At 42.6% G+C, this 71834-nt stretch overlaps 4 protein-coding genes across 9 annotated transcripts in view; all 4 read right to left on the reverse strand.

Annotated features, from left to right (window-relative positions):
* Positions 1 to 1215: 1215 nt before the first annotated feature.
* On the reverse strand, positions 1216 to 21500 carry LOC120053658 (E3 ubiquitin-protein ligase TRIM36-like). 2 transcript variants are annotated; one of them, XM_039000833.1, is made up of 10 exons: positions 21451 to 21500; positions 18522 to 18526; positions 16909 to 17255; positions 16374 to 16520; positions 12563 to 12658; positions 11946 to 12199; positions 8038 to 8159; positions 6122 to 6427; positions 4419 to 4716; positions 1216 to 3956 (listed from the first exon to the last, which is right to left on the reverse strand). In XM_039000833.1, the coding sequence occupies exons 1-10, from the start codon at positions 21483 to 21485 to the stop codon at positions 3599 to 3601; spliced, it is 1968 nt and encodes a 655-aa protein (XP_038856761.1). In that variant the 5' UTR covers positions 21486 to 21500; the 3' UTR covers positions 1216 to 3598. The 2 variants fall into 2 exon arrangements, with proteins under 2 accessions (XP_038856761.1, XP_038856768.1); XM_039000840.1 differs by lacking the exon at positions 18522 to 18526 and having other exon boundaries at positions 16909 to 17252; positions 21455 to 21500.
* Positions 21501 to 26977: 5477 nt separating this feature from the next.
* LOC120044827 (geranylgeranyl transferase type-1 subunit beta-like) lies at positions 26978 to 49752 on the reverse strand. Its single transcript, XM_038989538.1, has 9 exons — positions 49625 to 49752; positions 46649 to 46767; positions 39570 to 39637; positions 39011 to 39162; positions 38412 to 38544; positions 37240 to 37285; positions 34467 to 34651; positions 33619 to 33727; positions 26978 to 28887 (listed from the first exon to the last, which is right to left on the reverse strand). The coding sequence occupies exons 1-9, from the start codon at positions 49750 to 49752 to the stop codon at positions 28739 to 28741; spliced, it is 1089 nt and encodes a 362-aa protein (XP_038845466.1). The 3' UTR covers positions 26978 to 28738.
* Positions 49753 to 53853: 4101 nt separating this feature from the next.
* Positions 53854 to 58712, reverse strand: LOC120053673 (coiled-coil domain-containing protein 112-like). Of its 5 annotated transcripts, none has more exons than XM_039000868.1 (10): positions 58601 to 58706; positions 58027 to 58129; positions 57815 to 57936; positions 57612 to 57701; positions 57369 to 57444; positions 56866 to 57256; positions 56252 to 56668; positions 54363 to 54458; positions 54156 to 54274; positions 53854 to 54066 (listed from the first exon to the last, which is right to left on the reverse strand). In XM_039000868.1, exons 3-10 carry the CDS (start codon positions 57909 to 57911, stop codon positions 54036 to 54038), a joined length of 1317 nt encoding a protein of 438 aa, XP_038856796.1. In that variant the 5' UTR covers positions 57912 to 57936; positions 58027 to 58129; positions 58601 to 58706; the 3' UTR covers positions 53854 to 54035. The 5 variants fall into 5 exon arrangements, with proteins under 5 accessions (XP_038856796.1, XP_038856815.1, XP_038856788.1 ...); XM_039000887.1 differs by having other exon boundaries at positions 58027 to 58133; positions 58601 to 58607; XM_039000860.1 differs by lacking the exon at positions 57815 to 57936 and having other exon boundaries at positions 58027 to 58133; positions 58601 to 58712.
* Positions 58713 to 69331: 10619 nt separating this feature from the next.
* Positions 69332 to 71834, reverse strand: part of LOC120044894 (protein fem-1 homolog C-like) — a 5907-nt gene continuing 3404 nt past the window's right edge. Inside the window, exon 2 of the mRNA XM_038989657.1 lies at positions 69332 to 71834. This exon is cut by the window's right edge and continues 147 nt beyond it. Coding sequence (XP_038845585.1) covers positions 70678 to 71834 — 1157 coding nt within the window. The 3' untranslated portion in view covers positions 69332 to 70677.

The raw sequence follows: 71834 nt of genomic DNA on the forward strand, positions 1-71834 counted from the left end.
ACTTTGTAATAATGAATTTGCTCTTGATAATGTATCAACATGCAAGAATATAGGACAGTTGAACAGTGACTTATATGGAGGAGAAATGTCCATAATCAAATTTAACATATTTTCTAAATTTGTATCATAATTGCAGGTGTGCCGTATTTCAGTCACCTTGTAGTCCAGTCAGTAAACCAAATGATAAGAGCATCTTTATATAACACACAGTATGATTGCATAATTTATTTTTTGTATTGATTTGTTGCTACCATTAATATCTAAATCCTCATTGATTGGATAAATAAATCTCCCAACGCTCTTGGACAGTGATGTAACCTGGGGTCATTGGGTGTTTTGGGTCTTTCAACATCAGGCCCCCTCACCAAGGCAACCCAGCCTTAGAGATAAAGGGTTGAAACATTCCGTCCTCCCCTGTCTGAGGAAATGGGTCCGCTGCTGCAGTCACCTGGTACCAATTAGTTTCCAACTACAACACTAGTCAAAACACTGTTAAACATGTAACAGCTCAATTTGCACAATAGCATTAAAAAAAAAAATCTGGATTTCTACAGGAACATTTGTACAGGAAACATCTTGCAGGACCTTTAGTAGATGTCATACAGTAACAAATATCCTACTTTTTTTTCTGCAGGAATCATGTAGGATATTTGTTCCTGTAAGAAAATCCCCACAGGATTCAGTGTCACTTTCCTGTAGAAATAGCATGTTCTGCAGGAGTAACAAATCCTGCAGGTTCTGCCCCCACAGGACTCCTGCAAGAATTTAGCTGACCCTGTAGGAACATACATATTTTTTACCTGATGTGCAGGATCTTTGAAAATTCCTGCACGATACAGCCGATTCCGGCATGAGTCCAAGTCAACTTTTCCCCTTCAGGATTTCATAAATCCTACAGAATTCCTGCCTCAGAAGTAATTGTGTCAATGACCTGTATAACTTTTTTGTAAGGGTAGATATGCTTACTTTATCTGCAGAGGCAGTAGCATCACATGCTGTCTAATGAGGATGGGTGGATCAGGGTCTGGAGTGAGGAGAGGGAGAAAGGTCAGTATGTGTGCATTTCATACATTTTCCAGTTTCCTTGCACTTCAGTCTCAAAATGCTCTATTTCTAGAGAACACATTTCCCTGGGGGGTGACATGGATTATACACATACCATTTACAAAACCTTACTCAAAGTGAACACAAATTAGCCACACACATTTGGTTTAAAACACTTGTTTATTTCATACAAATCCCAAACAGCAAATAAAATAACGTAGTATTTCAAGATTCTGATGACAAACAACGCTTAATATACATCAAAGCATCACTCACAGAAAGCGAACATCACATATCCCATTACTTACAATAGGAGAATAAAACAGGTCTATTCCCTGCAGTGTACGTAATATTGCACAACAATTCACACAGACCTGCACAGCCGAGGCATACATGCTACAGTTTAAAGTGCTAGCTTGAACCATTAGACTGAGTGTCTGCAGAATATTTGGTTTAACTTACTACTGAAAACCATAGGATTCCCTTTTTCTAAAATCAGCAGTGATATGTACAGTAGCTAGAATAAGACGAGCACTATAGCAAATATCTACTGTGAAAGACAACTCCTGCGGCCACTAGTGACTTGACCCAAGATAAGCAAATTAACAAAAACGCACCTACGAGACATTCAATTTGTTCTGTAAATAATACATTCTGTGATAAACACAATCCCGAACCTGTTAATTAAGTGCATAGACTTTTTAAAGGTGTTTCAACAGTCATTTAAAAAAGGAACAGGTAGAAGTGTTGTGTCCTAAAAGGAATGGTAGAGAATTATGCGCACCAATTCTGAAGCAGCTAGGATTTAAAATTAAGACTACAGATTGTTGTTCGTCAAAATGAACTTACATGATTCAGATAAGCAAAACAATTAACGCAGCAAATTCTAGGATACGCAACACTCAAGTGGACCTAAAACATCACAACACACAGAAAAGGAGGCGTACAGATTTAAAATGCTCCCTTGACAAATTCAGTCAGACATGATCTAGTTCCAACTACAATTTTCCACCAATTTCCCAAATTGCTCAAATTGGACTAAGCTGAGAAACGTCACAGCACATACAAACTCATAGAAAACAAATTGCAGATCTATGACTTATTTCACCCCCCAAAAAAATAATGCCACTAGATATGTACATTGAGATAAACATTTAAAATGGTTAATTTCAGTTTATTATTGGATATATGAACAATCTTAAAAGGCTGAGATTAGGGTACAGTAAATTACTAATGTATTTATGGAAGCCGCAATGAAAAGTAAAATTCTGTTGAGGAGAAAGGTATAGTTTTCCAGGGCTGATAGGCCAGTAGCACAAGGCCCATAGGCCACAAACCTGAGAAAAACAGATTATCCTTACCCTCAAGAAAACAAAACATATGTACAGATATTGTCCAAAAACCCATGTAAAGAAGCCAGAGGGGACCGGGGCTATGTTCAGCAGGGGTAACCATTCAGAAATAGAAAATGTAGAGGCACAAAATTACTCCCTTTTCTAGAGGACAAAGCATCTGATCGGTTTACACAATATATTTCTAAAATCGGAAGGTTCTTAAACGCTGCTGAACAGACCCGTGGTATGCCCTAAAACCTTGTTGTCCTAGCTGATACTCAAGAGCCAATCGTCAACGTGCGTAACAAATGTCTAAGTTCTGTACACTAACATGACATGTGTCAGGAAGAAGTCGCATCGTAGTAGAGTTCCGTGGGACAGTTTGTGTAGTGAGAACATGGAAGTGTTTGAAGTTTCACATTCCCCGTGCTAAACAGAAAACAACCACTGCTATTGAACAACTGCATCCGAGGCAGCAGTGCAAGGTAAATTCATTAACGTGACAATTTAGTGATCAACAACTAATCTCCGTGAGTGTAATTTAACGACAAAAGTCTCCCACTGACACCAACGCACGATTTAGGTCTGAGTAGCACACAGACCTCGTTAGAATTACACCCTGAACGTGAATGTTTAGTGTTACGATTCAGATAAATGTGTTCAGCATTGAAATAGTGTTCAGAGTGGTTAGGTAGTGACATTAAGTGCAAGAAAGTGTGCTCGTCTTTAAAAATAAAATGTGAAAATTTTTTGAGCACGTGTTCAAATCAAATGCAGTGTAACAAACTGGTGTTGACAGACTCTTGACTTAGGACATTGATTAGGTATGATTTGTATTACACATTTTTGGTAGGGATGTTTCTCAACCGAGGGGTCCTTGTGACCTACATACACTCACCCTTGTAAGTGATGACTAGCCTTGCTGTTGTGCACAGTTAGACAAATCATAGCGTTTGTTAGATGATCTATTTACTGTGAAAGGCACATAGACGTAGCTGCAAGGCTCTTCAGGTTTCTCTTGGCTACGTTTTACTGGACTTAGTAGTGATACATAAATAGGTGTTCATTAAAAAACAAAGACCTGGATTAATAGTCAGCTGAAGTACTGCAGACAAAAACAAAAATCACTACAAACATACCTGACTGAAAGCAGAGACCAACATGAACGCAAAGGCAAGTGTTGAGTGTGAGAGACCTGTGTGTGTGGAAGGCCCAGCATCTCACATATACGACAGCCGCTTTGCTGTGATGAACTCCTCTAGATGGACCTTGCCACTACCCATGAGGCCGAAGGCAGGGTACATGGTACCGGAGCAGTCCAACTGCCGCTCGTAAAGGCACCTCATGGTGTCTGCATCGTAGAAGTAGACCCGGCCCGCATCGTAGTCTAGGCACACGCCGATACGCTGTGGCATAGGCAGCACCCGGTTGCTGTGGTCGCCGTGGTCTCCGCCGGCAGAGATGGAAGCTTTGGGGAGGAACATTTTGCCCATGCCCACAGTGAGCAGAGTGAAGGGCTGGGACAGATCATAGCACGTGTCCTCGCTGCCACTGTCGTGGCCACTGTCGTGGTCGTACCTGGAGGTGGGAGACAGGCAACAGTCAGCCTACAACTACAGCCCATTCAATAATACTGTCACACTGATTGTTTCCTCATTGTTACCTGGAAGCCTGTTCAAATATACATAACAGTAAAACCACAGTAGGTAATAGCAGAAACATATTTGAAAGAATTGTTGAAAAGGCCTTTTCTGTGAATTAACCCTCGATAGCACGTGTCAAACTCATTCCACGGAGGGCTGAGGGTTTCGCTCCTCCCTTGTACTTGATTGATGAATTAAGGTCACTAATTAGTAAGGAGCTCCTCACTTGGCTGTCTTGGGCTATCTGAAAAGAAAAACCAGCAGACACTAGGCCCTCCATGGAATGAGTTTGCCACCCCTGGTTTACAAGTTAATGCTTCTTACGTCGCAGGCTTCTTTGTGACTCAGTCCTAATCCTTAGTGAGTGATAGAGTTAGTCTGAGGCGGCAGAGTTTACCTGGGGCTACTAGTGTCTCGGGGGTTGTGGATCCACTCCAGCAGTTTGGAATCAGAGGCCACGCCCACCTTGACCAGGTAGGAGTGGGGCTCCACGTGGAAGGCCCAGTAGTGTCTGCCCTGAGAGATGCCCGTGTCACCGATGATATAGTCCAGGCCCATGTAGCTGCCTGTCTGCACACGCTCAGCAGCCAGCAGGAAGGCCATGCCGGCCATGCTCTCCACAGAGTCACGGCGCTTGCTCAACGCCAGCCGCTCCGAGCTGAAGCCGCAATTGTCGTTGAATAAGAAGCCAAATGCTACAGGAAGAGAGCAACAACACAAAAGGAAGTCAGACGCAGATAGAATGTCCTGTTTGATCATCGTCTCAGGATGCCAGGGAGAAGGTGGGCTTTCATAAAGTGTCACATGAGGGCGCTATTGTAAAGATCTTTTAAAAAAGTGAAGGAATTGACAGAATTTCAAAATTTATCCATGTATTGAAAGACAAACAATGATTTACTTCTCATGTAAGGTTATTTGAAATTATTTTCTAAGCCACATCTGCTGCGACTCAATCTCAAAATAGTTACAACGCCAAAGGCCATAATTACAATTCACTTACCAACTAATATAGTTATGCCTGTGCAATGAGCCATTGCATTCTGTCTCCATGGTAAAGCATTTAATTCATTCACGAAAATCCCTCAAACAAGGGCAAAAATACTAGCCGTTTGCCACTTGTTGCATGAACTACACAAACTTGAGTGATCTTAAAGATACCCTTCATTAAAAAAAAAAAAAAAAAAAATGTATTGTCGTACAGTAATGATAAGTATGCAGTATGCCTACACTGACTTGTGAGGCATGTTGCAGCTACTGTAATGTCTGGTCTGTCTGAGGCCTGCATTGACCCAGAATTCCACCTCATTACTAACACACTGTGCACACCACTGCGAAAAATCCCCAGTCAGGACACAGGAATGTGGGTTCCCAGTCCTATCACTGGGCTTCAATCCACAGTGGACCCAGCTCTCAGCCCTAGTTTACTGCAGACTAATGAGGCAACGGAGGATAAACAAAATCCAAATGGATCAGCAATTGTACACACACATGGAAGTTAGGACGAGAGGGTGGGGACTGTCCAATTCAATAGACTTGAGGAATTAAAGAGATCTAGTGCTTTACAGACGGTATATGACAGCTAAAATCAGAGCACTTAACCATCAGAGGCTGAAAAACACTTTGAAAGTCGTAAGCAGATATATTGTTACTCTGGGACTCTGAAACGCTTCAGTCCGTCTAAAAGAAACAAAGCATTCAAAAGGCTGTGATTTCTGCAATCCAACAAAGGAGATGGTTGCTGAAGTGATAGTCACAGAGATTTCATAACTGTCCACTGTATTTTATCCCACAGTTCACTTTGAACAGTGGAGCATCTGTCTATTTGTAATCTTCTTCTACTTTCACAGCCTAGTAGATATACGCCGGCTATAGAGCCCAGTATACTAGTTTTTCCCAGTTCCTGCAACACAGAAATGGCGTTAAAGCATTGTTACATGATTGCCGAGCATTTTTTAGTTATGAGTTGCTATTCCAGTAGTGCCGTGTTTCAGAATATGGCCCAGGCCCACCTCTCTCCCTGCCCATCACGAGTGCCACCCCTACACATGAATACGACATCATCCTCAGTGCGTTTGTGAGACATCAGTGCCTGGAGCCTACCTGGGGCAGGTGGTGTGTGGAAGGTGACCTCTGGGCTGTAGGGGCTGTAGAGGGAGTTGCGGCAGCTGCGGACTCGGAACGAGTAGAGGCTGTCGGCCTCCAGATCACACACCACTGTGCTAGGGCCGTACACCCTGTCTGTGAGGCGCCAGCGGCTGGCGCCCTCCTCATCCTGCTCCGCGCCCAGCCTCCTGTACTCCAGCACCTGGTGGTCTGTGGCCAGGGTATCCTCAGCCAGCTGCCAGCACAACAAGCCCTCGTTGTAGACGCGACTACGGGACAGATCAATGATGGGAGGCTCGGGGACTGAGAGGGCGGAGAAAAGGAACATGGCAGAGTGAGGGGGTCAGGTTAAAGTCCAAGTCTCCCAAAAAATACAAATATCTAAATTGATAAACTAACATAAGCAAGCCTTGGACAAGTAAGCCTTGACAGACACAACGGTCCATACAAAACATGCTAGACCTTATTTTAAAATGGTATTGGTTATCTGGAAATAAAATTAAAATAGACACACTGGTTTATGTAAGTGCATGGAGTTCTTACGAGATGTGACTGAACTCAGAACAGACAGAATATGGACAGGAAGATTGAGAAGCTAAAAAAATATTGCCAGGAAAAGCACTTTGCAAATCCTTCACCCCCCTCCCCTCACTGCAGACATAGCTTCCTGTCAGCCACAGCCAGGTCCAGCAGGTTTGATCAGGACTGGAGGGGGGGGGGGGGGACTGGGCGGTCTGCCAACCCAGCGGGCTACCAGCCTGAGAGCGCCGCTATTCTCAGAGAAACAACCTATTGATCAGGCTACGGCCGGGACGGGACAGGACAGGCATTACACCAAAGAACAGAGGCTTCTCCTTGTTTCTCACTGGCTGTGAGACCAGACTGCAGCCTCTGGAGGGGCTGGGTTAGGAAGGAGGAGAACGCACAACACCTTTATGGTTCAACTAGTGGGGGGATAGATTCAAATATAGAGCCAGTGAGAGCATAGAAGACTCCACAACACCGTAATGAGATCTGCTTGAGTACTGGGGTTGAAATTACAAATCACCTCTTTGGGTGATATATCTGGGAGGGGGAGGTCACAGTCCCCATCCCCAGACCCCCACCCAAACGGTTTCCTTCCATTTGTTGCCTTGTGAAGACGACCCTGGCATGATCCTGGTCCTGGGTTGGAGCTGTTCGTTCCTCTACTCTGTCTGGTCTAGTTTAATGAGAAATCCATGCAGCGCTGCTCCATGTAGCCCTCTTCTACAGGTCTGAACCCTGTCCTAAGGACAGCCTGGCCCCCGCGCTGCCAACCAACTGTCGCTAACGAACACAGATGACCCTTCGTCTCACTACGGGGAGACAAAGCAGGGCCCCTTTGTGGTCAGTAATCTTTATAGCGCAACGAGCTCACAAGCCCATTCAATACACACAGTAATACCTGTGGGACAGAAGGAGCAGGGTTGGAACTCATTCTGAGGACAGCCACAGTTAGATGGGAGCCTATAAGACGCCTCCTGTTTACTTCCAGGGTAGCACTGCCCCTACTTAATATGCGCATGTCAAATCAGTTCCTTTTCACAGGAACATAATTATATCCAGCCCGCTGCACAGTTCCCTTTTCTCTAAATCGAGTCTATATGCAAAGCAGTGGACCAGCAAAAAGCCCTGCAATGCTCTCTGTGCCAAAATCCCTGTGTGTATATCAGGAGTGTAACCGGCTTATTGAATTAAAAGGGCTTCTGGTTACCAGTGTCTTAACAGAGAGCAGAGCCCAGGAGGAGGTGAAAGTGACTGACGGGTTGAGGCGGAGGTGAGTTAAAGGGGAACCAATGAGGAGTGTCAACAAATTACGGTTCAACTTTGGGCTTGCATTGCAATGTCTGCATACATTTTTACATATTAGGAGTGTGGGGTGGGGAACTCACCTCCCCCAAAACATAGCTCCTTCAGCAGAGTCTCCTCTCTGGAAGTTTCCAGCACAAACTCATCAAAGGAGGGGTCAGCCGCGGGGTGGAACGTCCTCAGAGACTCAGTGGATTTCGCAATTCTGGAGAGATAGAAAAGAGGAAACAAAATGGCAGCTATTGACTTTGTAGTGAACACAAAGTGAATGGCTGCCCTCCATAACTGGCTACGAGACTATTGCAGCTCTGCTAAGCTTCCCAGTAAAGAAAGAAATTATCAAGCATCCCAGAAGTGTTAAAAATAGCCCACGCTAACATATGTAGCTTAAGAAACTAGGTTCACGAAATCACTCATTTGCTAGTAACAGATGATATTGATTTTATGCCTCAAACTCACTCAGAACACCTTTGATGATAGTGGTAGCAATATATGGTTATAACATTACAGAAAAGACAAGGTGTTTCTCTTTATATTCAGAACCACATTCCTGTAAAGCTTAGAGGATCTCATGTTAAATACTGTTGGCTAATATGGCTACAGGTTCATCTGCCTCACTTAAAGCCCATTCTGGTGGGAAGCTGTAATAGACCACCAAGTGCTAACAGTCAGTATCCGGATAATGTGTGAAATGCATGTGATATCAACAGAGGTATATTTTCTGGGTGATTGAAATATTGACTGGCTTTCATCAGGCTGCCCACTCATGAGGCGGCAGGTAGCCTAGTGGTTAGAGCGTTGGGCCAGTAACCGAAAGGTTGCTGGATAGAATCCCAGAGCTGACATGGTAATCTGTCATTCTGCCCCTGAACAAGGCAGTTAACCCACTGTTCCCCGGTATGCCGTCATTGTAAACAAGAACTTGTTCTTAACTGACTTGCCTAGTTAAATAAAGGTTCAATTTTCAAAAATTATTCGATCTTCAAAAACTAATGCCTGCAACCTAGTGTAGGTTATCAATCTACCAGGGTAGTTACAAACAGTACAGGAATGAGATCATCAACATGTGTTGATCATATCTTACCTAATGATGCAGAAATTAGTTTGAAAGTAGTATTCAAATCCATCGAATGTAGTGATCACAATATAGTAGTCATATCTAGGAAAACCAACGTTCCAAAGGCTGAGCCTAATAGTGTATAATACGACCCTGGCATGATCCTGGGTTGGAGCTGTTCGTTCCTCTACTCTGTCTGGTCTAGTTTAATGACAATACATACAATAAGTTTTGTAGTGAGGTTGTTGATGTGAATATTATTTGTTGGTCCATTTTGAGCAACCAGACGCTGCACTTGACACATTCATAAAATTGCTTATCCCAGTTACTAACTGGGATAAGCAATGCACCCATTAAGAAAATGACTTAAATCCCCATGGATTGATGAGGAATTTAAAAAAAAAAATGTATGGTTGAGAGGGATGAGGCAAAAGAGATGGCAAAACTGGCTGTACAACCGATTGCCAAAACTGACTAAACAAAAATAAACTACACTATGAAAAAAAGATAAATGACAAAGACAGTAAAAAGCTTTGAAGCACCTTAAATGACATTTTGGGCAGAAAAGCAAACAGAGCTCCATCATTCATTGAATCAGATGGCTCATACATCACAAAACTCACTGATATGACAACTCATTTCACGTTTTCATTGGCAAGATTATCAAACGTAGGCATGCAATGAAGGCAACAAACGCTGACACTACAGATCCAAGTATATCCAAACAAATTATCATAGACAAGCATTGTCATTTTGAATTCGGTAAAGCAAGTGTTGAACAGGTGAAAAAAATAGTCGTCTAGCAACAATGACAAGCCACTGGGGTCTGACAACTTGGATAGAAAATTACTAAGGACAATAGCGGACAATATTGTCATTCCCATTTCCAATTTAGGCCTACTAGAAAGTGTGCCCCCTCACGCTTGGAGGAAAGAAAAAGTTACTCCCTTCACTAATAGTAAAGCCCCCTTAACTGGCTCAAATAGCCGACCAATCAGCTTGTTACCAACCCTTAGTTAACTTCAGGGGAAAAAATTGTTTGACCAGATACAATGTTATTTTACAGATTTTCAGCACGCTTATAGGGAAGGACATTCAACAAGAACTTCACTTACACAAATGACTGATTGGCTGAGAGAAACTGATGATAAAAAGAATGCGGGGGCTGTTTTTTTAGACTTCAGTGCAGCTTCTGACATTATCGATCATAGTCTGTTGCTGGGGGAAAAAAACGTAGAGTAAGTAAAGCCAGTGTGTCTATGTATGCGGATGACTCAACACGTCAGCTACTAAAGCAACTGAAATGACTGCAACACTTAAAGAGCTGCAGTTAGTTTCAGAACGGTGGCAAGGAATAATTTAGTCCTAAATATTTCAAAAACTAAAATAATTGTATTTGGGACAAATCATTCACTAAACTTCAACTAAATCTTGTAATAAATAATGTGGAAATTAAAGTGACTAAACTGCTTGGAATAACCCTGGATTAAACTGTCATGGTCAAAACATTGATACAACAGTAGCTAAGATAGGGAGAAGTCTGTCCATAATAAAGCGCTGCTCTGCCTTCTTAACAGCACTATCATCAAGGCAGGTCCTACAGGCCCTAGTTTTGCAGCACCTGGACTACTGTTCAGTCGTGTGGTCAGGTGCCACAGAGGGACTTAGGAAAATTGCAATTGGCTCAGAACAGGGCAGCTGTCCCTTGGGATGTACAGAGCGCTAACAATAATATCCATGTCAATCACGTGGATCAAAGTGGAGGAGAGATTGAGTTCATCACTAATTGTATTTATGAGCGGTATTGACATGTTGAATGCACCGGTCTGTTTGAACTACTGGCACACAACTCAGACACCCATGCATACCCCACAAAACATGCCACCAGAGGTCTCTTCACAGTCCAGAACAGAGGCACGCTGTACTACATGGAACTCTATTCCACATCAACTCATTCCAGCAGTAAAATTTGATTAAAAAAAAAAAATCTGATAATACACCTTATGGAACAGCGGGGACTGAAGCAACAAACAGACACATGCATACAAACACATAACATATGCACTATACACAATGGATTTTGTGTTACAGATATGTGGTAGTATACGCCTGAGGACACGCACTTAATGTTGTGAAATCTGATATGAATGTATTTCAAATGTATAACTGCCTTCATTTTGCTGGACCCCAGGAAGAGTAGCTGCTGCCTTGGCAGGAACTAATGGGGATTCAAAATAAATACATGCTAGCAAAGAGACCACTATCAGAGCGGGAACCATTTCCCAGGCAAGATAAATGAGCATGGGAGACTTGTGTGGGTGGGTGAATGTAAGTGTTAGGTGAATGAAGTCCCAAAGCTGCTTTTTTTTTTGTACAACTTTAGATTAATTAGCAGGATTAGAGCTCGAGCAGGACATGGGGAACGTAAACAGCACTTCACCATTCCAATCTGTCCCAGTGTCCCTGATACTTGGTGTCATGGATCTCTGACACACTCAACCTACCCATAAGCAGATTTATTTTAGTACTGGAGGAGTCACAGGGCCCAAATCCCCATTAGGAAACCTAGATGACAAGAGCAGCCACAGGGAAATGGCATTCTGGCCTGTAATAGTTTGAAAATGGGTCCTTTAAGAATAAAGGCCTTTCGATTACTGACCTCAATTAAACAATGGTGATATTAAATAACCATTAGCCTTTATCGCCACTGATGGTATCCGTCGGGAGCCAGTCTCTACTGTGCCTTTGTTTACTAATGTGTTGGGAGTGGCAGGCAGTCAGGGCTGGAGGCTGACGGTGTAGGGTGAAATTGCCCTAGAAGCTGATCTTCCCTCAGATTAGCAATTCCCCACTACTGGTTTAGGTTATGATTGGAGGGGAAGCTGAGCCTAGATCTGCACCTAGGGGAAATTTGTCCCTGGAGGGGAGGCTGACCTGGTGTGCAGCTGCTTGGCCGTCTGAACGAAGCAGGATTGGTCTGTCTCCTTGAGGACCTCCTGGGCGTAGCCCACCAGGCCACTGTTCTCCAGCATGCCCTGGTACTCCTCCACCTGGCCCCTGAGCTGCTCCAGACGCCGCGTCCTCGACTGCTCGATGGAGTTCAGCATCTCAGACTTCCTCTCCTGGAGGGTCTGGAACAGCCGCTCAAAGTGGTCATAGGCCCCACACTCCGCCACCTTGCCATTCTCCTGTAGAGGTAGGGAAGGGTGTCAATGCATCATGGTGCCATAATACTGCATAGAAATCTGTTTGTGCCATCATGCACAAAAAGTAAGAACAGTAAGAATGATGGCACAACCAGATCTGGGACCAGGCTAGCATAGAAGTAATATTACAACAAAATGTAAACGAGAGAAAGCCATCATAATACAGTACAGACAAAGTCAGACTAAGCAAACCCTTCTGCAGTGGAATTCATGCAAATTAGTATGTATTTACATGCATTTGAATATGTGACCTTCCTTCTCAGTGCAGACAATGTCCCTTTGTTATTTAATATAAGACAAACAGTCAGACACAGGACTAGTTTTATTCCGTCAACAACTACTTGCCTCAGTTTCATTGATCAACACCTCCAGGTGGGAAATCTGAGTCCTCACTTGGTCCTCTTTGCTGATTAAGTAATGGATACTCTTGGATAGCTTCTCCTGTTGGTATCACAACAAAGAACATTTGAGAGCATTGAGAAACCCGATTGAAATCCTACCTCATCCCGGAATGTTCCTGTTGTTCATCAGAACAAAACACCCAATATGCCTCTGCATACAGTAAGGCCAGCAGAGAGATCGTCAGAGATGTTCAATAGATAGATAAGCATAAGATACAAATGATTACATTAAATATGGATGAGTCAGGCCCGGTGCCTGTGTCCATAGGCCTCTAAGATTACAGTCAAAGGACACAAAGTCCTCTGTCCCTCTGCTTTCAGTGGCTGACTGACCTCTGTCTAGTCTGGGGGGGGGGGTTGCTTGTTGATGACCGCACATGTGGATTACACTGCTCAAAGGTAAACTGATCCTGTGGACGTGTGCCACTCAGCAGATACAAATGACTGATAAATATTTCATTAAGGGGCTCAAAATAAAATCATTTATTGGTTGTTTACATAGTTCAGCAGATGTTATAGCAGGTGCAGCAAAACGCTTAAGTTACTAGCTCCTAACAATGATGTAAATTAAGTAGACATAAATAAAAATGTCAGAACAAATCCAATTAATCCAAATAGCACTAACAGTCATCCAAATGCAATCTATACAAAGATTTACACAAGATACTGTATACTAAGAATGCTATGTACAGCAGTAGATCTACTGAAATGAGCTGTTGAGAAAACAGTGTCTAAACACACAATGCAAAAACTCCATGGGAAATAAGCTTCCGGACCAGAGACCGGAAGATAAATACACATGTGAATGGTGGGCAGACATGTATACCCATTCACATACTAAGTAGTTATATAGAATGAGCCTAGAATACAGTATTATTATTTACCTTTATTTAACTAGGCAAGTCAGTTAAGAACAAATTCATATTTTCAATGGCGTCCCCTTGTTCAGGGGCAGAATGACAGATTTTTACCTTATCAGCTCGGGGATTCGATCTTGCAACCTTTCGGTTACTAGTCCAACGCTCTAACCACTAGGCTACCTGCCGCCCCACAACAGTATATACATTTGATGTCGGAAGTTTACATACACCTTAGCTAAATACATTTATACTCAGTTTCACAATTCCTGACATTTGATCCTAGTAAAAATTCCCTGTAGTAGGTCAGTTAGGATCACCAACTTTATTTTAAGAATGTGAAATGTCAGAATAAGTTATATTAATTTATTTCAGCATCACATTCCCAGTGGGTCAGAAGTTTACATACACTCAATTAGTATTTGGTAGCATTGCCTTTAAATTGTTTAACTTGGGTCAAACGTTTTGGGTAGCCTTCCACAAGCTTCCCACAATAAGTTGGGTGAATTCTGGCCCATTCCTCCTGACAGAGCTGGTGTAACTGAGTCAGGTTTGTAGGCCTCCTTGCTCGCACACGCTTTTTCAGTTCTGCCCACAATTTCTATAGCATTGAGGTCAGGGCTTTGTGATGGCCACTCCAATACCTTGACTTTGTTGTCCTTAAGCCATTTTCCACAACTTTGGAAGTATGCTTGGGGTCATTGTCCATTTGGAAGACCCTTCCAAGCGACCAAGCTTCAACTTCCTGACAGATGTCTTGAGATGTGGATATATTGAAGCAACATCATTTTCCTACCTCATGATGCTATCTATTTTGTGAAGTACACCAGTCCCTCCTGCAGCAAAGCACCCCCACAACATGATGCTGCCACCCCCGTGCTTCACGGTTGGGATGGTGTTCTTCGGCTTGCAAGCATCCCCCTTTTTCCTCCAAACATAATGATGATCATTATGGCCAAAAAGTTATATCTTTGTTTCATCAGACCAGAGGACATTTCTCCAAAAAGCACAATCTTTGTCCCCATGTGCAGTTGCAAACCGTAGTCCGTAGCTTTTTTATGGCGGTTTTGGAGCAGTGGCTTCTTCCTTGCCGAGCGGCCTTTCAGGTTATGTCGATATAGGACTCGTTTTACTGTGGATATAGATACTTTTGTACCTGTTTCCTCTAGTATCTTCACAAGGTCCTTTGCTGTTCTTCTGGGATTGATTTGCACTTTTCGCACCAAAGTATGTTCATCTCTAGGAGACAGAACGCGGCTCCTTCCTGAGCGGTATGACAGCTGCGTGGTCCCATGGTGTTTACACTTGTTTGCATACTATTGTTTGTACAGATGAACGTGGTACCGTCAGGCATTTGGAAATTGCTCCCAAGTATGAACCAGACTTGTAGGTCTACAATTTTTTTTCTGGGGTCTTGGCTGGTTTCTTTTGATTTTCCCATGATGTCAAGCAAAGAGGCACTGAGTTTGAAGGTAGGCCTTGGAATACATCCACAGGTACATCTCCAATTGACTCAAATGAGGTTAATTAGCCTTTCAGAAGTGGAAACATCTAGGAGCAACAACGGCTCAGCTGAGAAGTGGTAGGCCACACAAGCTCACAACGGGACCGCCGAGTGCTAAAATGAGTTTTTAAAAAGCAGTCTGTCCTCGGTTGCAACACTCACTACCGAATTCCAAACTGCCTCTAGAAGCAAGAACTGTTCGTTAGGAGCTTAATGAAAATGGGTTTCCAATTGCCGAGCAGCCTAAGATCACCAAGCGCAATGCGTCGGCTGGAGTGGTGTAAAGCTTGCTGCCATTGGACTCTGGAGCAGTGGAAACACGTTCTCTAGAGTGATGAATCAGGCTTCACCATCTGGCAGTCCGACGGACTAATCTGGGTTTGTCGGATGCCAGGAGAACGCTACCTGCCCGAATGCATAGTGCCAACTGTGAAGTTTTGTGGAGGAGGAATAATGGTCAGGGACTGTTTTTCATGTTTTGGGCTAGGCCCCTTAGTTCCAGTGAATGGAAATTGTCATTGTACGTTGTAGCATTACAATCTAGACCAGGGTTTCCCAAACTCAGTCCTCGGGACCCCAAAGGGTGCATGTTTTAGTTTTTGCCTTAGCACTACACAGCTGATTAAAATAATGAACTAATCATCAAGCTTTGATCATTTGAATCAGCTGTGTAGTGTTACAGCAAAACCCAAAATGTGCACCCCTTGGTGTCCCAAGGACCGAGTTTGGGAAAAGCTGTTCTTGACCATTCTGTGCTTCCAAGTTTGTGGAAGGCCCTTTCCTGTTTCAGCATGACAACGCCCCCATGCACAAAGCGAAGTCCATACAAAAATAGTTTGTCGAGATCAGTGTGAAAGAACTTGACTGGCCTGCACAGAAATCTGACTTTAACCCCTTTGGTGATGAATTGGAATGCCAACTGCAAGCCAGGCCTAATTGCCCAAAATCAGTGCCCGAACTTACTAATGCCCTGAATGGAAGCAAGACCCCGCAACAATGTTCCAACATCTAGTGGAAAGCCTACACAGAAGAGTTAAGGCTGTTATAGCAGCAAAGGGGGGGGGGGGGCAATGCCATATTAATACCATGATTTTGGAATGAGATGTTCGAAGATCAGGTGTCCACATACTTTTGGCCATGTAGTATGTCAACATCACTGCTTCACTGACCAGTTGAGCAGACAACCACTTCAAAACTAACACTTTCCCCAAGGATGTATTCATTACTACACATAGTAGCAAAAATACTTGCGACAAAAAACAAAACTTTCTTATTGGACAAATTCAGATAGGTTCCTCCCCTTTCGGCCCATTTGGTTCCTAGAGTACACACCCCTGATTCCTTTCAAGTCAGGTCAAGTCAACGGTTCGAGACAACAGTTCATTATACGGTACCTTGAGGATCTTGTAGGCACTGCTCATGGATGTGACTTTGTGGTTGGCATGGGAGCCTCCCAGCTTGCACAGGTGACAGACTGGACGGCGGCACACCTCGCAGTACATGTTGACCTTCTCCATCTCATGCTCCGGACACATCAGCACCTGATGGACGTGAGAAACACATTGGACTAGCTGACATTTTCAATGCCGCAAACACGTCACACCTCAAAATGCAAAACAGAAGTACTGGAGGACATTTTTAATGCCCAGAAATCATTAGTTCTGAATGGGCAACTGCACAACAAAAGACAGGCAGAGAAGAGACTGGTATTGTCAGCCCAAATTAAAACTTATCGCAACAATGAATGCTAGTGAGCTGGTTAAGGACCAGTCCTGTCAACATATCTGATGGCTGCACCATTAACCCGATCAACTCAATGAGTCATCCACCATCATTGACATGAGCAGGTCACTATTCTAAAATCAACACCAGAAAAACCTGCTTGCGATAAACAATGAAAACCCCTCCGAGGTGGACAAGGGTATCTACCTTGGGCCTAAAATTCATGGTGGGCCCCACATACTCGTGCTGGGCTTTGGGGGTGCCCCATGGGTGGTGGAACTTGAAGCACTCGTTGCAGTAGCTGGCCTTGCAGTCCATGCAGCTCTTGGTGGCCTCCTGCTGGGGCGGCTTGCACATGTTGCACATGATGGCCACGGCGGCGCGGGCTGCCTGCCGGTAGCGCTCCACGATGCTCTCCAGGGTGAAGTTCCGGAAGAGCATGCTCATGCCCCGCTCACCCAGGTCCACATCGTGTTGGCAGCCTGGGCACGGGAAAGTGGTAACGCGGGGGGTCACAGAGCCACGTCTCCATCCTGGTGAGGAGATGGAGCCTGCTAGGACAGAACAGCCATTAGAGTACTAATCGAAGGGTGGGCCTGCACAGAGACAGGCGGACAAACAGACTGGAAGGGTCAGTGTACGACATAACAAACACGGGTCCTTCCTTCTCCGGCAGCTCTCGCTACAGGGTGACCCCTCTCAATAATGGATCACACAAGAGATAGGAAGAGCATGTGTTTACAATGACCTGGACATAAAGATTCACGTAAAATGTAAATGATTTTAAATAAATTACAAAATCAGGTGGAAAGTAAAAGGTGGGAAACCCACTGACAAAACTAACTGAAAAAGCAATGACACAGAACAGATCAACCAAAGGGTAAGAACGTAATTGATTTCCACTACCTGCAGAGAAAATTCATTTTGAAACCATTTGTCCAGTTCAATGCATCACAACCAGATGCCTTGTAAAGCATCATCATCTAGAAAGACTACAAAGCTGTAGCATAATATTAGAAAAAATGCAGACAAAGGCATTCATGACACATGACAGATGCAAACAGCTGGACCTTGTCACTGAGCATGAAACGCATTTAGGAAAATGGCAAGCAAAGGAAGAAAAAAAAACATTTTGCAGAGCACCAACAGACGAGTGGTGGGCGCAAAGCAAGCATGCGGGTCAATCATGGCGTTTGCATTTGGAATGTGTGTGTGACTGTATAATAATGGCAGACTGAGGAGGATAGAGTAGTGGGTGAGCAGGCTTGATGTATTGGATGAAGCGGCAGGTCAGGGAGGGGATTGGGATGGAAAATCAATGAGGTGGGGGCCACGTGTCCTGGCCTGAAGGCGATGGGGATATTAATAGGACAGATACTTAGGCTGAGTGGGTGTTCTGGTCAGGGAGGGAGGAGGTTGCTGCAGCATGTGCCTACAGCAAGGTGTACGGTAGCAGGCTGAGACACACTGCCTGCTGCCACAGTGGGATTCAGAGGGTGATTGCTAGTGCAGAGAAAGAGCTCAGGGCAAAAACTGACGAGTCATTGCAAGGCCATTATAGCAGGGCAAAGGGGTGGGTTACCTACAGAACCACATCACTAACACGGTTCGAGTCATCATAATGCGACAGAGCCTCATCACCATTACCAGGACTGCATTACAAAAGGGATGCAGGCAATCTTGCCAAGAGTATGTGACTAAACCAAATACTGTACACACTGGGAGAAATACATCCTCCCTACACCTTTTTTTAACTCTACTTGAAAAATAAACTGTCAAGATGAATGATTTCAGACAAAGCTGTTGGTTGCCTTTAATACTTGATCTCTATGAAAGGGAAGACTGGTTGGTATCCTGCATTAAGTAAGACTCATTCTGGTGCCATTTTAGATACTTGTTCAGATGCACTTGTTAGGAGAGATGTTGTGAAGTGTTTATAATATAGGGAATATTTCACTAGCATTAGGACAATTGCGGCATAGCCTTTTTAAAACATCTACTGAGCGCTACAACATAAAAAAATAAGTAAAAACTGAATGAATGAAAAATGTCTGCTAAAGTTTCAGTAAGACCATTGTTTTGTTTGGCACTGTGCTTTAGGGGCGTGTCACAAATGTGTGTGCTTTATGGGGCATGTCACATCAAATAGAACAAATTAGTTGGTTAGAACATTGGCTTGTAGCTAAGAGCAATCTCTACAAACACATGAGTCTCTAAAACGTTATCATTTTCAATTACAGATGAACCGTAGTGCTAAAAAAGCATCCTTGGGGCAAGCCTGTCAGCAGGCATATGATTGAAGGTTGCAGTGGTATAATCTAGTGCACATGTCAAACTCATTCCACGGAGGGCCGAGTGTCTGCGGGTTGTCACTCCACCTTTTTACTTGATTGATGAATTCAGGTCTAATTAGTAAGGAACTTCCCTCACCTGGTTGTCTAGGTATTAATTGAAAGGAGGAAAAAAATACAGAAACCTGCAGACACTGCCCTCCGTGGAATGAGTTTGACCCCCTTGCTCTAGAGAATCTTGGCATATCTAAAACTAACCCCCTGTGTTGTGTTACATAGAACTAGGTCCCCTGCTGCTTCTAAAAGTGAATCTACTGGCCTCCTCCACAAGGTACTGAATGCATCAGAGGCTACAGGGATGGGAAACCCCTCTACATTTGCCCAGGCATTAAGAAATTCCACTTTAAACCAATTCCTTTATGTCCATTCCCATTTCTCTCACCTCTGAGATTCCCATCCAGAGCTGTAGCTCGCTCACTCACTCATTCTCCAACCTACTTACTAAGACATGCATGTGTTGAAAGGGGAGCACTAAACCCTGAAAGCACCAGGCCAGGAAAAAAAAAAAAACTGAACAAAACACCAAATGTAGACAATTTGGTAGGACATAATTTACATTTATGCCTTTGCTCAGTAGACTTTTTAAAAAGCCAGAATGCCACGTCTACCAAGATCAGGTGGTCTATTGTCAGCTGTGTGTTACGTACAGTAGAGTAACAGTAAGTTGGGGTTCACAGGGGGGATCTAGTAACACTGTACTCACTACTACAGCTATTCAAAAAATGGAACCCGCGTCTACCTCTCCTCCCAAACGACCTTCTCTGCAGTGTGGCTGCAAGCAATGGACAAAGAAGTGAAGTGAGATTAACATATACAGTATGTGAACAGAAGTGGAGTCAAACCTGATGTACTTCCAATAACAGTGGACAAGTGCCAACACAACAGTGCTTAAAATAAATTGCCCTCTTAAAAAAGGTTAAGGTCAAAACATGTGAAATCACATATTTCAAAACATCTGTAGGTACATTGAGTTTAACATACTCTAAAACAAAAAAAAAGTCTGGTCTGAATCCTAATAAAACAAGGTGAAGAAAACATTGAGGTTGCAGTAACAAACCATTGTTAGCTTTGAAAGCACTTGTCTGATAAATATAGTGGAGTCCTGGCTTCAGTTCATTTAATCCCCCATTCATTCCACCATGACCACCACTGGGCTGACATCCAGTCAGCAAGGATAAAAAACATTACTGTAATGCTGTCAGAGATTTAAGACTTTTACTGAAAGGTATGTTAAAGTGATACTTAAAGAATTTGGCAATGGAGTGCTTGATCTACTTCCCCAGAGTCAGATAAACATGTGGATACCATTTTATGCCTCAGTGTCCAGTATGAAGGAAGTTGGAGTTAGCAGATAGCGCAATGACTGGAAATCTATGAGTAACGATAGTTAGCACTGGCTCGCAAAACTACCTCCAACTTCCTTCATACTGGACACAGACATAAAAATGGTATCCACGAGTACATCTGACACTGGGGAAGTAGATCAAGGAACCCATTGCCAAAATATTCCTTAAGTAATGTCCTTTAAGATTGTCAAAGTAATTATCAGATTTTGTGTTACTAAATCTGCATGAGTGCAATGGTTACTAACCTCACAAGGGTTGTAATTTAGTTAATGATTCTTAAGATGACCAAGGAAGTATTATAATTTTACCAGCTCTATAACCCTGTTTTTCTAAACAGCATTGAATGTATCCACTGTTTTAATAGATGCAGACCTGGACATGAAGAATGGGCACATTCAGGTTGGGCAAATGTGAATTGGTTGGTGTTTTGGAGTGGCAGGGTGAAAGACTGCCTTGTCTCACTCCATGCTGCTAGCGCCTTGGACTTAGACATTGACCTCTTTTTTTTTGCAAAGCAAATAATATTGCCCCCCCCCCCCAACCAGCACTCAAGCATTTTAAATGCTTTAGTGGGATAACAGTCATGCTTCGTTCCACCATCTGTACATAACTCAAGCCTTATTCTATCAAGGTGCTGAAAATGATAGGCATGTTGTGTTAAGAAATTGCTTGGTATTACTAATATCCACACAATAGAACTATAATTTAAAGGATTTTTGAAGTGAATGCCTTACGGACATGGAACTAGAGTCTAGACAAAACAAAAGTGATGACTTAAATGCTTGTCGTGTTACTTCATTCTGTTAAAGAAACTTAAGACCAATCTCAAAGTGGACAAGATTAGAGGAAAAGTATGAACATCTAACATGATGATTTTAAACTGGATGAGATCGGTGGTGGTGTCCATTTCATTCTACAACCCAGAGAATGACTTTCAGCAAATACATGTGAAAGATGAACCTGGGTATGACATGTCCATAGAACGTCACTGCAAATTGCATGTGATGTTGTCAGAATCACAATATGGGCATGAGGACTGGCCAAACTCAAACGCACCTGATCTTGCAAGCCTATCCAGCCTCTCCATGCTTGGCGAGGGCACTCTGGATCGTGGTCCTGGGCTCCCAGGGAGGGAACATTCAGACCCAGCATCGAAGGAATCCTCATGGTTCAACAGCAGCAGCTCTCGGACACACTTGTGACAAACACTGTGCTGACAGGGCAAGATGAGGGGGTGCGTAAACAGCTCCTTACAAATCGGACAAATGAGCTCCCGCTCAATATTCTTGATAGGGACCTGGTGTGGACACAGACAGCACTATTATGTCTACAGTAGTCTCAGGCGAACTGCTCCCACATACAAGAGAGATCAGGCAGGTAGACAAGACTAAGCCTACAGCAACTCGGTCCTAGGGTCCCCAAGGGGTGCACATTGTTGTTGTTTTTTGCCCTTACATTACACAGATGATTAAAGTCAACATCAAGCTTTGATTATTTGAATTAACTGTGTACTGTTAAGGTTAAAAAATAAATTAAAAAAAAAAAGCACACCTTGGGATAACCAGGAACGATTTTGGGAAACGCTGGCCTACAGTAATATACATAGTATGAACCGATATTATCGTTACTTTTTAAACATTTCATTTGAAAGGGAAGCCAGTTTTAATAGACTAGGCATACGTCTAAAATAAAGCACATTCTTCATTGTATTAGGCTTGCTCACTTCAAATACTTTGAAACCGTCAAACAAAACCAAACTCACCTGACACTAATCAATACATTTGAATTTTTCCTAAACAAAACATTAGTGTAGCGTCTACCCTGGTAGGCTATGCACGTAGTTTAGGAAGTTCATGCATCAGCTTGTTGGTTAGCTGAGGAAGCACAAAATGGTTACAGCAAAGCTAACAATTCCTCGAAAAAAAGGAACCACAGATTCTCATTACCATATGAGAAGGAGTACTTGCTATAGAAATACCCTAATTTTGACCTCGCAATTTGAAATAATATAAGGTCAACCATGGAGTCTGTAAACCTCTAACAATAATTAATCAGTATCGTTCCACGGGGGTGTTACTAACTTAGCATAGTTTGTCATATAAAACCAGTATGACCTGTACAATTTCCACTTACCGATACAATTGAGTTGCGTCGCGACACTGCAGACATGATGAATATCTTTTTTGTTTTTGAGGCGTTTAGCTTATTAAAAGTTGTCCAGCGTTTGTTACAGATTACGACTATTGCACTCAAGAGCGCTGTTGAGTCGACAGTGAATTAAATACCATGACTAGACGCTATGGATGAAACTGCGAGGCGTGAATCAGCAACAGCGCTGGTGCAGTTCAAGCAATGACAGACAGTAGCAAGCTGTGTCGGGCGGGTTGGAGACAATGAAATCACCATAGTAACAATGCTGCAGCCCTGAGTATTTAACCCTATCAGTCCCGAGATCCCAGTAAAAATCTGACTAATTTATCTGCATTTCCAGACTATATTTAGCCTCACATTTAAATGTTTTACCATTTTCTTTTCAGGACAATGAGGGCTACAAGTACAACACAAAACAACTGAACAGAAGCAGTACCATTTATGAGTTTTATTGACACATTTCAATTTTAAAAAGTCAGCCAAAGCAAAAACCTGAGAAAAATGTATGTTTATGAATGCTGCTAGTTAGTGGGCTACAGAAATAGTTTACTCACTGGGTAATCAATATCCAACTAGTCAGTGACAACTGTTTGGAGTTTGTGACAGCAACTATGTGAGCTTATTACAGTATTATAGACACTTTGTCCGAGGATTTCCAATTATCTTCTATGTAGAACAGGAGTGTCAAACTAATAACATGGAGGGCCTAGTATCTGCGGGTTTTGTTTTTTTCCTTTCAATTAAGACCTAGACAACCAGGTGAGTTCCTTACTAATTAGTGACCTTAATTCATCAATCGAGTACAAGGGAGGAGTGAAAACCCGCAGACACTTGGCACCTCCGTGTAACGACTTTGACATGTGTTATTAACGACTCTTGTGTAGCTTGTGAGCATCATCAAAGAGAAAGGCGAGGCCCAACTCGACGGAAAATCGGTCTCCCTCCAGCAGGTGGCGTTTTTCATCATTTCGCCCACCGAGCAAGGAGTTATTTTATTTATGGAGGTGTATCCGCCAATCTAAAGAAAGGATGGGCGGGAGCTAGACAGCCCATTGCGAATACGGAAATCAAAGGAACCACAGAAAATAACTCCCATTGCAAGGACGGAAATCAGATTTTCATAGATAGCTTTTAATAGTTTGTAGCTCAAGCCATTAGGACTCTATAAAAGATCCTGCTCCGGGCAACTTCGGGATCCATCCTTGTCTCACAAACACAGCTCTAACTCAGCCCACGTTAATCACACAGACTAATGGTTGGTATCTACGGCGGATGCAGAAGAAATAGACGAATCCAATCGTACAACACAGAAGTGTAGCTCGAACGCACAATGTTTAAAAAGGGTTAGAAGTCCAAAACGTGCCGGCGATACGGTGGGACTCATTGGGTTAAAAGAGAGGGAGGGCAAAATGATCGGCTTTCACTGGCCGATAAATGTTTTGCCACCTAGAACATTTGAGAAGGTCGGGTCACACAAATGTCCTAGGTGGCTAAGGTCCGTATGGATATCGTCATTACAGTAACAAACCCCCAGCTCACACTGTTCACACCCCTCTTGTTGGCAGACAGAAAATTGTTCCGTTTTAAAGCAAATTTCCCGCAATTCTACACATTTTGCATGGGTCTAATATGTTTTTGCTTTTTTAAAGAACAATTCCTGCAATTCTACAAATTGTTCCATGTCTTATGTCTGTTTATATGATGCCAGGGGTCGGTTACCTGGCGTCCGTATTGACCCCATTCTGGGTCCAGATCCCAGTTGAGTATGAAGGCACTCACCAAAACCTGAGGTTTGCAACAATGTTTCAAAATTGAGAGATGCTACATTGTTGCATTACCAAAATAGCAACTGTTTGGCCTATCATTTGCAAAGAACATGCACTCATAGCATTGAAGATAATTTTTAGGGAAGGACATTAGGAATAGGCTATATTATAGTGCATGAAGTCCCATGTTAATTATGAAGGGCTTGAAATGTAGGCTAAAGCTTACCCTACCAGTTTGCACATCTGGTGCATTGTCCAAAATAAAATTCACGCCAAATGTAAATATTACATGGGTCCTAGTTACACAAATGATGGGCATTAAAGAGATTATCTGGTACTTTTGTATACAGTAGTTCTGACCGTAGCCTTCACAAGCCAAAACTGGTCCCTGAAAAATTGCATACAATCTCGCATATGTGCAGATTTGTGCACCACGCAATTGCTGTCGCTCACTCTGCTGTAGGTGCATAATGTGCCTGTCGCTAGCTGTCACTCATATGGAGAGGTGCTGAAGCTCATTGGTTGAAATCACATTTCTAGGGGGCTGGCCAACGCGGAGGAAAATGTAGGAAAATGGCGCAGCGCAGCCTAAAAAAAAACGGTCACTTTCAAACTATGGATTTTGTGGCTAATTGCGGTAAAACATCAATTCTGCTCATAGATTATGCATGTATGAACTGCATATCCAGTCCAAAGTGGGATGTTTAAAAAAACTTAGTAGTCACCAAAGTTCCGGAGCATGTCTTTAATAATGTATGCTAATAGGTCAAAAGCCTAGAATATTTCGTTGGACTGCATTTGCAGTATATTCTTTATGTAACCCCTTGGTATCCTGCAAAGGCGAATTTAGTATATTTCAATTCAATATTTCGATTTATGATGATTGACAACCTTGACATAAGATAATGGCATTTATTTGCAGCCTATAAAAGGATAAAGGAAAATAAAGATCTTCATGGAGATTATATGGAGAAGAGAAAACCTTTGTGAGTCTCGCACCCCACATGAACTGCTTACGTCACACTTTCAGATAGCATACAGATAAGATGGATAGATATAGAATAAAATAAATTACAAGAGCCATCCACAAATCCTCATATTTCATGCACATTTTATCTTTACATCCCTAATCCTGTTCCAAGGACGGCACAAAACCTTGAGCATCCTTCCTCTACCTAGACTACACACCTAGATCTAGCCGAAGCAATACCGAACACGCCAGCGTTGCTCCAACAGGCTACAGATCTGGCATTAACATAAATCATATCTGACGTTCACTTACCTCTCCCGCTGTGATCCGCTGAACTATCTGCTGGACCAAACTCGGTAACATATCCTGATTATCTTCGGTATCCGCGGTATCCGACATAATGGCAGATAATGTCGACAAGACAATGGTGGGAATATAATAAACAATGGGTCAATAAGAAATAAATAGCATAAGAAACACTGTAAAAATCGAATGGCTTCCCAAAGAGTGAATGTCACAGTCAGAGAAATATGGTTGCTTCTTCGTCCTCATCCTATATAATTCGAGCATCCTATATAGCATACACTTCATTCATGCCCCAGCTGCTTGAGAACATTTGATTTAGCTAGAAATCATCTTTGATGTTTAACCCCGCCCTCACTGTACATCTCAGGCGTGCGCTTGCCCGCGCAGTTTAGGCATCTGCAGCATCATCGGCGATGTCTCCAACTGAGCCCTTTGTATTTCTTCAGATATAACCCTAGCCTACTCACACAGCAATGAATAGAGTATGGCTATTTTTAAATGACAGAAAATTATCTCTAATGATGTTTGGGAATATAATGGATTACGAAATAAAACTATGGAATTCATTGGAGTCGAATGAAACAGTGGGTTCATGTATGCATGCTATGCCTATAAATATACTAGTTCAGCCTACATATTCGTTTCTAGACGATCTGAAAACATGCCTTTCTGCCTGATAGTTTACACGTTATTGTGTTATTTATTTAACAGTTTTTGCAACAATAGACATTATAGGCTAGTTTATTCTGGTCTTCCAAGCATATCCCTTAAAATCAACACTATTTCGTTCTGTAACGAATACCACCTATTAAGACAACTGTTTTATGATAAATATGTGAATTCTAGTATTGGATAGGTCGGTGGTTGAGAGGATTAAGTTGTGCGTAATTGCTGGCGATGCCACTTGTTCCATGCATGGCGTCGGCGTCACCAGATGGCAGCTTCACGCGGATTTCACCTCATTGGACACATGGTAGAAAAACATAAGTGGGTGGGGTTGGGAGGGGGGGGGGGGTCTATGAAGGCCCATGTCATACACCCAAATCCACCAGCAAAGTGTGGTCCATTCTAGTAGTATCAGTGTACAACAAGGCCACATTATGGACCCTGCATGCCACTGGATTGAGCAAAGAATACGAAAAAAACTCATTTATCTTTTAACTACTAGATTTCACGGGGCAAAACAAATGCAATTATGTAACCTAAGTAAAGTACTCCTAAGGCTAGTGATATGATTTATGTGATGTCACATGAAAGGTCGGAGGCTGTATACATTTTATAGCAGGAAAAAGGTCAATATCCTGGATTAGATTTTAGACATAATAACCTCTGACGATCATGACATTTAACTGTTCATTTTCACGGAAACAATAACAGGCTACTAACTCACACTGAACCAATGAAAAGTTAGGCATTTTTATTCATTTCACATAAATATGCACTGCCAAGCCAGTTTTAGCACATGTTTAGTTGCTTTGACATGATAAAGACAATATGCTATTATTTATTTCACATATCAACATTGCATATCAAATCCTCCTATCTCACTGAAATAGCAACGATTAGATTTTGAGCACTTGCATGATAGAGATGACATTGATATTTATATATTATCTACACTCAATATTTCTATAAAGTATAGAAAAAATAAATTCAATTTCACTTGTTTCTATATAGTTGTTCATGTCAAGGCAAACATTCATGTGTATTTTGACTCAATAACACTCATCTGCAGTGACAGGCAAGTCCATACAGTTAAGGACCCTCCCAGGTTAGAGAGCCCAGAGTCTGCTGTGAGGCACATTTCAGAGAAGGGAATCAAGTCTGAGTAACTTGGCAGCCTTGAGGAGCACAGCACACTGCCATAACCCGAAAATATGTCTGGAGCCACCTACAGTGGTTAATATGTCTGGAGCCACCTACACAGGTTAACATGTCTGGAGCCACCTACACAGGTTAACAAAATACAGATGCTAAAAACCCACTCACCCTGGATAAATACAAGAGGCTTGATTGGTGTAGCGACCATGTTGGTTTTCAACAAGAACATTTTGACCAAAGAACACACAAATAGAGGCAAAAAGTCAGTAAAATGAATTCAAATGTTCTGAGATCTTTTGAGAATACAAACCTACAGTGAATCAAGCTCAGGGATGGGCAACCTTGATGGGGGGTCCACAAATAATATGAACTCATCATGAAGGGCTGCAGTGGCTCGCGGGTCTGCATACCTACATCCATACCTCGACATGCAGTCAGAGCTGGCCCTAACCATTTGGGGGCAGTAAGTGAAATGTTGTTTCAAGCAAAACATCTTAGAGGCCCCTGTATTGACAGCGGAGATAATTTGTATTTGTTTTAGAGTTACATTTTCCGCAATTCTACACATTTTGCCATGGGGCGGAGAGAAGACTTAGCAATTTTCTAACACATTTCTTGCAATTCTACTAATTTGCCATAGGGTAGAGAGAAATATTAGCAGTTTTGAATATGATATCGGAGTCAGAATGACTAACAAAATGAACGGGGGTCCCACGGTCTGTAATTTGACCAGTTTAGATAGTCTAGCCAGCTAATTTACCAATCTTACAAATGTTAGCTGACATGGGCTAATTCAGTGACTGTCATAAGAGGAAAAACTTCTGATGCACAACCAAATGTAGAAATTCTACTGTATTCTACTATTCTAACCCTCAACATTAAGTTTAAACCCCAACTGTTCCACCGTTTTTTACTTAAAAATAATGTTTTGGGAAATTGATCCGCGGGCTTACAAACAACGGTGCCCATCGCCAGTTGCCCATCCCTGATCTAGCAGCTAGAAGTTCAGTCTTTTAAAGAACATGTCTCAGAGGAAGGGAAGTCAACACATCAAGCAAAAACAGATAACACTGAATCTGGCTCATGTGACACTAAGCAGAATGAGCTCTCTCCCGGCCTGAGCGTCTACTCCGCCAGTTTGCTCTCAATTATTGATAGACCCGATCATTTATTTATTCACCTCTCCCAGCCATTTCAGTGGGACTGTGTCCTTTGTCTACCCACTATCGTTTCTATTGCTAAGGTAAGTTGGGGGGGGGGGGCTGTGCATGGCTTAGGGGCTGTGGTAGTGCTTGGAGGCTGGGGCAGGGGACAGGGGTTTGGCCGTCAGGTGCAGGTGCCTCTCCACGTCCGGTGCAGATGCTGCAGATACTCAAAGGCCCTCTGGCTCACGTTAAGGGCGGGGTGAACTCGCCGCAGGTTGGCCTCTCCTATCAGAGACAAGCCACAGATCCCGAAGTAGGCGTGCAGCGGGTCTGGAACAGACGGGAGAGAGGATGAAAGTAGGTCAGCCAAGTGACACGCCTCAGCACCTGCCACTTTAAAAGGCACTGTGGCTTTGGTCGTGTTCCAGGTCCATTTCATGCAGTTCCACATCACCGACTGCACAGTCGGACATCAGATTGCTATATCATGATTTAAAAAAAATATTATTTAACCTTTATTTAACTAGGCAAGTCAGTTAATAACAAATTCTTATTTACAATGACAGCCTACACCGGCCAAACCCAGTCGACGCTGGGCCAATTGTGCGCAGCCCTATGGGACTCCCAATCACGGCCAGTTGTGATACAGCCTGGATTCGAACCAGGGTGTCTGCAGTGCCTAAGACAGCTTCGCCACTCGGGAGCCCAAATGATGTGGTTAGCTGATATGTTAAACACCTATCCAGGCATTGTGACATATGGCAGGTGTAATGTAGTCAGCCTGGAATGCGGCCATGGGCTTTTAAATCACATAGAAAACCAGTTCCACACAGCTCCTTTAACAACCTTACATTTGCCCTACGTAAAATATCATGAAGTAAATAATAGAGCTCATACAACGTGCTACCAAAACAGGTTAAATGGCATACATCAACCCGTCACGATGGACTGACTACACGCTTATAAATAAAACAGATCTTGACATGATAATTAGCAGGTTGCCAATACATCTGGCTGTCTGTTCCCAATTACACCGACCCAAAAAATGTACGCAGCATGTAGTGTTGCTCCCATGTTTCATGAGCTGAAATAAAAGATCCCAGAAATTTTCCATATGCACAAAATGTTTATTTTGCTCACATTGGGATGCTGCAATTGAGCGTGCAATTGGGATGCTGACTGCAGGAATGTCCACCAGAGCTGTTGCCAGAGAATTGAACGTTAAATTTCTATACCATAAGCCACCGCCTCCAACATCGTTTTAGAGAATTTGGCAGTACGTCCAACCGGCCTCACAACTGCAGACTACGTGTATGGCATTGTTTGGGCGAGTGATTTGCTGATGTCAACGTTGTGAACAGATGTTGGCGGTGGGGTTATGGTATGGGCAGGCAGGCATAAGCCACAGACAAAACACAATCGTATTTTATCTATGGCAATTTAAATGTACCAAAATACTGTGACGAGATCCAGATGCCCATTGTTTGACCAACACATGCATGTGAAATCCATAGATTAGGGCCTAATTACTTTATTTCAATTGGCTGATTTCCTTATATGAACTGTAACTCAGTAAAATCAATGAAATTGTTGCATGTTGCGTTTATATATTTTTTTAGTGTATGTCTTGAGTCAAACATCGCAACACTTTTCCATACTTTGTCTTTTGATAATAGCCTTCTACTCTATAGAATTTCTAATGTGATTTTAAATAGTAATCCTACAGAAATCAAGATTTCTCTTTTCTTGGACTGGCTCTTTAAGGGAGCATAAATAATGCACCATGATCCATTTTAACCATCCATCTCCCATGGGACCCTACTAAAAGCCTTCCAGGCACTGTAAAATGTACCATTATTGAATTATAATGAAAAGACAACAGCTTGGAAGCAGACATCCAAATCAATTAAAGAGCCATTTCAACATGAATTATGACTCAAGGTCCTGTGGAAATGTTTTTAAAATAATAATTAATGGGCCCCGTGTGGCTCAGTTGGTAGAGCATGGCGCTTGCAACGCCAGGGTTGTGGGTTCATTCCCCACGGGGGGCCAGTACAAAAAAAAAAAAAAAAAAAAAAAAAAAAAAAAAAAGTATGAATGTATGTACTTGTAAGTCGCTCTGGATAAGAGCGTCTGCTAAATGACTTAAATGTAAATGTACTGTAAGTCGCTCTGGATAAGAGCGTCTGCTAAATGACTTAAATGTACTGTAAGTCGCTCTGGATAAGAGCGTCTGCTAAATGACTTAAATGTAAATGTACTGTAAGTCGCTCTGGATAAGAGCGTCTGCTAAATGACTTAAATGTAAATGTACTGTAAGTCGCTCTGGATAAGAGCGTCTGCTAAATGACGTAAATGTAAATGTACTGTAAGTCGCTCTGGATAAGAGCGTCTGCTAAATGACGTAAATGTAAATGTACTGTAAGTCGCTCTGGATAAGAGCGTCTGCTAAATGACGTAAATGTAAATGTACTGTAAGTCGCTCTGGATAAGAGCGTCTGCTAAATGACTTAAATGTAAATGTACTGTAAGTCGCTCTGGATAAGAGCGTCTGCTAAATGACTTAAATGTAAATGTACTGTAAGTCGCTCTGGATAAGAGCGTCTGCTAAATGACTTAAATGTAAATGTACTGTAAGTCGCTCTGGATAAGAGCGTCTGCTAAATGACTTAAATGTAAATGTAAATGTACTGTAAGTCGCTCTGGATAAGAGCGTCTGCTAAATGACTTAAATGTAAATGTACTGTAAGTCGCTCTGGATAAGAGCGTCTGCTAAATGACTTAAATGTAAATGTAATGATGACGATGAATTTCTGTTTAGTGCTTCTGTGTACAATATCTTTTAACTGCATCTGGGACTTTAAAGACAATCAACAAACTATGAAATACTACATACACACTGGTGGGACAAAATTATTTTAAAACAACTATTAGACTACACTGTATGCACTCACAATCATTTTGCTTAACAGTCTTCTTGTTCTCTACATTCTCCTTCTCCATGGTCTGAGAAGCGAACAGTTCCTGTATTGTGAGGCCTGTTCCTCTCCTGTGTCCTGAGGGCTCGTTCTGGACAATCACCTCATCAATTAGACATCCCAGCCACCTGTGTGTTGGCTTACGGAGAGGTTTCCACTAACACCGGCCAACACTCCCTCCCACCCTCTTTACACCTGTGTGTTGGCTTACGGAGAGGTTTCCACTAACACCGGCCAACACTCCCTCACACCCTCTTTACACCTGTGTATTGGCTTACGGAGAGGTTTCCACTAACACCGGCCAACACTCCCTCACACCCTCTTTACACCTGTGTATTGGCTTACGGAGAGGTTTCCACTAACACCGGCCAACACTCCCTCACACCCTCTTTACACCTGTGTATTGGCTTATGGAGAGGTTTCCACTAACACCGGCCAACACTCCCTCCCACCCTCTTTACACCTGTGTATTGGCTTACGGAGAGGTTTCCACTAACACCGGCCAACACTCCCTCACACCCTCTTTACACCTGTGTATTGGCTTACGGAGAGGTTTCCACTAACACCGGCCAACACTCCCTCCCACCCTCTTTACACCTGTGTATTGGCTTACGGAGAGGTTTCCACTAACACCGGCCAACACTCCCTCCCACCCTCTTTACACCTGTGTATTGGCTTATGGAGAGGTTTCCACTAACACCGGCCAACACTCCCTCCCACCCTCTTTACACCTGTGTATTGGCTTACGGAGAGGTTTCCACTAACACCGGCCAACACTCCCTCCCACCCTCTTTACACCTGTGTATTGGCTTATGGAGAGGTTTCCACTAACACCGGCCAACACTCCCTCACACCCTCTTTACACCTGTGTATTGGCTTACGGAGAGGTTTCCACTAACACCGGCCAACACTCCCTCCCACCCTCTTTACACCTGTGTATTGGCTTACGGAGAGGTTTCCACTAACACCGGCCAACACTCCCTCCCACCCTCTTTACACCTGTGTATTGGCTTATGGAGAGGTTTCCACTAACACCGGCCAACACTCCCTCCCACCCTCTTTACACCTGTGTATTGGCTTATGGAGAGGTTTCCACTAACACCGGCCAACACTCCCTCACACCCTCTTTACACCTGTGTATTGGCTTACGGAGAGGTTTCCACTAACACCGGCCAACACTCCCTCCCACCCTCTTTACACCTGTGTGTTGGCTTACGGAGAGGTTTCCACTAACACCGGCCAACACTCCCTCCCACCCTCTTTACACCTGTGTGTTGGCTTACGGAGAGGTTTCCACTAACACCGGCCAACACTCCCTCCCACCCTCTTTACACCTGTGTGTTGGCTTACGGAGAGGTTTCCACTAACACCGGCCAACACTCCCTCCCACCCTCTTTACACCTGTGTATTGGCTTATGGAGAGGTTTCCACTAACACCGGCCAACACTCCCTCCCACCCTCTTTACACCTGTGTATTGGCTTATGGAGAGGTTTCCACTAACACCGGCCAACACTCCCTCACACCCTCTTTACACCTGTGTATTGGCTTACGGAGAGGTTTCCACTAACACCGGCCAACACTCCCTCACACCCTCTTTACACCTGTGTATTGGCTTACGGAGAGGTTTCCACTAACACCGGCCAACACTCCCTCCCACCCTCTTTACACCTGTGTATTGGCTTATGGAGAGGTTTCCACTAACACCGGCCAACACTCCCTCACACCCTCTTTACACCTGTGTATTGGCTTACGGAGAGGTTTCCACTAACACCGGCCAACACTCCCTCCCACCCTCTTTACACCTGTGTATTGGCTTACGGAGAGGTTTCCACTAACACCGGCCAACACTCCCTCCCACCCTCTTTACACCTGTGTATTGGCTTATGGAGAGGTTTCCACTAACACCGGCCAACACTCCCTCCCACCCTCTTTACACCTGTGTATTGGCTTATGGAGAGGTTTCCACTAACACCGGCCAACACTCCCTCACACCCTCTTTACACCTGTGTATTGGCTTATGGAGAGGTTTCCACTAACACCGGCCAACACTCCCTCCCACCCTCTTTACACCTGTAACCTTACCTGGGTGACTGTCTGGCCACTTAGCGAAGCCGCCCACCAAACGGTCCTGAGTGGACAAGATGTAGTTCCGGTTCTTCTCGAAATTAGTATACTGAAAGACGTCTAGGAGCTGAGAATGGGACAGGTTAGAATTAGGATTATAAGGGTCAAGTGTAGACACAACAGAGTGTGTGAAGGACTGCAATGCTGCTGGGTTTATCACGCTCAACAGTTTCCTGTGTGTATCAAGAATTGTCAACCACCCAAAGGACATTCAGCCAACTTGACACAACTGTGGGAAGCATTGGAGTCAATATGGGCCAGCATCCCCATGGAACACTTGACACCTTGTAGAATCAATGCGCCGACAAATTGAGGCTGTTCTGAGGGTGGGGGGAGGGGGTGCAACTCAATGTTTTGTACACTCACTGTATGTATCCAGAGCCCATTTCTCAAGACTCAGGTGTATTCCTGACCGTCTCCTGTTCCACTGTTCCATAAACATTGCACAGTGACAGTTGGCTAAACACGCCATCACTGTCTCGATTACTGATACTTTAGTGAGAGCTCCCAGACCGTATGCTAATGCCACCCAGTCCCATTGGATGCATGGCATGCACCTTTCTTGTTCTTTATGACATTATGAACAACACCGTTATTGGGGGGTGGACCATCCGTAACACCACTGGCACACATTGAACTGCATCACTCCAAAAAGGGTTTTAACATAATGGGCTGCTAAATGTACGTCAAAGCATACTACCAACATATTTTATGAATTAACTGGACGCTTCGATAATAAAGCAATGTTAATGGACTGTAAAGGTACGCTGGTATGTCTGCAGAGGTTCCAGCATAGGTCCTGTTACCTCCAGTGTGGCGCCCACCCAGAAGGAGTAGCACGTGTCGACGGGCTTGTTGGGGCGGCCTTGGAAGCCGTTCTGCTGTCTCATGATGCACCAGCGGCGTATCCTGTTCAGCTCGCGCTGGCTGAACATCTCCTCTAATTTGCCCATCAGACTCAGGGCTGCGACGGCACAGAACGTGGACCCACCTGGCAGACAGAATGCTTAATGACAGGGTTTATTAGCCACCGGCACAGCGCCACTATCCATCACCCGTTTCCCTTTTCAGCTGTCACAACATCAGCATCAGAGCCTTCTTATCACTTCCCAACTGCAGAGCTGTAATTGTGGGGGAAGATGCAGAAGCCCGGGGAACAGCTCTGTGTGGAGCCCATTAACAATGAGGGAGGACCTTGCACTCTGCAGATAGTTAAGAGGAATGTGTGTACCTACCTATTTGAGATAATACGAATAATCAAGCTATTTCCCACCAAAAAATTGTACGGTTTGCATCCAGGGTTGAATAAAATGTTATAATTTCCACTTTTTTTTTTTTTGTTGACTTGATAGAAATGCTTTGTGTAACGTGCCATGGGTTCATTACGCAAATCTCTCCCGGCAGTAGCTTAGCTAAGCCTGGGGGTTTCCCTGGAATAATAGGGTTTCATTGGCAGGAATTGGTTTTGGTACTATTTTCACAAGCATGTGGTAAAATGTCAAAACTCTTAGTACAAAACTCCAAACATATCATAAAAAAGTTATTTTTTCCCCAAAAAACTTTTTAAGCACATTTTCAATTGACTAAGTACAACACACAAAATCACACAGTAATTCTTTCACCAAACCTAATCAGTGTTTCATCTCGAAATACCTTTCATATTAAGTAACTGCCTTTCACAATGCGATGTTCACAATAGCGTGGCCATGTGCTGACCAACCAGCAGGAGTGGGCAGTGGTGGAAATGGTGAGGGCCAGAAATGACATACGGCTGTCTGAAATAAAACACGTCATTGAGGAGAATGATGACACCTTTGCCAATGTGGCATCCATCAGCCTTCCAACAATCCCCCGCCTTTTGAAGAGGTACCAGGTATCTATGAAAGACATTTACCTGTGCCTTTTGAGAGAAACAACGACCAGGTGAAACACCTGCGGGTCGAGTATGTTCAGGTACAGCACTATATACTGTATTACTGTTACTATTAATGCACATGGTATTTCACAATATCATCCTGGAACTATACTGTAAAATTAACTAACCAAAATATAATTTTAGAGGGTGATGGTGCTTAATGGTGCTGTGAATCATGAATCACAAGTATATCTTTGTTGATGAAGCGGGATTCAACCTGGCCAAATAACGGCTTCGTGGGAGGAACCTCATCGACCAACGGGCGACCGTCCAAGTGCCTGGACAACGTGGGGGAAACATCTCCATGAGCGCAGCTATCTCAGAAGATGGTGTGGTAGGACGTAGGCCATCACTTGGATCCTACAACGCTGCACAGCTCATTGTGTTTCGCAGGCCTGTCAAGGTGAAGGGGTCACCTATGTCATCGTGTGGGACAATGTCAGGTTCCAGCCAGCAGAGGTGGTTCAGGCATGGTTTCGGGCCCATCCCTGATTCGTGACGCTATATTTTCAGTCAATAATGTAAGTGTTTTGCCTAATGTGAAAACTGTAATCTATTGTAATTTACAGTACTGTAGCATATTAATTTCAGCACTTTTTTGTTTATTTTTACCCCCTTTTTCTCCCCAATTTCGGGATTACGATCTTGTGTCATCGCTGCAACTCCCCAACGGGCTCGGGAGAGGCGAAGGTTGAGTCATGCGTCCTACGAAAAACGACCTGCCAAGCCACGCTTTTTAACACCAGCTTGTTAAACCCGGAAGCCAGCCGCACCGCCACAAGGAGTCGCTAGAGCGCGATGAGCCAAGTAAATCCCCCCAGCCAAACCCTCCCCTAACTCAGACGAAGCTCGGCCAATTGTGCTCTATGGGACTCCCGGTCACGGCCAGTTATGACACTACGAGGCAGTGCCTTGGACTGCTGCGTCACTCGGGAAGCCTAACTTCAGCACTTCTAAGGGCGATTTGAAACACATATCTTAAATTGTTTGCTACCGGATTAACTAGTAGTTAAAACGACTACATCGAAACGATACACTACATGATTAAAAGTATGTGGACACTGCTCGTCGAACATCTCATTCCAAAATCACGGGCATTAATACGGACAAACTGACCTGTTGGAAAGGTGGCATCCTATGATGGTGCCACGTTGAAAGATTGAACTCTTCAGTAAGGCCATTCTACTGCCAATGTTTGTCTATGGAGATTGCATGGCTGTGTGCTCAATGTAATACACCTGTCAGCAACGGGTGTGGCCGGAATAGCCAAATCCACTCATTTAAAGGGTTGTTCACATACTTTTGTATGTATAGTGTATTATTTTATTGCGTTTTGGTGATTAAACCAATGTTCTCATTACATTTCACAATAAACATACATTTTGAATCAACGGTTGTGTGGTGAGAGATGTTTACAATCTAAATGAACGCACCATGACAGGTTTTGAATGAAAGACTGGCTGTGTTACAAGTTGTGTGACCAGTTATGGAGTTTTGTACTAAGAGTTGTACATACTTGGGAAAATAGTACCAAAGGGATAAAAAAATATATAAAAATATATATTTAAAAAGGAGATTTGTTCTAATATGGTTTTGGACTAATGGCTAATCCCTTTCTAGAACCATAATATCCATCAATCTCGAGTGCTGCATGCCATACTCACCATGCGATTCCAATCCAGCCCCCTGGCCAATGCCATTGTCATATGACTAAGGAAGCAAAAACAACATTCTATTAGACAAACATAGCACCACAGACCATGTGAGGGATGGATAGCCATCACTGAAACCATGTAATAACTTTCAGATCAAGTGTGGTGTGACAGATGTGATCTATGACGTAAGGAGAGATCAGGAAACAAGCTGCTCAATCAACCACGTGGAGCAATCCATGTCCACAGTGCTGCTTGCATACCGTACGAAACCACACTTCATACACACACTTGATGAGACAGACCAGCTTTGGGGACAATAACAATGAGGAACTAACAATGTTGAAGGTAGTGAGGTTTACTGGAGCTCCACGCCCCAGGAGATAAAATTCAACCAAATTTGAATGAGTAAGAGGATTAGAGTCCGGTAAAGGCCTTTCCTCCCGTGGGATCATATCCTCTATTTATAGGCATCTGAGAATAACCCTGGAGTCCTCTTAAAAACCAGCCAACAGCATGGCCCAAACAACACACATACACCACAGCCACCTAAACAGGAACACCGCTGCCTGCCCTGTGGACTGGATTGTCATCTTCTGTTGGATTACATAGGAACGAAGGGGGGTCACAGGGGGGTCACAGGGGGAGTCACAGGGGAGGTCACAGGGGGGGGTCACAGGGGGGGTCACAGGGGGGACCATCACTATCATTAGACCCAGCAGGATCCAGTAGTGCCTGCTCTCCTCACCCCCGTCTGGCCAGCCCCCTGTGACTTGCAGAGGGGAGAATGAAGACAGGATGGTAACAAAACCCTCAGACATTTTGTGTTGGGTGAATTCTGTGTAAACTGTTTCTCTTTGAAGTCGCGGACAGTAGAGAGGGTTGTTAAAGTCAGGCTGTTAACAGGTGAGGGCCCTTTGATTCCAATGCACCTTCAAGATGAGCTGTTTGACCTAGGCCTACCTCTCTGACGTGTTGTCTATGGTACGAGAAATAAACACTGTGTTAAACCAATGTTGGGTTAAAACACAGTTTTACAACCTAGCAAGTAGATTTGAGTATTTGAGAGTAAATTTAGCAGAAAGAGGTCAGCGGTTGAGGATTGAACCCTTCTAGAGAATACTGACAAGGCTCAGGGCCGCAGGATGCTTGATGACAGAGACTAAGTGAAACAGCTGACTTACCATACTTCCCCTGATGTAGTCGATGGCCTTCTTGATGTCCATGCCTGACCAGTCATCGAGCATGTAGCAGATGCATGCTGCGCAGTACACAAACCTCATGTCATTTTCACTTCCCTCTGGGACCGCATAGAAACTGGAATCAGACATCGCGGCAGACGTTAAATTGCTTTTTTTTCTACTAGTAAGGACGAGGTGTGCTGTGTCAAAGTGTTTTACTGGTTAAATCCTCTCAGAACAATACTTTCAAACAAGACGCAGTGATCTGTCTGACACAGTGGTCATCCCATTGACATGGTTAAACAGGGTCTCCTTTCACATAAAGCACAAAGACCTATAAAGTACCAAAAACTCACAGAAGAAGAATACTTGTCCAAGAACAAAATGTGATCTGTCACATAATGAACAGAAATGTGTCATTATGCTCACAACCTAACACCCACCCCTCATTGGGTTGGAAGTATTGGATCAGGCACAGTGCCCCTGGAGCAATTGTGTATGTTAAGTGCCTTGCTCAAGGCACTACCAGGAAGAAAGAAAAAAAACAATAACTCATTGTTTGTAGATATGGTAAAGACAGAGGAGAGTGACTGGGTGTTCACCTTCCGTCCTCCAGCTGCAGGGCTTTCAGGCCCATCAGACAGGCCTCCTTATTGACGCGACTCAGGTCGTCCCCCAGTAGGACCAGGCAGGCCAGGCCAGTGTACGTCATGGCCACATGGCCACTGTCATACGGGTGGGATACTCCTGGGCCCTGGGGAGGCAAATTGATTGAATCAGCTAGCTTATATAGGCTGTGTTTACACAGACAGCCCAATTCAGACATTTTTTAAATTTTTGGACCAATCAGATCAGCACTAATGTCAATAATTGGGCAAAATACCAGAATTGGGGTGCCTGTGTCAACACAGCGAAAGACATTTAAAGGGAAGCATGCTAGCTGATCCCGAAGACTTCCAGTCATTACACTAACACTAGTTAGGATTGGCTCATGAGACTACCTCGAACTTCCTTCATACTGTACACATAAATGGTATCCACAAGTTCATCTGACTCTAGGGAAGTAGATAAAGCGCTTTATTGCAAAACATTTCAAACTATCCCTTTAATGGCAACCACTTAATCAATATGTTGAACAAGGATGTGTTTCAAGATCAATACCTTGGAGGTGCTGTATGGAACTCCAATGTGTGATGATCCTCGAAACCCACAACGTCCTAAATTGGATTCTGGGGGGGAAGCACACAAAATATTTGAATTGGATTTTGTTGTATGAGAAACAACGGTAATGCCAGACGACATAAAAATGGAAAGATCTCCCCGATTAACTCTTTAAATCAGACTGCAGTTTAACTATGGCCCTGCTTACACCTAGCATCTTGCTTTTGAAATTATATGAGCAAAAAATATTTCATTTTATACGAAAAGCCAGACAAAATTAAACAGGCCTATTTATATAATGAATATGAATTTGGAGGGCAGAAATGATTAAATATTAAAGCATTAGACCTCTCACTAAAGGCGTATACTTAAATCCGAACTGGTTCTCTAGCAGATTAGCAAGAAAGTCTCACCCCATGTTCAAGATTGGCTTTTTTCCCTTTATTCAGATTACAACCTCTCACTTTCAGTTATTTGAAAATGAAATCTCCAGAATATCGCTATTTTTAAAACAAGCCATAGAAAGTTGGTTGCAATTTCAGTTTAATCCACCAGAAAAGAGAACAAATACAACAAATAGTATGGTTAAACTCAAATATACTAATTGATTAAAAAAACAATATTCGTATTTATTTATTTATTTTTTAAATGTTATAATCTGTAAATTATATCATAAATAGGACTGGTGGAGTTGTCATACATGCAGCTAACAAAAATATATGGAAATGTCTGCTCTACTCAAAATTACAACCAGCTAACTGCAGGATTACCGCAAAAATGGAAGAGGCTAGTGGAAGGGGGAGAAAGTAAGGAACTTGTCTGTCGACCCTGCATTAAAGACCAAATTGGTTAAAGCAAATTGGGATAAATAGAAAAGTATACCAGTTTAATTTAAGGGCCAAAAAAGGGACATATGTGTCATATAGACTGAAAAATAGCTGGGAAAAGATTTGATGTACTCATTCCATGGCACATTTTTTTTTTTACTGACAAACAAAACGATGCTAGATTCAAAACTTTGAGTTTTCCAATTTAAAATGATTATACCAAATTCTTGCAACCAATAGAATGTTATATATATGGGGGATACAACCATCCCAGATCTGCAGGTTTTGCTGCGAAGAGACAGAATCATTAGATCATTTGTTTTGGTACTGTCCATATGCAGCTTGTTTTTGGTCACAGGTTCAGAAATGGCTGAAGAATTGCAACATTTACCTGGAGCTAACTCTGCAGACAGCCCTGCTGGGTGATTTAAATCATATTGATCAATAATATAATAACACTTTTAGCAAAAATGTGTATCTGTTGAAACTATGAGAATAGAAAGGTTCAGAACCTTTGGGAAACATCACAGCACAGTAGAAAAATATATGGCAAATATAAATCAAAACTGGATGGTATTCAGAGATAGATTGGAGGGGTTTAGCTGAAGGATGGGACCTCAAAAACAAACAAAAGATAACTATTGTAAAAAATACTGTGTGAGTAAAATATACACTGCTCAAAAAAATAAAGGGAACACTTAAACAACACAATGTAACTCCAAGTCAATCACACTTCTGTGAAATCAAACTGTCCACTTAGGAAGCAACACTGATTGACAATAAATTTCACATGCTGTTGTGCAAATGGAATAGACAACAGGTGGAAATTATAGGCAATTAGCAAGACACCCCCAATAAAGGAGTGGTTCTGCAGGTGGTGACCACAGACCACTTCTCAGTTCCTATGCTTCCTGGCTGATGTTTTGGTCACTTTTGAATGCTGGCGGTGCTTTCACTCTAGTGGTAGCATGAGACGGAGTCTACAACCCACACAAGTGGCTCAGGTAGTGCAGCTCATCCAGGATGGCACATCAATGCGAGCTGTGGCAAGAAGGTTTGCTGTGTCTGTCAGCGTAGTGTCCAGAGCATGGAGGCGCTACCAGGAGACAGGCCAGTACATCAGGAGACGTGGAGGAGGCCGTAGGAGGGCAACAACCCAGCAGCAGGACCGCTACCTCCGCCTTTGTGCAAGGAGGAGCAGGAGGAGCACTGCCAGAGCCCTGCAAAATGACCTCCAGCAGGCCACAAATGTGCATGTGTCTGCTCAAACGGTCAGAAACAGACTCCATGAGGGTGGTATGAGGGCCCGACGTCCACAGGTGGGGGTTGTGCTTACAGCCCAACACCGTGCAGGACGTTTGGCATTTGCCAGAGAACACCAAGATTGGCAAATTCGCCACTGGCGCCCTGTGCTCTTCACAGATGAAAGCAGGTTCACACTGAGCACGTGACAGACGTGACAGAGTCTGGAGACGCCGTGGAGAACGTTCTGCTGCCTGCAACATCCTCCAGCATGACCGGTTTGGCGGTGGGTCAGTCATGGTGTGGGGTGGCATTTCTTTGGGGGGGCCGCACAGCCCTCCATGTGCTCGCCAGAGGTAGCCTGACTGCCATTAGGTCCCGAGATGAGATCCTCAGACCCCTTGTGAGACCATATGCTGGTGCGGTTGGCCCTGGGTTCCTCCTAATGCAAGACAATGCTAGACCTCATGTGGCTGGAGTGCATCAGCAGTTCCTGCAAGAGGAAGGCATTGATGCTATGGACTGGCCCGCCCGTTCCACAGACCTGAATCCAATTGAGCACATCTGGGACATCATGTCTCGCTCCATCCACCAACGCCACGTTGCACCACAGACTGTCCAGGAGTTGGCGGATGCTTTAGTCCAGGTCTGGGAGGAGATCCCTCAGGAGACCATCCGCCACCTCATCAGGAGCATGCCCAGGCGTTGTAGGGAGGTCATACAGGCACGTGGAGGCCACACACACTACTTAGCCTCATTTTGACTTGTTTTAAAGACATTACATCAAAGTTGGATCAGCCTGTAGTGTGGTTTTCCACTTTAATTTTGAGTGTGACTCCAAATCCAGACCTCCATGGGTTGATAAATTTGATTTCCATTGATCATTTTTGTGTGATTTTGTTGTTAGCACATTCAACTATGTAAAGAAAAAAGTATTTAATAAGAATATTTCATTTATTCAGATCTAGGATGTGTTATTTTAGTGTTCCCTTTATTTTTTTGAGCAGTGTATATAGTATGTATGAGCTGGAAGTAAAAGTCTAAGTGGTTGCTCATTAATTTACTCCAATTAGGGGAGGGGTGGTAGAGTTAAGGGAAAATAATAAAGAAAAATATACACTACCAGTCAAAAGTTTGGACACACCTACTCATTCCAGGGGTTCTATTTCTTTACAATCTTCTACATTGTAGAATAATAGTGAAGACATCAAACCTATGAAATAACACATATGGAATCATGTAGTAACCAAAAAAGTGTTAAACAAATCAAAATATATGTTATATTCTTTAAAGTAGCCACCCTTTGCCTTGATGACAACTTTGCACACTCTTGGCAGTCTCTCAACCAGCATCATGAGTAGTCACCTTGAATACATTTCAATTAACAGGTGTTCCTTGTTAAAAGTTAATTTGGGGAATTTCTTTCCTTCTTATTGAGTTTGAGCCAATCAGTTGTGTTGTGACAAGGTAGGGGAGGTATACAGAAGATAGCCATATTTGGTAAAAGATCAAGTCCATATTATGGCAAGAACAGCTCAAATAAGCAAAGAGAAACGACAGTCCATCATCATTTTTAGACATGAAGGTCAGTCAATACGGAACATTTCAAGAACATTGAAAGTTTCTTCAAGTGCAGTTCAAGTGCTATGATGAAACTAGCTCTCGTGAGGACCGCCACCGGAAAAAAGACCCAGAATTACCTCTGCTGCAGAGAATAAGTTCATTAGAGTAAACTGCACCTCAGATTGCAGCCAAACTAAATGCTTCACAGAGTTCAAGTAACAGACTCATCTCAACATCAACTGTTCAGAGGAGACTGTGTGAATCAGAACTTCATGGTCAAATTTCTGCAAAGAAACGACTACTAAAGGACACCAATAATAAGAAGACACTTGCTTGGGCCAAGAAACACAAGCAATGGACATTAGAGCAGTGGAAATCTGTCATTTGGTCAGATGAGTCCAAATTTGAGATTTTTGGTTCCAACCGTCGTGTCCTTGTGAGACGCAGAGTAGGTGAACTGATGATCTCCGCATATGTGGTTCCCACCGTGAAGCACGGAAGAGGAGGTGTGGTGGTGCTTTGCTGGTGACACTGTCAGTGATTTATTTAGAATTCAAGTGGGACTATCATTGGTTTTTCAACAGGACAATGACCCAAACACACCTCCAGTCTGTGTAAGGACTATTTGACCAAGAAGGAAAGTGATGGAGTGCTTTAACAGATGACCTGGCCTCCACAATCACCCGACCTCAACCCAATTGAGATGGTTTGGGATGAGTTGGACCGCAGAATGAAGGAAAAGCAGCCAACAAGTGCTCAGCATATGTGGGAACTCCTTCAAGACCGTTGGAAAAGCATTCCTCATGAAGCAGGTTGAGAGAATGCCAAGAGTGTGCAAAGATGTCATCAAGGCAAATATATTTGTCACTTTTTTGGTTACTACATGATTCAATGTGTTATTTCATAGTTTTGATGTCTTCACTATTATTCTACAATGTAGAAAATAAGAAAAACAAAGAAAAACCTGAAATGAGTAGGTGTGTCAACTTTTGACTGGTACTGTGTGCACACACACACACACCATAAAAATATATGGGGGGGATTGGAAATGATGCAGACAATTGCATTTATGGAAGCCACCTCTGCAATATTAAAGCTGATCTACCACCTAAAAAAATTAAAACATTTAATAATAATAATAATAATGATATTTAAGGAAATGAATGCATAAATAGGTTCTGTGTGTACTGTTCTAAAATCAGATCCCATATTCATAAAGCGATCTGAGATCAGCACTCCTACTCTGATACTATTTTATAACACCATAAACACAAGTCAAGGCATTGTCTGTTGCTGTGGGGCAACTCAACTAGGTGCAATGCTGCCATCTAGTGGGTAGCTATAAGGTCAGCTTAATAAAGGAGAAATGTATTCTCTGAATACGAGTAGGCCAGACAAGTACCATATGTTTGTAGCTTTCTATGTCCAATGGACAAATAAGTTCTTAATAATGGAACACTAGTCACTTTAATAAATGTCTACATACTGCGTTACTCATATCATATGTATATACTGTATTCTATTCTACTGTATTTTAGTCAATGCCCCTCCGACATTGCTTGTCGTAATATTTATATATTTCTTAATTCCATTATTTTACTTTTAGACGTGTGTGTATTGTTGTGAATTGTTAGTTACTACTGCACTGTTGGAGCTGGGAACACAAGCATTTCCCTACACCCGCAATAACATCTGCTAAATATGTTTATACAACCAATAAGATTTGATTTGCGTTTGGTGCCTGAATAATTTAAAAAGTGAGCCCTGAGCAGATGGTCAGAGTTGGCCCATCATCCAGAGGAGTGAGCTCTTTAAAATATGCACAGCAAACTACAGGATGTTGGGTGGGGCAAGTGAAAAAGTATGGCTGCTGGCCAAATACATGCCTCGCAAACTCTTGTACATGAGCGTTTCTACAACCTGTGTCAATGCCTGACACATTTTTTACATTTAACTAGGCAAGTCAGTTAAGAACAAATTCTTATTTACAATGACGGCCTACCAAAAGGCAAAATCCCTCCTGCCTGGGATTTAAAAAAATACAAATAAATACAATATAAATATAGGACAAAACACACATCACAACAAGAGAGACACAACACTAAATAAAGAGAGACCTAAGACAACATAACAAGGCAGAAAAACAGCATGGTAGCAACACAACATGGTAGCACTAGCAGCACAAAAACATGGTACAAACATTATTGGGCAAAGTCAACAGCACAAAGGTCAAGAAGGTGGAGACAACAATACTTCACACAAAGCAGCCACAACTGTCAGTAACAGTGTCTGTGATTGAGTCTTTGAATGAAGAGATGGAGATAAAACTGTCCAGTTTGAGTGTTTGTTGCAGCTCGTTCCAGTCGCTAGCTGCAGCGAACTGAAAAGAGGAGCGACCCAGGGATGTGTGTGCTTTGGGGACCTTTAACAGAATGTGACTGGCAGAACGGGTGTTGTATGTGGAGAATGAGGGCTGCAGTAGATATCTCAGATTGGGGGGAGTGAGGCCGTCAAGGGTTTTTATAAAGAAGCATCAACCAGTGGGTCTTGCGTCAGGTATACAGAGATCACCAGTTTACAGAGGAGTATAGAGTGCAGTGATGTGTCCTATAAGGAGCATTGGTGGCAAATCTGATGGCCGAATGGTAAAGAACATCTAGTCGCTCGAGAGCACCCTTACCTGCCGATCTATAAATGATGTCTCCGTAATCTAGCATGGGTAGGATGGTCATCTGAATCAGGGTTAGTTTGGCTTTACGATAGAGTTACGATAGAGGAAACCAAGTCTAGATTTAACTTTAGCCTACAGCTTTGATATGTGCTGAAAGAAGGACAGTGCACCGTCTAGCCATACTCCCAAGTACTTGTATGAGGTGACTACCTCAAGCTCTAAACCTTCAGAGGTAGTAATAACACCTGTGGGAAGAGGGGTATTCTTCTTACCAAACCACATGACCTTAAATTTGGAGGTGTTCAGAACAAGGTTAAGGGTAGAGAAAGCTTGTTGGACACTAAGAAGGCTTTGTTGTAGAGCATTTAACACAACATCCAGGAAGTAATGTGTAGCATTGTTGTGCTGTATGATTTACACGTCCGATATATGGTTGACCTAAACCTTTTTTAATATACTGTCCACTGTTATAGCTAAATAGCCCTAGAATTCACACTGATCGACTGTACTTGGCACAGTGTATTATGCACATAATCTAATAGTAGAGAGCAAATAACCCCTAAACCATAGAAGACTAGGCTAAATGGTTGCTTTTTAGTAGCCAACAGTGTACCAAGGGATACAAAAAAACTCAGTTGATTTTAGCTGACTGTTTAGTTCACCCTTCTTCTGTTTCACCAAAATTAAGTGAATTACGTGTGCGTGCGTGGATGCCTCCTGAAGGCCGTTGAAACATGAATGCCCAAAAACAATATAACCTACAACGCAGCACTTACGGTCTTCTGTAGGAATGACTTGTAGTGAGTAGACCCATTCAATCAAGCTGGGCTTGTCTATTATATTAAGAGAATCCAGGACATCAAGACCGGAGAGAGCAAAGAACACAATGGTCAACCTAGACAGGGAGGGACAAAGGTAAACAAACATTTATTCACCTAGTAATATTATACTATTAGAATTATCCACAGCATATTTGAGGTAAGAACTGAAAAGTAAATCATATGAATGGTTACTTTACATGATGACAGTTGGATAGCCAACACCATGTGTTATTTGGATAGCTAGAGGACTCCAAACAATCCAAGTGCACCACTTAGATAGCTAGTTTGTTGTTGACAACCACTAATCAACAAATAATATGTGCTGTATTATGTATCTATGCTTTTAAATGACCAACTAAGCCTAGTCCCAGTCCAGACCTGTTTGTGTTGTTGGCATGACAGTGACAGAATGAGTGACAGGGAGTTGGCATGATAGCAGAACTCCAGCTATGGCCACCAACTAGCTAGCTATATCTGAATGGTCAGTGCTAACATGGATCAGTGGGACGTCCCTACCCCATTGAAGTTGACATTTAAAATGGTTAAGGTAAGGGTAAAAGGTTAGGGTAGCTGTGGAATGCTCAATTCAGTTTTCATATTGAGGCAGAGTTTTGATAACTGGTCGCAGGATTTTCTACCAACAACAGAGTCATCATCGGGTCTGTGCTATCTAGATTCCTTTGGACGTCCCTACCTTAAACCTTAACCCCAGGGACGGTTCCAGGCATAAGTGACATAAGTGGTCGCTTAGGGGGCCCCGATCCAAAGAACAACACCTTACTATTGAGAGTAAAAACAGTCAAATACACCAGGTGCAATTTCAAAATGTGGTTGTGTATCAACAGTTTGTTATGTCAGTCACTGACAGTCACTCAATTAGCCATGTCAGCTAACATTTTTATATTGGTATTAAGTCTATCCAGCTATCTAAACTTGTAGTAATCATGGCCGAATACCGACCTGGCACCGACCTGCCCAGGGGGCCTGACCTCCAGGGGGCCCCCCATTCTCACTCAGATACAATATTAACATATTTCATTAAAAAGTGTAGAATTTAGGGCTGACCCCATTTAGTCGACTGGTCAATTGTTTGGTCAATAGGCTGTTGATCGAGCAATAACTTTTTTTGTCGAGCAGTTGTAAAAAGATTACAATTGTTGTGGCACATCTTTATTGATGCTTGTCTAAGTGGAATAACCCATTGTGGAGGCCGCAGTGAGGGCACACCAGTATCACCAGTACTACATTTACTGTTAATTCCCATAATTTCTTGTTTGTTTGGTTACCATAATTTCTGTTAATACATTCAAAATATTATTATTACAGTCTTTTACTGTTCTCATTGTCGGAGTGGACACTGTTTGCAGAGCACACAACCTAGGCTACACTTGTGAGAAACAAGTTTTGGTTTATTTCATTCCATTTACAAGTTTTGTCAATTTATTAATTGTGTTTGGTTTGGAGCGCTCCTGTCAATCCGGAGTAAATACACGCACCTGATTACACATAGAACTAGGTCTAGGCTACCTGGCCTGCATGCAAATGTAGGCCTATAAATGTGCCCGTTTGGGGATCAGACAGTCTGATTGTCTTAACTCACCGCCACTAATGAACTGCGGAGCTTCTCAAAGTACTTTTTTTTTTTTTTTACTCAAAGAGCAAGTAAGCGAAGTCTGTTTTTGCATCCATTGAGAGTGACAATAGTTCCTCAATGTAACCTATTTCAAAAACCTTTCCAGTTATCTCCCTTTTGATAACCACTCCATTTGAAAGAGGGGAAAAAAGGTAATTTTGTGATCTGGTGGAAACTTCATAAAATAGGCCTACCTGATTACTTCTTAACCCTTGCACAAATAGCCTACAGCCGTGTCTTTCCGGAGCTCAGGGCACAAGAAACTCTGAGGGTCCAGGATATTTTATACAATGTTGCAAGTTTGTTAGAGCAAGCTTCAGGTTGGACCAAGTTGAAATAATGCTTCAAGTTCCTTGCAGACAGGCCATGTGTAGCCAATATGATTTATTTTTATTAGGATATTTTCTACCTGCAGGCTGCAATGTTTTTATTTCTTGGCTTTATGTAGGCTATTTTTACATCATTGGCAATGGAAATATAAATTACTTTTAGATTTGTATTAACCATGAAAAGGTGCATATGAAAATCGTAACTGGCAACAGATCTGTAGAAATTGTATGATAAATTGGCACTCCAAATGGAAAAGGTTGCCGACCCTGGTGTAGCCTGTTACTGGCAACTTTGGGATTGTAATGGCAGAATCTGCAAAGGCCAGCAGTAGTGGGAGGTTGATTTTTTTTCCTTCTGGTTAGACTATTTTGATCTCTGGCTCCGTATTGAGTCATACGTTAATCAAATACAACCGACTGTTTGCTCACTGCTGTTGCTCTAAAATTGAATACAATGTTATCTCAAGGAAACAGTCGGTGGTATTTGATTTACGTATATTGAAAACGTATGTATTTATATCCGTCTCGATATAAGAGAACGGAGTTGCGCGTTCCTCGGCTAGGGTAGAGGTTAGGGTTTAAGCCAGGGATGTCCCAAGGATCACGGATAGTAGTGACCATAACTGAATCAAATCTAAGGTTGGCCAACTCTGTGATAGTTAGATTTTAGCCTGGCTGGCTAGCTATCTCGAGATAATGGGATGTTCATAAAACGTAGCTAACGTTAGGTACCTAACGGTAGCAATCTAATTCAGTTGGTTGCATTGCAAAAAGCACCAATGTTTAGTTGCAATTTTTTATATTGAGTATGTTGTCTGAAAATGCTATAGTTAGCTAACGTTAACAAAAAACACGTTTGGCCTGATGACAGTGGCACTGGCAGGCTCGTCTGTCATTCATTAGCATTCTGGCTAGCGAAGACGTTGTCAAATGAAAATAAGAGATAATTATTCATGCCAACATATGTACCTGCTTGTTTCTAATGATGAATATCTCTCTGGTAAAACTTGAAGACATCTTTGAAAGAATCGTACGTGTCGATCTTTTAAAAAGTCAATTTGTTCAAATTCGGCAAGCGGGTTCTCTTCTTCCGCCATCTTTGAGTTTGAAACAACTTCCGCGTAAACAGGCTTTGCAACCTTCTTTGTTGCGGTTTAACAGCGGTTTGCACCCAACGTTTATGGCGCATTACCGCTCCCAACTGGCCTGGGGCGAAAAAAGGAAACCATACAGGTAAAAATGGGAAGTTGGGAACTTATTCCACACAAACAGAAACGTAACAAATAAAAAATAAGTCCCACTTCTTAATAAATAAATACAGTAGGGGAAGAGGTAGTTGTTTGGGCTATTTATAGATGGGATATGTACAGGTGCATTGATCTGTGAGCTGCTCTAACAGCTGGTGCTTAAAACTAGTGAGGGAGATAAGTATATATAACTCCACCACTGAAAGATCTTTCAATCCCAGGAACCGTTCTAGCGCAGATCGCATTCTTGTTATAGCTCATTGCCGCAGACACAATGACAGCAATCTTACTGGACTTCTTCTCACCTCCGGCAGTGCCGTTAATCACCATTGCCAAAAACCCACAAAGTCCACCTACTTAAAAATTAACATGTAACATACAGCTTTTGGATCCTGCTGATAAGAGGCAAACTCTGCAGCCTGCAGTGAAGGGCTATCCAACACCGTGGAGTCTTCAGACAATTCGTTCCCTCAACCCTTTTGACAGCCTCTACACTGACAGCTTCTATCTCAAGGCCATCAGACTGTTAAATAGCCATCACTAGCACATTAGAGGCTGCTGCCCTATACATATACTTGAAATGACTGGCCACTTTAATAATTGGAACACTAGTCACTTTAATAATGTTTACATATTTTGCATTAGTCATCTCATATGCATATACTGTATTTTGTCCTATTCTACTGTAGTCTACGCTGCTCTGACATTGCTCATCCAAATATTGATATACTCTTAAGTAAATTTATTTACTTTAGATTGTGTGTAGATTGTGTTGTTAGGTATTACTTTTTAGATATTACTGCACTGCTGGAGCTAGAAACACAAGCATTTTTCTACACCTGCAATAACATCTGCTAAACACGTGTATGTGACAAATAAAATTGAATTTGATATGAAATGCTCTAGACAGCCCTGCCTCTGGCACCCTCATTCTCTTTCGCCCTCTTCGGGCATTTCAAAGATGTAGCTTCATGGTTCCCACCACAATTGCAACAATCCATACAACAATCTTCTTTTCCACAAATCAAATAAAATCTAAGTTTATTTGTCAAGTGCACCGAATACAACAGGTGTAGAAGACCTTACAGTGAAATGCTTACATACAGGTTCTAACCAACAGTGAAAAAAAGGTATTAGGTGAACAATAGGTAAGTAAAGAAATAAAAACAACAGTAAAAAGACAGTGAAAAACAACAGTAGCGAGGCTATAACAGTAGCGAGGCTATATACAGTAGTGAGGCTACATACAGACACCGGTTAGTCGGGCTGATTGAGGTAGTATGTACATGTAGATATGGTTAAAGTGACTATGTATATATAATGAACAGAGAGTAGCAGTAGCGTAAAAGAGGGGTTGGCAGGGGGTGGGTGGCGGGACACAATGCAGAATTCCCGGTTAGCCAATGTGCGGGGAAACTGGTTGGTCGGGCCAATTGAGGTAGTATGTACATGAATGTATAGTTAAAGTGACTATGCATATTTGATAAACAGAGTAGCAGCAGCGTAAAAGAGGGGTTGGGGGGGCACACAATGCAAATAGTCCGGGTAGCCATTTGATTACCTGTTCAGGAGTCTTATGGCTTGGGGGTAAAAACTGTTGAGAAGCCTTTTTGTCCTAGATTTGGCACTCTGGTACCGCTTGCCATGCGGTGGTAGAGAGAACAGTCTATGACTGGGGTGGCTGGGGTCTTTGACAATTTTTAGGGCCTTCCTCTGACACCGCCTGGTATAGAGGTCCTGGATGGCAGGCAGCTTAGCCCCAGTGATGTACTGGGCCGTACGCACTACCCTCTCGAGTGCCTTATGGTCAGAGGCCGAGCAATTGCCGTACCAGGCAGTGATGCAACCAGTCAGGATGCTCTCGATGTTGCAGCTGTAGAACCCTTTGAGGATCTGAGGATCCATGCCAAATATTTTTTGTTTCCTGAGGCGGAATAGGCTTTGACGTGCCCTCTTCACGACTGTCTACGTGTGTTTGGACCATTCTAATTTGTTGGTGATGTGGACACCAAGGAACTTGAAGCTCTCAACCTGCTCCACTACAGCCCTGTCGATGAGAATGGGGGCGTGCTCGGTCCTCCTTTTCCTGTGATCCACAATCATCTCCTTAGTCTTGTTTACGTTGAGAGATAGGTTGTTATTCTGGCACCACCCGGCCAGGTCTCTGACCTCCTCCCTATAGGCTGTCTTGTCGTTGTCGGTGTTGTGTCGTCTGCAAACTTAATGATGGTGTTGGAGTCATGCCTGGCCATGCAGTCGTGGGTGAACAGGGACTCCAGGGTGGACTGAGCACGCACCCCTGAGGGGCTCCAGTATTGAGGATCAGCGTGCCAAATGTGTCGCTACCTACCCTCACCACCTGGGGGCGGCCCGTCAGGAAGTCCAGGATCCAGTTGCAGAGGGAGGTGTTTAGTCCCAGGATCCTTAGCTTAGTGATGAGCTTTGAGGGTACTATGGTGTTGAATGCTGAGCTGTAGTCAGTGAATAGCATTCTCACGTAGGTGTTCCTTTTGTCCAGGAGGGAAAGGGCAGTGTGGAGTGCAATAGAGATTGCATCATCTGTGGATCTGTTTGGGCGGTATGCAAATTGGAGTGGGTCTAGGGTTTCTGGGATAATGGTGTTGATCTCAGCTTCTCTCTTCTACAGACACTTGGCATGTCCGAAAGCCATACAGTGATGATTACACTGTATCAGTCTTGGGACGAACGCTCCGACATGATGATTCACATACCACAACTTCACCTGGGCAGGGAGGGACTCCGTGTTGAAAAAACAGAAGAACAGACAGACTCTTTACGTTCACTCCATTCACCACACGATTCATCCGATGTGCATCAACCACTCCTGGGATATTCTTAATTTGTGCAACATCAACGTCCCTCAAGACACCAGATATTATCCCCTTTACAAATACCCTGCTCTGAAGAGCAACGCACAACACATCATAGTTCTCGAAATGGGTGAGACTCACCACACGCGCCTTCTTTTCCACTTCTACTTCTTCTTTGGTATTATAGCGGTCCGCAAACAAATGTTATAGGTGCATTCCACCACCTACTGTATTGGATGTGTATCAGGCCTACATTTGTGTAGTATCATTACACTTTGTGAAAGATTTGCCAGACCAACAAACCCTACACCCATTAAAAATATCACCACTATTCCACTACTTTGGCCCTATCTGATCCTAAGCTAGGCCAGCCGCCTGGGAGGACGGGACACTATCACTCAAAACACCTTGTAACTCTTCTACAGTAAAATCTCATGCACCCAACAGTGGAGGCTGCTGAGGGGAGGACAGCTCATAATAATGTCTGCAACGGCACAAATGGAATGGCATCAAACCATGTGTTTGATGCATTTTATACCATTCCACCTATTCCGCTCCAGCCATTACCACAAGCCCATCCTCCCCAATTAAGGTGCCACCAACCTCCTGTGACACCTAAGTTCTTCTCTGCAACTGCCACCACAACATCTATCCTCTGTGATTTCCATTCCATTCCTGCGGTACAGTGGACAACCATGACCATGAACACCAAAAAAACGACCTTACTGAAGCACATCCTATCACTCTCTATTGACCTCAGCCTACTCACAGAGACCCTTTTAGGATCCCTCACCCTGGACCAACCTTCCTGTACGACTCTCTTCACTGCCTCAGCATATGACACCTTCTGTACTTCTCTGATCCTGGCAACCTCAACCTGCCTTTCTCTCACAGGACACCTCTCATCTCCAGTACCATGGGTACCCCTACAGTTTTCACACAAACACACACACATTTTCCCACCAATATTACACATTCCTTTGTCTCATAAATGTTTTGTTCGTTTTGGTACACTGGAGGCTAAATATATTTGAAGAATGTAAAATGTTTACCGTCAAACGCACTTCTATAATAATATTAATTTCAGAATAAGTAGCAAGACAAATAACAAGTGTAGGCAGACAGTTATTCATGTTTTAATTCAGATAAGAAATGTGATAATGTATTGTATAAAAGTGGAAATGACACAAAGCACAGATACAAGTGTGTTGAAATGACAAATAACCACACTGAGGATTGAATTTTGCATGATTAAATAAAAAACAAATTAGCAAAGAAAATATTGGTTCCAGTCAGACATCCTCATAAGCCTTGTCTCCAGCTTGGGACAGCCCTGTAAGAAGATGGTGATGAGCATAGATTAGTTACAGAGAAAGAAGATAGTGAAAAAGTGGGTGATGAGAATGTTTTGGGCTAATTCACCTATGAAACATCTGTAATACAGGTCCGCCCCCAGTGGGTCCAATCTCTTTGGTGCGTTCCTCCCATCCTTTTGTGGGTTTGCAGAGCCTGGAAGGGTCTCTGCTGATATGAGCCTCTGCCTAATGAGATCAAATGAATAGCAGAAAATTACTGATGGCATACATTGTGTACAATGGAATCAGTGCCTGCTGCTGTGTAAGGTCTTACCTTCTCCTTCAGCTTAGCCAGTCTCTTTTGTCTATCCAGCTCCTGCTTTTCCTTCTCCTGTCTCTCCTGCACTTTTGTCTCCAACTTCTGGAAGTCCTGCAGATAAGTCAGTTAACCATTATACTTTGACTTTCCTCCACCCCAGTCTTTCCTCCACCCCAGTCTTTCTTACACCCCAGTCTCCAGTAGACATAACTGAGAAAAGTACTATTTGAGCAACCTCAAAATAGTACTCAGTACTTTGTTGAAGCACCTTTGTCAGCGATTACAGCCTCAAGTCTTCTTGGGTATGACTCTACAAACTTCACACACACCTGTATTTGGGAGTTTCTCCCAGTCTTCTCTGCAAATCCTCTCAAGCTCTGTCAGGTTGGATGGCGAGCGTCGCTGCACAGCTATATTCAGGTCTCTCCAGAGACGTTTGATTGGGTTCAAGTCCGGGCTCTGGCTGGGCTATTCAAGGACATTCAGAGACTTGTACCGAAGCCACTCCTGCGTTGTCTCGGCTGTGTGCTTAGGGTTGTTGTCCTGTTGGAAGGTGAACCGTCACCCCAGTCTGAGGTCCTCAGCAGGTTTTCATCAAGGATCTCTCTATACTTTGCTCTGTTCATCTTTCCCTCGATCCTGACTAGTCTCTGCCGCTGAAAAACATCCCAATAGCATGATGCTGCCACCACCATGCTTCACCATAGGGATGGTGCTATGTTTCCTCCTGACGGTTGGCATTTAGGTCAAAGAGTTCAATCTTGGTTTCATCAGACCAGAGAATCTTGTTTTACTGAGGAGTGGCTTCCGTCTGTCACTCTACCAAAAAGGCCTTATTGGTGGAGTGCTGCAAAGATGGTTGACCTTCTGGAAGTTTCTCCCATCTTCACAGAGGAACTCTGGAGCTCTGTCAGAGTGACCATCAGGTTCCTGGTCAACTCCCTGATCAAGGCCCTTCTCCCCCGATTGCTCAGTTTGGCCGGGCGGCCAGCTCTAGGAAGAGTCTTGGTGGTCCAAACTCCATTTAAGAACAATGGAGGCCACTGTGTTCTTGGGGACCTTCAAAGCTACAGAAATGTTTTGGCACCCATCCCCAAATCTGTACCTCGACACAATCCTGTCTCGGAGCTCTACGGACAATTTCTTCGACCTCATGGCTTGGTTTTTATTTCTGACATGCACTGTCAACTGTGGGACCTTATATAGACAGGTGTGTGCCTGTCAATTGAATTTAAATCAAATCCAATTGTATTTGTCATATGCGCCGAATACAACAGGTGTAGAACTTACAGTGAAATGCTTACTTACAAGCCCTTAACCAACAATGCTTTAAGAAATTAAGAAAAATGTATTAAAATAAGTGTTAAGTAAAAAATTTAAAATAAAAGTAACAAATAACTAAACAGCAGCAGTAAAATAACAAGTGAGGCGATATACAGGGGGTACCGGTACAGAGTCATTGTGCGCGGGCACTGGTTACTCGAGGTAATTGGTGTAATATATACATGTAGGTAGAGTTTTGATTTGAAATCATGTCCAATCAATTGAATTTACCACAGGCGGACTCCAATCAAGTTGTAGAAACAGCTCAAGGATGACCAATGGAAACAGGATGCACCTGAGCTCAATTTTGAGTCTCATAGCAACAGGTCTGAATACTTGTATAAATTAGGTATCTGTTTTAATTTTTTAATACTTTTGCAAACATTTCTAAAAAACTGTTTTTGCCTTGTCATTATGGGGTATTGTGTGTCGATTGATGAGGAAAATGTTTTATTTAATGCATTTTAGAGTAAGGCTATAACAAATGTGGAAAAAGTCAAGGGGTCTGAATACTTCCCGAATGCACTGTATATACAAAATACCTTGAGTAGTACCATTGGAAACACTGATCCTTCACATACCCTTTCCTGAAAGCGTTTGATGCCGTAGCCTGCCAGTCTCTTCTTCTCCTCCATGTCAGCCTGTTCCTGTTCCTCCTTCTGCATGGTCAGAAGTTCTTCCTCCTCCTTCTTCTGCCGAATGTGGGCCTCCAGAGCCAGCTTCACCTCCAGCTGTCTCCTGCGCTCCTCCTTGGCTTGTCTCCGCTGCAGGATCTCCTCAGTGAGCCTCTGCTCCTCCTCCTGCTCCAGGCGCAGCCTGCGCTGCCTTCTCCACCCCTCCAGGCGAGCCACCGCCTCCCTCCTCTCCTCCTCAGCCCTACGCTGCTGGGTCTCAGCCTGCGCCTCCCTCTCCCTCCTGGCAGCGCTCTCCAGCTCATCTTGGTGCTGCAGCCTTGTCGCCCTCTCCTGCTGTCTCTCAGCCTTCCACCGGTGAATGGCCTGGTGCATGGATAGTGAAAATTAGCAAAATTATAAGACAAAACAAATATTACAAGTATATTCATGCGATTTAACAGGTCAAAACAAATAGCTGACTGACATTTCAGAGCTCATAAATGGCGGTACTGTTCTACCCATCCACAGTTGAAAGTGACTGGAAACTCATTACATTGCCTACAAAGTGATGCCCAGTCTACCTCTTTCTTCTTCTCCTGGAGGTACAGGAGCTCAAGATACCAATCTTCGTGTTGTTCAACGTCTTCCGGAGTTTTGCCTGGCAGGTAGAGCAAAGCCTCTTTCCTATAGGCTGGTTTGCCATTGTGCTTGGTCCACACTTTCAGAAAGCTCTGATGGTCATACTGGTCCCAGCCCCCCTGCTTCCCTCCAGTTTGCTGTAGGAACCTCTCTAGTGCGGTCACCTCTGGTGGGAGGTCCTCCTCTAAGGCTTTGGCCAGACACACCTTGCCTGAGGGAGCAGGGGGCAACTTTGGGTCTGCTTTTACAGCCAAAGACCAAGTCTCAATCTTCTTTTCAAAAGCACTTATCTCCTGGCTGCATGTTCTTTCCTCTTTCAATAGATCCTCAAAACTAAAAAGAATAAGAAAGAGGCAGTTCATCTCAGTCTAAACTATAATCAAGTCCTTTTGAAACATGCATTACATGACAGCTGACAGCTGTTAAAATATTGAACGTCTCATACCTTTGACGTTGATCCTCCTTGAAAGTGTTGATTGAATTTTCAACTTCTGTCATTATTTCTTTCAGTTTCTCAATTACTAAAAAACAAACAGCATTTCTAAGTAGTTAACGTATAACAGCCTGTATAAAGGGAGATGAAGTGGGTATCAAATTGAACTGGCTCCATAAAAACATGAATGTCATGACTCCCCAATGTGTACTATTTCCATGCACATGTATAACCATCAACCAGCACATGACTTACACTCCGGGGTAGGCTTCACGTCAGTCAGCTGCATCTGAAATTTATTTACACCATTATGAATTTTCATCAGATGCTTTTGCACGTTCATATCTGAGGGACAAAGACCATGAACAACATTATTATTAAAGATGTTCAAATTACGTTTTAGTCAGTAAAATATTGAAGTGCCATACAAAGAGTACTAAAACCACAAAAATACACACGCTCAGTATTTCGATCATCCTGAAGTCCTTTATCAAACTCTTCCAATACTCTAAATCCATCTGAAAGACCATTCTTCCTGTTTTGTGTATTCAACATCTTCTCTTTCTCAAGTTTCTCAATCCTGTTTTAAGAACAATAGAAAATGAGTCTCAATACAATAGATGTGCATGTATAATCTAAATTCCCCTGCATATTAATACCAGGAACTTACTGTTTTCTAAGTTTCTCTGCATTTCTGAGAAACTCTGTCTTTTGTTGGGAAACTCTATCTTCCAAACGTTGTGCATTGTGGTGAGTAGCTGTGATGAAGTCACCTTCCTTGTGAGAAAACAAAAGCTAGTATGAGCCAGGTCTAACGAACAGTCAGCCAACACGTTTGCTGTCATTAGAAAATGCAATACCTAATATTCTAGCCTGGGCTCAGATCTGTTTGTGCTGTCTGACAACTCCTACGGTGGTCATTATTTACTCTCTCTAGTCTATAGAAGTTGGCAGAAATATCCCCACAGAGTTGTCAGACAGCAACGCAAACAGAAGAAAAAACGTGTATGTTATGTTTAAAGTGAAGCACGTTAGAAAGCAAGGTTAGCTAGCATAGCATACACACAAAATATAATTCCTGTGTTTGTTGTTGGCAACCTGGCTGGCTGGTTAGGCATTTTGGTTTCCTTTGTTCTTAGCGAAGAAGCTTATAAGATTTTACTCAACATTAAAATAATATTGTGTTGAGTATCGGCAACTTCCAACAATTTAAATACATATAGAGGACAATAAAACGTTATTACCAGGAGTTGTGCATCAAAAAGCTCTGTGGTTGTTATGGAAGCCATTTTCATATTGAATTTTAAAACTTTAATGAGACCACATCTGTTGAGCCGAACCGTCCCACAGAGTTTCAAAACCCAGAGGCACAACATCGCAAGACTTCCGGGAAGTCTTGCGAAACAGACCAAATCGACCAGGCCGGGGTTTGGAGTTTGTGAAGTCAATGAGACAAGTGAAAAATGTGTTCTTAGTTGTTAATTTTCTCAAATTTGAAAGACAAAACCTAGATTTGAGCCAATGTCTTAAGTAGTTGAACATGTTATTACTCCAACCTCGTGAAAGTGACAAACTGACACGTTTTCATTTTCGTGAAAAACAACTATATAAATATGAGTGCCTCTGACTTGATGGCCTGCACATGCGCAGACGACCGTTAGACCCGATGACGTTTTCTACTTATGAGTTTAGCCAGCCAACGTCGCCATGACGTCTTTGATGCTATTCCTTCTGGAACTCTTATGTTATTTAGAGGTGTAGCCAGACCTCACTTTCTTGACCTACCCTCGCTTAATCCAGTTGACTTTCCAATAGGGAAAATATGTTTCTCCTTGCTCCTTCAGAACAATAGGTCTATACGTGCTTTATTTCAACGGGATATTGTATCCATTCCTTATGTCACAAGTTACTGGAATACATTGGTCACTAATATCTGTTGGAAAAAAGTCTGGTTATTACCACACAAATACTTGCTTGTTAACAAGGTCAAAGAGGTCTCTTTCAGAATGATCCATAAGTATTACCCTGTGAATCATTACCTGAAGAAACTTAGAAAAGACATTAACATTGATTGTACTTTTTGTGTTGAGCATCCAGAAACAGTTTCACATTTATTTTGGCATTGTCTACATGTAAAACAATTATGGAAAGATATTCACAGTTTTATAATTGTTAATATTCTTGATGACTTTTGTTTTTTTATGGGAGGGTTGAGGTCCTGTGCTGCTCGGTTTCCTTAACCATAATAAAGATAAAGATTTTCTTTTTAACCTTATAATTCTAATTGTTCTACTGGCAAAATGTCATATTCATAAATGTAAATTCATTAATAAAAAACACACTTCTGTGTTTTCTACAAGGAATTCGAGCAATACATTAAGACCATTATACATTATTCTAATAAGAAAGCTGTTAAAACAATCAATATGTGCATCTTTTAAGGTCTTTGTATAATCTGTCATTTGTTGTACCCCCTAGCATATGTTATCATTGTCTGTTTGTATACCTCATATGTATACTGATTTTTCTCCAATAATTTTATTTTATTTTATTTTTTTTTAAATTAAATTAAATGTAAAAAACGTCACCTACAAGTGTAACCGTCGTCTTTACTGATTTTGCTACACCAGCAGAGGACGCAGCTGATCATTTCGATCTTTGTAGCTCATTTACTGGTCATCAGCTCGTCAGACAGACAGACAGGCAGGCAGGCAGAAAGAAAGGTCATCCCGAGTGACGCAACGGTCTAAGGCACTGCATTTCAGTGCTAGAGAAATGCAGTGTGTCACTACAGACCCTGGTTCGATTCCAGGCTGTATCACAATCGGCCGTGATTGGGAGTCCCATAGGGCAGAGCACAATTGGCCCAGCATCATCCGGGTTAGGGTTTGGCCGAGGTAGGACGTCATTGTAAATAAGAACTTGTTCTTAACTGACTTGCCTAGTTAAATAAAGGTTAAATAAAATAAAATACAAATCCAACAGTCCAAAATATGGATATCACCTCAACATACATACATACATACATACACACACACTCAAATAATCTGCTGTCTGTTGATGATTAGGTTATTTTAAGACGCCTTTTAAATGATGGCCAGCAGCCACAATTACTGTGCTAGATGGCTTGACAATTCTCTGGAGTAAGTGAATATGAATAGAAACTGAATTCCATTATTGAAGGAGGATATTAAGGATGATCGCCATTCCGTGGGTGTAAAGGCATAAATAGCAAACGATCCAAGAACAGACGTTAAAATGTCCTATTTTTGTCACCAGCTCAGAGAGAAATTTAAATTGATGAAAGAGATGTAAAGACCATAGCATTATACTAATTGAAATAACAAATTGGACACATGGGGAAAGCTAGGCTAGCCATGTGTATTTTGGCCAGAATGTATGCAATAGATATCAGCAATTGGAATGTCATTTCACAATAGTAATTCTCATAGACAGATGACATAGCGCAAAATCATTGAACTACAATTTAGAATTCGCAGTTTTATTGTAAGATATTCTTACTAACATACTGACAAGAAGCGCAGCATGTCTCCCTCCTTCTTCAGAAGTGAGTTAGATATATTTACCGATGACTGGTCTGTGTGTATCCGTGTAATTGACTCTTCTGGGTGCAGCTTGTTTTCAACTACCTTCTGGTGGATTACAGATTGGTTACAAACACACACACAGCAGGCATAGTAAAGCCTTCTGACAGCTGACCACTGCTGCTGGAGTCCCATGAGAGAAACCTGAGCTGACTGTGTCTTGAGCTTCGTCATGTTTGTAACTCCAGCCAGCGACCTCAGTGAGCATGTAAGGGTTTGAGCTTTGGGTGAACCTGGGACAAGTGGGAAAGTGATCGCTCCAAGTGTCTTTCCCTCTGTGCTTAGGTACCCTCTATCTCTCCTGCTATGTGGTTCACTAACCTCACATGCCCAGTAACCTTGTGTTTTTTTGTTGTGTGTTTTTATATTTAACTAGGCAAGTCAGTGAAGAACAAATTCTTATTTACAATGATGGCCTGCCCCGGCCAAACCCTAACCCGGACGATGCTGTGCCTTAGACCACTGCGCCACCCGGGAGCCCATCGTGTGTGACTCCTCCCCTTATTCTCTGCTGTGTGAGAACACACGCTACTTACCTTCACCCACCTCTCCTAGTCTTGACTTGATTTCAGGGATTTTAGTGTGCTAGTATGATGATTAACAATCTTAAAATGTCAAATGGTAGTACAAAATATAATCTGATGAGAGGTCGATCTAACTTTGTCCAACAATAAAGTAGAAAAACAGATCCAGCACAAGACAATGCTAAGATTAAAGTAAATACCCCGAGGATCATCTTTTTAATAATAGACAGGAAGTGGGTCGTTTTAGACAGACAATTGGGTCTCTGTAATCTTTTTAAAGGGATAGTTCACCATAATTACAAATACCTCATGTCATGGATAGAAAGTAATCTCTGGCTCAGATTTACGGTCTGTGACTTTACTGCAATTTAACATTAGAATCACTGGTATCAGGAAAGAATGTTGAGGTCAGAATCGCAAAATTGTGTCAATTAGCTGAAGCTTTGTTTTCAGTTATGGATAAAAAGTAAGGTCTGTTTTGTGTATTGATATGGGATACGGGATGGTACAAGGGTTTTCATGTCGCAACTATTGAAAGGTATGCATTTTACACATGTAGCAATGTATTTGTTGTTTGTTGTTAACTGAACTCAGCATAGAAACACATGGCACAAGCTGGGATGACTAGGTGAAACCAGAGCTATATCAACAGGAATTTGCATTTGATCATCCCGCATTGGTTTGGACAGTGTTTACTTCTTCTGTCTACCTCCTTGGTGAAACACAGTCCTATGCAGGTATCTGTCACCAAAAAAATATCACTGCTTTGTACACATACAAAGTGCTTGAAGTGGACTGAAATAGGTGCTGGTACTCTTCTGGGTACCACACAGTACTGTACATATTTAGGTGCCAGACAATAGCCAATATTCTATAAGAGGGACCGGAACTCTAGCAGTAGAAAACAAACTGGTGTGTTCCTGTTCAAGTCAAGCACTACACATACAGTAAATTATAAGCAAACACAGTGTCCAGGGGTGGAAAGAGTACTGAAATATCCTACACAAGTAGAAGTACTGTTACTTTAATGAAATCTCACTAGAAGTAAAACTACTGGTGAAAAAAACTACTCAAGTAAAAGTTGTGATTTGTTACTTTCCACCTCTGACAGTGTCTTCCCTCCATAGCCTTTTTTATGATGACTGGAGAATTAATACATGTATAGAATTTGCCATGGGTGTTGTTGACCGAATAAAAAGATTAAGAAATACACTTTTTTTTTTAAATCACATGGGCTGTTTTTCTCAGAAGGATATTTGTGTCCTAGAATGCAACACAAGCATGGCTTCAGTCAACTCTACCCTTGTTTGTTGGAGAGTGTGAGGTCTGCTCTGTAGGAGTGATAGCGTTACACATCTACCTGTGTGAGCTGTGAAATGCGCTCATTGTAGGCATGCCACTCAAGCACTTGTTGGGCACTACAAATGCTGACTAAACATTTACACCATGACCTGACCTCCCTACCTCAGCTATGTTATAGACATTTCTGTTAACTTTTATAAAGCCAACATACTATATTATGCCCTCCTCTCTGGTTGTCTCATTAACATGTCAAACAAAGTGATTGACAAATCAATGGGGACATAGAGAGTTACATAAAACTAGTCCACGGACGTTGGCTACACTGGATATTTGACTAGAATTCAACCTTTTGTTCATAAAAAAAAGTGGTTGTCCAGACTCTATTCAATTTTGCAGCCTGACTTGTCATATGACATCAACGGATAATCTTTGTTAAGCACGTATCCGCTAAATTCAATTGTTACTGATAGCACACATTTTGGTTTCTTCATAGGTCAGTAACCTTGAGGCCTACAACAACATCCCTCCAAGGAAAATGATACCCATTTAAATGGCAAGTGATAGCACAAACACATGCTTAAAGTAGGTCAAGTATTAGTACCACATGTATTAGCTGACATATGTGAAAGGACTAATAGTAAACAAAATATTCCCTCTCTGCACAACTCTTGATGATTAGATTATTTCAAACATTTAAATAAATGATCCTCTTCCTCTTTAATGCAGTACTACTACAGTACACGAAAGTTATAAATAGCACTCCTCAAATTTCTGAGTGAAACACCTTGCTGGATGGCATCGGTCTCTGCTCACACCCTTACCAAGTTTCTGTTGTCTTTTGTGATGCATGAGTCCTTCTGTTATTAGCATGGAAGCACCATGACTCATGGTGTGTGTTTGTGATGCATCAGTCCAGTGGCCTGCTTGCAAGTCTCTTACTGCTCTCTTGCTAACTCATAATTAGAAATTAATTAAATTTTTAGTTAGTGGTAGTTTATTATTAATATTATTATTACTACATGTAGGCCGTACATGGCAGCAAAAAGCTGAATTGCCATTCACAGCACATACAAATAATACTGTTTGGCTTGACAATGACAATAGAGTAGACAAGAGCACAAACAGGTCTGGGACCAGGCAATCTGTCCATTCCACTGAATATATTGAGTCATGTTGAACATGGGAAAAGAGAGGTTGACCCCACATAAAAAAATACAACAGTTTGCTTTAGAATACCATGGTACTTACTATAGAATTGTATAGTAAACTAAAGTAAACTGAAGTAAACTGTAGTAAACTGTAGTATGGCACCAACAGTAAACATGGTCACCCTGTTCATGGTTCCTGACAAGCATTTCGCTACACCCGCAATAACATCTGCTGAATATGTTTATACAACCAATAAAGTTTGATTTGTATACTGTAAAATACTAAACTACACTCTGCAGTATCCCTCGGTCATGTGTAGTACTTACTATATAATTTTGTACTATAATGTGGAATAATACACTCCACACTGTAGTATTCTTTGATAATGTAGTGCTTACTATAGACTTTTGTAGTATACTGGTGAATACTATATTAAACACTACAGTATTATATGCAAAAACACTTTTTTAAACTATAGTATTACTACATTATTTAATTTGCATATACTCCACACATTACCATCCACCATTTTATGCCAATCATGAGTGAGAAACCTACATGCGAAGTATGAACCATACATTGTGTTCCCTGCAGGTTCTAGAAAAGAGCAGAGGCACTGAACTATCTGTTCAGATGCCAGTTCTACAGAATATGGAACATTTGCTCTTAGTATTTGCCCAGTAGTTTTCCTCAAGGAGAAAGCCCCCATTTCTGCCAAAGATAATACATTAAAAAAAACACTTTAGTAAATACTACCCATTCCCATATCCCAATTTGTGCCACCCATAAGTGAGTTTAGACCATATATTGTGTTCCCTACAGGTTATAGTAAAGAGCAGAAGCTACGTTCAGACCCCAGTCCTACCTACCGACATACCTACAGCCTCAGTCCAGACCCTTCGCACCTCCAGTCCACCATCAAGTCAGTACAGGGGAGCACCAGGCAGTCAGTTGTGAGGCACATCAAGACCTTTGAACAGCCAAGAACCACCCAACAACACAAACGACCCGCTAGATGTGCTCATCCACCTCCCTCATCCACCCCTGCAACGAAATAATCAAACTTGTACACCCCCCCCCCCCCCAATAAACAATAATCATGACCCTGACAACATACTCCGATCCGAACAGGACTTTCCTCAGATGGCTGGCTGTTCATGTTTGCCTCTCCACCAGGGAATCCATCTATAAACGGCACAAGGTACCTACAGAAAACTTCCCCCACGGTGGCACTCGCACTGAACACAGCCACCAACTGTTTGTGAGTGCTCCGTAGCCAGGAGGGTCTGGGCCCTGTTTGCTCCCTCTATCTTCCAGACTCTAGTAGTAGCTTCACGCTGCCTTAGGAAGACTATAGTAGTAGCTTAATGCTGCCTTAGGAAGGCTCTAGTAGTAGCTTAACGCTGCCTGAGGAAGACTCTTGTAGTAGCTTAACGCTGCCTGAGGAAGACTCTTGTAGTAGCTTAACGCTGCCTGAGGAAGACTCTAGTAGTAGCTTAACGCTGCCTGAGGAAGACTAGTAGTAGCTTAATGCTGCCTTAGGAAGGCTCTCGTAGTAGCTTAACGCTGCCTGAGGAAGACTCTAGTAGTAGCTTAACGCTGCCTGAGGAAGACTCTTGTAGTAGCTTAACGCTGCCTTAGGAAGGCTCTCGTAGTAGCTTAACGCTGCCTGAGGAAGACTCTAGTAGTAGCTTAACGCTGCCTTAGGAAGGCTCTCGTAGTAGCTTAACGCTGCCTGAGGAAGACTCTAGTAGTAGCTTAACGCTGCCTGAGGAAGGCTCTCGTAGTAGCTTAACACTTCCTTAGGAAGACTAGTAGTCAAACAGTGTTGCAGTTGTGCGTCCTCATGTACAATGCTGAGCTGCTAATGTTTTTTCCAATGTACTGGCCGCCTACTCGTCTTCTTTGTCGGATTACCTGCCATTTAGGGGCCTACCTTCCCACTGCCCTCATCTTACAGATAATACAACAAAAAACACTCTAGTAAATACTAGTCATGTCGGAAAAAACACTACAGTATACTAGTCATATCCGCAAAAACACTACAGTGAATACTATAGTATATAAATATAGCAATACTAGTGTTTAGAGCTATATTATTTGTTCATACGGGACAGCCTAAAACGGCCCTGTTGAAAAAGGCAGATGGTGGTGATTATAGAAACCTGAGGACTGGAGGCAGTCCGTTGGGTACATCAGCTGCAATGTAGAGACTAATCAAGGGTAATGCATACCACCACATAAATCCAGGGGCTCGAGCACCCATGCCAGGAAAGTGAACTGGGCCTAAACAGAGATAGCAAACAGCCCCCCCCCCCCTCCCCATGCTAAGCTAACAGCTGCTCGCCCATGTCACTGTAGACACAAGAAAGCCCCATCTCTCAGATCAGTGAGAGGGAAATTCAAATATTCACAGCACAGTGACTGGCTTTACCAAATATACACTCCCCTCTTGTTCTGGATTCTCACTGGACCAAAACATATGAATCACAGACAGTCCTGTAAAAGACAAACTAGGATGTAGAGATGTATGTAAACATGACTGACCACCCAGAACACCCTTGGATCAGAAACTTTCATTTTATGACGGAGGCTTAAATAACAGGCTTGTCCCTCTATGTCAGCTAACCAGCATAAATGGATATTAAGTGTGAGGGAATGTGCAAAATGAGCGTAAATGAAACCTTTGTCTGTGGAGTTTAATAGGACATTTAAATTAGTCATTTTACACAGGAATCTGATAGCAGTGTGTAATGGTGTCAGTATCAGTTTTGTGTGATGATACATCTGTTTAATAGTGTGGCTCACCACCAGGACAAATAATCTCCAACTAACACCATAAAAGAACTGGCAAGGGCACTGCCCTTGCTGCCCAGAGGAAGACTGGGAGACTAGAATAGCTCTGAAATGGCATTGGTGTAATCATGCCACCTCTTCCTATAAATATGCCCTGTTGTTTTCACAGTTGACTCAGTGGGGTGAGCCGTTGCACAGTGGTAGTTAGGAAGATTGGTGCCTGCCTGCTCAAGTGTCCCCCGCCCGTCTATTTCCCAGTGAAAGCTTAGCTGAGGTCCCGCTTTAATGGCCTGTTGACATTCTGTTCCACATGTGACCCTCGTACCCAGAGTTCCCCATGTTATTACCCTCTCTATTTTAAGCTCTGGGGGAGGGAATCTTAAACAGGTCATGCTTTCTTTGTCTAATGGTTCTGTCTCTCATTATTGATAACTCAACTTAATTTAATCTTTAAAAGCTAGTCTCAGAAAATAAGTACGTTCAGAGATAAATACAGTGGAAGTTCACTATTGTCATTACTATTCACAGATGAAGCACTATAATATTTTCTCTGTTATGCGGCTGTCATAGCACCTGCACCCATATGAAAAAATACTAGAGTATACTATGCTCTAAATACTGTAGTATTAGTATTCACTGTAGTGTTTTTGCAGAAGTATACTGTAGTATTTAATGTAGTGTTTTTGTGGACATGACTATACACTGTAGTATAATTTACTACATTACAAATACTGTAGTATTACTATAGTAAAAACATAGTATAGTAATTACTATGTTTTTGCAGATAATACTGTAGTATTTAATATAGTATTCTACAGTATGCTACACAATTCTATAGTAAGCACTACAAATTCAAGAGATACTAGTGTGTAGTATAGAATTCTACAGTATACTACAAAATTATATAGTAAGCACTACACGATCAAGAGATACTACAGTGTAGTATAGTATTCAACAGAATTATATACTAGGTAATATAGTATTCTATAGTCTTTTTTTGTGGGAACATGTGCCAAATTTTTCAATGGAGACTCCCTTTTCACATTGGCCGATACCAATGAGAAATTCCAACACTTTACCAGACAAGAGGTCCCATATGAGAAGTAAAGGGACTTTCATTAGAGTACCACCCTTCCACACACAGGAAGCGCCGCTGGTCCTAATGGAACTTGTCGTCTCCTGTCCAGACTACTGCAACTCTACTGCAAGTTATCCCTTTGAAACTCAACACGTAAAAAAAAAATGCCTAAATTGGGCAATTAAAGGCATCTAGGGCCAATGTTAACTTTGATGAAAATGATAGACCTTCCAAAATGTTTTATGCAACAATATCGGCAAGTGATTTGATGTAACTTCGAGTAATTAAATGGGTGTGACAAGTGTTGGCAATGGTAATATTATAAAAATTCTGCTTTTAAGCAACAGAATTTGTAAAACAAAAAACTTTGATGCGCGCCAACATATTAGCAAAGATTTATTAGAAGGCAAACTGACTGTCAGGCGAAAAGTATTGAACGTTTCACAATTGCAACATTTGACAATCACATTCACCGTGGTTGTCTGAACCGTACACAGCTGGCGATGCCTCATTGGTCATTCCCCATTATTTGCAACAAAGTCCAGGAGCGTCATCACTATCTTTCCTTTGCGTACCTCAAAACTGTTGCGATTACAAGCTGAAACTTTCATTGGTTGATTTTACTCCGGGCTCAGAGTTTGTCTGGGCTGTGTCTTCACATTACCCTAAAACCTACTCTGAGCTGGGAGTTGTCTTAAAAAACAGGTTAACAATTTCTAGGACCTTTAGAGATGCATTTAGGGAGTGCCATCTTCCAGCTGGGTTTATGGGCGTTGTACTGACTAAAACACCTGCAGGGAGACATTGGAGCGAGCCCTTAATTAGGCCACGTTTTCAGTGGAGCATTATTCTGGGTTATTTTAAGACACGACAGAAGTAGGCTGAGCGTCAATTGCCAAAAAGGACAGCAATTATAAATGACAGTAATGTGTGTAGCCCAGTAAAGAAAATAGTTTTAAAAGGGTTGGGTTCAATGGGGGTGCAAAGTCCTTTTAGGGGTGAAAAAAAACACAAAATGGTAATGAAAATACACCCTAAAATGTGTAACCTATCGAGTGGCCATAAAACTAGGCTAATTCTCAGTAAGAAAAAAAACTACACAATTTACTCATGCTTGACAGACTACAGCAAGTCTGAACATGCTCAACCATACTGTACCCTCGTTTTAGTTGAATGACATGTGAACATTCCAGCCAAGAGGTAGGCTAATGAGTTGAGAAAAAATATTACGACAAAGAATCTAAAAAGTTGGTCTTGACCATGTTTTTCTACAATAGAGAAACATCAATAACATAAGTCTTTGTTCAAGCACCATGGCCAACTAGACAGGCCTACTGTGATTGATCAAGAGGATCCACCCTAATGGCTACAGGCATTCCTCGGCCCATGACTCATCAAGAAAAGAACATCCAGTAACACCGCGTGTGGGAAATAGGTGTGCGCGGGGGAGTCACTACAGAGACAAATGTAATCCTGCTGCATAGCTACTTGGGACTGAATGAAAACACTGGGAAAAAGAGGACAAGTTCAACATGGGTTTATTGTCAAATTAGTTCTTAAGACATGAAATTGATCATTGGAATTTTGTCATTGGAATCTTACAGTCTGTAATAAAGTGCAGAATTAAAGCAAGTTCCCTGGTATGGTTCCTTTGTATGGTTCTGTACTTAGCGAAATCTATTCCTAAAAATATTAAGTTCAGCCCTTTTTTAAACCACATGAATAAAGCTAATGTGCAAGGTTACTTCACAAAGCTCAGACACTGTACAAGGCCTTCCCTCTTTCCAATTATAATGCAATTGGATGAATATAAAGGTTATACGTTTGGGTTCGTCAGAGCTCTAAAGCGTTTATGCAATAATTGAATGATATGCCATTCAAAACTCAGATGTCGAGGGGTTTCCTGTGAATTCTAACTACATGCACAGTCATATTAGTTTCCAACTAACCATGTTGCTTTAGTGCTCAGATCACCATAGAAGAATCAGGTTCAAAGGTCAATGATATGAAGCATGAGGGTTGCATACATTCCTACTCAACTTCAGCACTTAATAACCTTTAACAGTTAGCACATGAAATCACCCAACCCCCACCACTAACAGCATTCAGCAATTGTCACATCACATCCCTCTGCTTAGTGTAACAAATTAGGGAAAGATGAACAGGGGAGTTACCACAAAAAAATGCAAGACACCGCACAGAACAGTCGCATATCATAGCCTGTGCATAGGAGGAATAAAGCACTTATGGTATTTGCAAACATGACCACTTCATGAAGCATCTTTATGGTTTTGATCGAGAAATTAGTCCATTACTCAACTCCAGACCCAAAACCCTGAAAACATTACCATTGAATGAGAGCATAAAGAACGTACAATGAAATGTAGAGGGTCCATATATTGGCAACATTGGCTGCATTTACACAGGCAACCCAATTCTGACATTTTTGTCCACTAATTGGTCTTTTGATCAATCGCATCAGATCTTTTTCAGAGCTGATCTGATTGATCAAAAGACCAATTAGTTAAAGAAAAGGTCAGAATTGGAACCATGGTGATGTAAAAATGACTCAACATATTCCTGCATCTTTGCAAATAGAGAAACACAAAGTGGAGGGGTCACAGAGAAATCTCTCAATGATATCTTAATAAATAGCATGGAATATGTAGATATTAGAAAGCAAAACTCTAGCTCGGTTCAAAATATTGTGCATGCCCATATTACAAAAATCCCCATTGATTTTCCACAGAGCTTTAACTCTGGCTTTGTAGGGGGGGAAAGTGAAGTTGTTCACGCGATGTTCATCCTCGACTTCAATACAATCAAAAGAGCAGGATCGCGCTCCACTCACACGTCTTTAATAGTCATTATCTGTGGAGAAGCACAAAGGCCTCCAGCTTCTCTGGGATGTTGCCTCTGTAGGAAAGGCTGTGTTTGATAATGGCCCGCGCAGACAGACACTGCAGGGTGGTGTGGTTGATGGGTTGGATCAGGTTCTTGGCCATCTCCTTCTCATCCAGCAGGTCGCAGGCCATCTGCTTCAGGGAGTTGGTGCTGTCAAAGTGAGTTCCGCAGGCGATCAGCAGGTTCATGATGTCCGGGTGGTTGTTGGAGGCGGCCACATGCAAGGGGCTGTTGTTGTCCTCGTCGCGGAAGTTAACGTCCGCCCCACACTCCAGTAGGATAGAGGTGACGTAGAAAGAGGGGAACTTACAGACAGGGTAGCGCCCCACGCAGGTGGTGTTCCTGTCCACGGCCAGGTGGAGTGGGCTGTAGCCATTCTTCCCACAGGGCTGCAGCTTGAGGAACCTGTAGATGGTCTCCTTCTTCAAGTGGTCCTGCTCCACGGTGCAGGGGACCTTCTCCAGCAGGCAGATGAGATGCAGGATGATGGAAAGGGCCTTGCTGAGCTGAGCCGGGTCAGGCAGGTTCTGTTTCACCGCCCGCTCAATCTCCAGCACGCTCTTACTGAGGATGCCCATGAGGTCATCGAAGGAGACTGAGGTGCCCAGCAGGCCTTTGGCACGGTCCTGGAGCATGAAGGAGAAGAGCTCAGCGAAGGACAGCAGGCTGCTGGCTGTCATGGGGCTGAGGGGGTCCAGGTTGCTCTGTTGCATATCCAGGGCGTACTTCCACAGATTGATACAGCGCTCAAAGTTCCCAGAGTCGGCATATACAGCACCCCGGTAGCGGATGTAGTAAGAGGTGTCGGGGTGGGAGGGGCCTAGGATGCGCTCTCTAATGAGCAAGGCCTGCATCCTCATCTCATCTGGTTCAGAGATCAAGCTGTCTAGCTCCTCCTCATTACTTACCTCCCTGGCATGGTCATAGGCCATGATCAACTGCTTTGGGTCTGCTTTGTGGAGAACATTGTTGCCGTCCCTGTATCTCAGGTCCATGGCCCTCTTCCAGTACTTTAATGCCCCAAGAAGATCACGCTTTTTATCCACAAAAGTGGCACCAAGCAGTTCCAAGGCGTTTATTCTCTCCAATTGGCGTGTTTGCTGGTGTTGAGTCAAATAGT

This window comes from Salvelinus namaycush, chromosome 1 (genome assembly GCF_016432855.1).
Source record: "Salvelinus namaycush isolate Seneca chromosome 1, SaNama_1.0, whole genome shotgun sequence".
In the NCBI taxonomy this organism is placed as follows: Eukaryota; Metazoa; Chordata; class Actinopteri; order Salmoniformes; family Salmonidae; genus Salvelinus; species Salvelinus namaycush.

Excerpts from the sequence above, each read along its gene's own strand:
- LOC120053673 (XM_039000853.1), bottom strand. The coding sequence starts at position 58,651 with ATGAAAATGGCTTCCATAACAACCACAGAGCTTTTTGATGCACAACTC. Across the intron at positions 54,459-56,251 it reads TCAAACGCTTTCAGGAAAGG|GACTTCCAGAAGTTGGAGAC; the intron begins GTATGTGAAGGA and ends ACTTATCTGCAG. Across the intron at positions 54,067-54,155 it reads GTATTACAGATGTTTCATAG|GGCTGTCCCAAGCTGGAGAC; the intron begins GTGAATTAGCCC and ends ATCTTCTTACAG.
- LOC120053658 (XM_039000833.1), bottom strand. The coding sequence starts at position 21,485 with ATGGAGAGGCTGGATAGGCTTGCAAGATCAGGTGC. Across the intron at positions 6,428-8,037 it reads GGAGCTATGTTTTGGGGGAG|TCCCCGAGCCTCCCATCATT; the intron begins GTGAGTTCCCCA and ends CCGCCCTCTCAG. Across the intron at positions 4,717-6,121 it reads CCACACACCACCTGCCCCAG|CATTTGGCTTCTTATTCAAC; the intron begins GTAGGCTCCAGG and ends CTCTTCCTGTAG.
- LOC120044827 (XM_038989538.1), bottom strand. The coding sequence starts at position 49,752 with ATGGCGGAAGAAGAGAACCCGCTTGCCGAATTTGAACAAATTGACTTT. Across the intron at positions 46,768-49,624 it reads TCATCATTAGAAACAAGCAG|GTTGACCATTGTGTTCTTTG; the intron begins GTACATATGTTG and ends CTCCCTGTCTAG. Across the intron at positions 33,728-34,466 it reads GGGTGGGCGCCACACTGGAG|CTCCTAGACGTCTTTCAGTA; the intron begins GTAACAGGACCT and ends TCCCATTCTCAG.